Source organism: Vitis riparia, chromosome 18 (genome assembly GCF_004353265.1).
Source record: "Vitis riparia cultivar Riparia Gloire de Montpellier isolate 1030 chromosome 18, EGFV_Vit.rip_1.0, whole genome shotgun sequence".
NCBI lineage: Eukaryota > Viridiplantae > Streptophyta > Magnoliopsida > Vitales > Vitaceae > Vitis > Vitis riparia.
This window is the reverse complement of record NC_048448.1, coordinates 29175950-29237938: the sequence shown is the minus strand read 5'-3', so window position 1 is coordinate 29237938 and position 61989 is coordinate 29175950. Positions and strand designations below refer to the sequence as shown.

The window sequence follows — 61989 nt, the reverse complement described above, 5'->3', positions numbered from 1 at the left end:
TAATAATTACAACCGCTTTATTGGACGCATAATGGCATCTAAAATGCTGTCCACTTCATTTTTCTAATATTTCTTATTCTTTTTCACATGTCATGATGTTATCTAAAGTAAGGCGGCACCAACTAGTAAGTCACGCCCTCCTTAGTGTCACATTTTTTAAAGGGTGAATCAGGCGAGTCATTCAAAAAAATATAAATTTTTTAACAACTGGGGGATGCCAGCTGTTAGATTCCATGAAATCTTGTGCGGAGTCTTAGAAATGGATGTTCTATCAGTGGTTTAACACTAAAGTTTAGTGCAGTGTTTTTTTTTTTTTTTTTAATAGCATCCTATGCTTCAAGATTAAATTTTTTATCGAAAGATAAGGTCGGCAGAATCCATGAAATCTTGGCCATTGCGAAGTTTTAAAAAAGGGCAAACACTAACCGAAAAAATTAATAAAAGAAAGACAGCGACAACTGAGAAAATGGCAAATGCCAGAGAGGATGAAATGGACGCTCTATCGGTGATTTAAAGCGGAAGTATGCTAAAGTTTTTTTTTTTTTTTTTGGCATCTTATGCTTTAAGATTAAAAATTTTATCAAGATAAGGTCGGCAGGTCTTAAAAGAAAAGGACAAACACTAAAACAGAAAAAATAAATAAATGAAGACAGTGACATATCACGAGCTTAGTATGCTCCTAAGGTCGTGCTACACTTAAATAAGTCAAGACATTTGATCTTACTAAGTCAGTCTTACTTTCAATACTTAGTTTGTTAGACTAAAATGTTCACGACTTAAAAGCTTTAAAAGGCGTAATAGGCAACTCTTAAAGATTGAAGTTTTTATTGCACAAATGAAGCTTTACAAATGTCTTGAGAACTCACTTGATTGGTTAGGAAGTGATTTGGGTGGTAATTGATATAAATATGGTCAAAAAAAAAATATCGATAAGCAGAGATATATCGGTAGATTCAATACTTAGATTTTAATAATAATAAATATGCATTTTGGAAGTATACACTTAGAAAGTTAAAATTGAGTTACGAAATATTTTATTTTATTGAAAAAGAACAAATGAAGATTAATGTAGTTTCATCGTATCGTTAGATGAAGGGAGGTCCATCTTGCTGAAGATAATATTTATTTTAAATTTTTTTAAATACTTTTATTAAAATATGTTTTTTTATATTTTAAATGAAAATTTAAATAAATTTATATAAAATATTTTATTTGTGTTATAAAATATGAGAATTTATTGAGAACTTGTAGATGATCATCCATATTAATGTATATCTCTTTGTGACTCTCTATAAAAAGGAGATACCTCTAATAAAAATAAATTATGTTCTCTTCCTATGTTCTAATTTATCTTTCTTGTCTTCTTTTTCTTTCCCTTTATAATTTTACAACACGTTATCAGTACGACTAGTCTTTACAAAAAAAATAGAAAGATTTTTTCTCTATTAAGAGAAATAGAAAGTCTCTTTTTCAGAGAAATAGAAAGATTTTTCTCTCTTCTATCTCACAAAAAGGTATGTGATAAACTTATATCATGATTTTATATTTTATTACCCTTTGATCTTTTTTTATTTATTTTATTCAAATACATAAATATTACAATCCCTATAACCAGAAGTTATGGGATAAATTATAAATAGGGTAAATTCATAATTAGAAGTTATGAAAAATATGTACAATGTTTATAACCAGAAGTTATGAGATAAATTATAAATTATGAGGTAAATTCGTAATCAAAAGTTATGAAAAATATGTGTAATTTTTATAACTAGAAGTTATGGGGAAAAAAATTACAGAATTACAAATACATGACCAAAAGTTATGTATATGATCCCTAATTATTTATTTTTAATTATACGGTATAACTCGATGTTATACCAAACAATATTATAGCTAAAAGCTATTAAATAAATAAATAAATAAATGTTCATAACCTGAAGTTATGTACAAATCTACATAATGAAAGTTCATAGCCCAAAGTTATGCACAAATCTAACCAATGAATAGTTCACAACCTAAAGTTATACACAAATTTATATAAAAAACAGTTCATAACCTGAAGTTATGTACAAATTTAAATATTTTCTTATTCTGACAAAATAATCATGGTCTGAAGCTATGAAAGATATTAACTTTTAATTTATTTAATTTCTTTTAATTATATTGTGTAACTAGAAGTTATACATAAATATTTCATAGCCTGAAGCTATGCACAAATTTACATATTTTCTTGTTTTGAAAAATGATCATAATTCAAAGTTATGAAAAATATTGACTTTTAATTTTTATTTTGTACTCACTTATTTTTCACAATAGGAATTATGGAAAACAATTTTTATTAACAATAGTTTCATAGCCAAAAGCTATGCATACAATTTATAATTCTCTTGTATAACTAGAAGTTATTCAAAACAAAATTGTCAATGAATCTTGGAGCTATAATCAAAGAAGGAAATCAAGCATCCTTGCATGATCGCGCAAAAACACTGATTTTCCTTCGTCCTCATCTCCATGAAGGTTTAACAAAAAATGAGCTTTTGATGAGAAATCCCCAATACCATGGTTCTTATAGAAATAATTTACCAAATTCTCAGAAAAGGAAAGCCTCATTGCACCACCAGAAGTGGAATAATATTGAGGTAAAACAAGAAAATGGGAAATGTTTACAAGATAAACTTCCTAAGAACCATGAGAATAAGTGTTATAGATGTGGTATGAAGGGGCATTGGTCGCGTACTTTTCGTACGCCCAAACATTTGGTCGACCTTTACCAAACATCAATAAAAGAAAAGGAAGTTGAAATGAACAACTATGTACTTAGAAGATTCATAATTTTTTTAAGTTTGTTATATAACCAGAAGCTATATAAATATTATTATTCATAACCCGAATCTATGAAAATAAGAAAATTAATATTCTTTGTGGTAATCAAAGGTTATGTCAAAGTTGTTAATATGTACTTTCTTATAGCTAAAAGTTATAGCGAACAAAATTGTTAACTAACAATTTTGTACAACTTTATGAAATTTATATAACCAAAAGTTATAATAAAATATATTATAGCCTGAAACTATGATAACAAGCATATAGATAATATTTACATATTATCAAAAGATTAATATTTTTGTATATCAAGTTATACAAATAGGTAAGTATTTGATAGTTTTTATAAATTTTTATTATTAGAAGTTATACTGTCATTAGTAGAAAAATTTACATATATTATTGCATGTTGCCAGATACAGTATTTTTATTAATGCAATAATTTCATTATCCAAAATAATTTTGAAATTACAATAGGTTCAACTATTGTTCTCATTATACTATGTTATATCTTTACATATATGTTCAAATGGATTTGCAGTATTTCAATTGAAGTTTTGAGACAACAAGATGCTTTAAATCATGATATGTTCTCTTGAAATTTTGATTTATGAATTAATTTTTGCACATTGATTTAGATCATAATAATATTTTGAATAAAATTATTGACCTATCACTACAATTAGTTTGGTTATTGAAATACTTCTTTGTTATTTCATGTATAAATTGCTCTACAAAATCAAATGTGTGAGATTATTTAAGAAATATATAACTTTAAATTATCTTTTCATATTTGTTTTATTGTGTTATATATGCTCTCATTGCTTTTACACAAGTTATTAAATTAAGTCATCATCAATGACTAATATTTTTCCATTGATTTTAACTTTTTCTCTATGATAATATTTATTCAATTCTATAAAGACAAAGTCTTTATGACAATGTTTTATGACTTGTTACTTTGATGAAACTCTTGTCTCATTAATTGCACAATATTAATGACAAACAAAGTTAATACTATATTAGGTGATAGAAACCTAATTAAAGGTTCTAGAAGAGCTTATGCTATGTCACTAGTAGTATTTGATTCCATGTAAATGACACTTTATATGATGATAGATCCAAGAGAATCTTTTAAGACCAACTTGGTCCCCCAGGGTAAAAGGTCATATGGATGTACATTACAAAACCAGAAGTTTTTAATTAGTGACTAGTCTACCTATACACTTAAAAGGTAGAATGACATATTATGCAAATTATCATTTTAATGAGACAATTTTCTCGCCGTTAGGGGGAGAAAAGTCCGTTCCAGAAGAACGGTGTGAAATTATTTGGAATGGATTGACTTTCACTCATCTTGATCCTCATACAAATCAATGTGAACTATAAGTTCAAAAGATCATTCATTTACAAAATCTTGCAAATCAACTACAAGATGCATTCATACAAAGAAAGTGACAAAGTCATATGTCCCGGCTGCAAATACTCCAGCACGGATTGATATCCCTGTAGGACAGTTAACAAATTAATCTAAGATACGCCTGAAGTATGGTAAACTATCAGCTCAAAGGATGTAACTCCCTGGAAGAGGAGAACCCAAGAAAAACTTAGCACTTTAAAAGAGGTCATCAAAATGACTGATCAATTTAAAGTTGATAAATCTATAACTCTAGAAGAGGCACAAATAATGCAGAAGGCCATGAAGAGGCACATATTGAACAAGAAGCCTCTGAAGAGGCACATATTGAACAAGAAGCCCCTGAAGAGGCATATATTGAGCAAGAAGCCCATGACAATGGACATATTAAACGAAAAGCCCCTGAAGAGGCATAGGTACCTGAAGATTGTGAGATCTCAGTAAGTTATCTATACATAGGAGAAAAATGGAATCAAAATAATATTATTTTCACTTTCCAAGTGGCCTCCATAACAAATGATGAAGATCATGAACCAAAAAATGTGGAAGAATGCCGACATAGAAATGATTGGCCAAAATGGAAAGAAGTTATACAAGCAAAGTTAAACTCATTAACAAAATGAGAAGTTTTTGGATATGTAGTCTAAACACCTGAAGATGTAAAGCCTGTTGAGTACAAATGGGTATTTGTACGAAAACACAATGAGAATAATGAGATTATAAGATATAAAGTGTGATTAGTAGCACAAGGTTTCTCGCAGAAACCTGGTATTGACTATGAGGAAACATTCTCTCCCGTCATGGGCGCAATCACATATAATTTCTTAATTAGTTTGGCAATCCCAAAAGAACTAGACATGCGTCTCATGAATGTTATTACAGTATATTTATATGGATCCATGGATAATAATACATACATGAAAATCCCATAAGGATTTAAATTGCCTAAAGCAAATAGCACAAAGCCTTGTAGCATGTACTCAATCAAGTTACAATGATCCTTGTATGGATTAAAGCAATCTGGACACATGTGGTACAATCGCCTTAGCGAATACTTGCAGTGTATGTTAATGACTTAAATCTTGTTGGAACTCTTGAAGAGCTTACAAGAACAACAAATTACTTGAAAAAGGAATTTGAGATGAAAGATCTTGGAAAAACAAAATTTTGTCTCGACCTGTAGATCGAGCATTTTTCAAATGGAGTTTTAGTACATCAATCAACATACATTAAGAAAGTTTTGAAGCGTTTTTATATGAATAAAGTGCATCCTTTAAGTTCTCCAATGTTGTCTGATAACTTGAGGTGAAAAATGACCCATTTTGTCTTTCTAAAAAAGTATGAAGAATTACTTGGTCCTAAAGTACCATATTTTAGTGCTATTGGTGCACTTATATATCTTGCCAATTATCTACATCCAAACATTGTTTTTTTTTCTATCAATGTATTAGCAAGATATAGTTCCACTCTAACTCAAAGACATTGGAATGGTATCAAAACATATATTACGTTATCTTCGCGGGACTACCGATATGAGTATATTTTACTCAAGGGAATCAAAGCAACAATTGCTTAGATACGCAAATGCAGAATATCTTTCAGATCCATATAAAGGTAAGTCACAAACATGGTATGTGTTTAGTTACAATGGTACTGTTATCTCATGGAGATCTATCAAACAAACAATGCTGGTCACATCATCAAATCATTCAGAAATACTAGCAACTCATGAAGCAAGTCGTGAATGTATATGGCTAAGGTCAATGATCCAACATATACAAGAAACATGTGGACTACCTTCCATCAAAGGCAATCCAATCGCGTTACATGAAGATAATGCTGCTTGTATTGCACAAATTAAAAGAGGATTCATAAAAGGTGACAGAACTAAGCATATCTTCCTAAATTCTCCTATACTCATGAGCTCCAAAAGAAAGGTGAGATCGATGTTCAACAAATTCGGTCATGCAATAATCTAGCAGATCTATTCACAAAGGCATTACCTTCGACCACATTGAAAAAGTTAAGGTGTGACTTTGGAATACGAAGATTAAGAGATCTACCAATTGAAATGTTGAAGAAATCATAATCATGTTTACATGAGGGGGAAAATGATAATATGGATATACTACTCTTTTTTCCTTCGTCCAGGTTTTGTCCCAATGGGTTTTACTGACAAGGTTTTTAACGAGGCAGTTATAGTAATCCAAAAGAATATTGTACTATTTTTCCTTCACTAGAGTTTTTTTCTCATAGGGTTTTTCTTAGTAATGTTTTAATGATACATATTCTTATGATCATCCAAGGGGGAGTGTTATAAAATATAAGAATTTATTGGATTACAGGAACTTATAGATGATCATCCATATTGATGTATATCTCTTTGTGACTCGTATAAAAAAGAGATACCTCTAATAAAAATTAATTCTATTATTTTCCTATGTTCTAATTTCTCTTTCTTGTCTTCTTTTCCTTTCCCTTTATAATTTTAAAACAATTTGAGATTTAACTTATAAAATTTTGTTAAAAATATATGGTAACAACTTTTTCTATTAACATTAATTTATTTAAATAATTAAAATTATTAATAATTTATTTTATCAAATTAATTTTAATTTATAAAATATTAGAACTTTCTTAATTTTTTATATTGCAGCAATTTTTTGGGTAAAATTATATTTTTAATATTTTAAAATAAAAACATTTAAAATGAAATAAAATTAAAAGGATAAATATAAAATAAAATAAAAAGAGTGAAGTGATAATAATTTTTAAAAATAAGATTAATGAGATAAATGTAAAAAGTGTTAAAAATGAAAGGATAATATAAAATAAATCTATAATATAAAAGCATGGGTGAAATCTAGGAGGATCATCAAAAATTCAAATTTGATCGGATGCAGAGCCATTTTTGCAACAATAACGACGAATTTTCGGAAAAACTAGCAAAAATCGTCCATTTATCATGACCAATCGAAAAAATTGGCAAAAAAGTATCGCTCCATGCGCAGATATTTTGGAGATTTATCGGCCAAAACCGATATTTTAATGATTTTTCTGATGTTTTTGAAATTTCTCTCCATTGATAATTGGTGGTCAAAATTGTTTCAGTTACCTCCAATATCCGAAATATAATAGATATTTCGACGATAAAATCTAATTTTTTCATTACGAAATTTCTTCCGCATAAACAATATTTCTTAACCTGATATCGATATATCACCGTATATAGCGGCGAAATTTTCATCCGTGGATGTGGGTGGGTCCTTCCTTTTTGATTGTTTTAAAAACCACCTACCTCTCCACTCATTACTCTTTGACATTTGTCTGTCAAATCACATGCTTATACATGGGACCCCAAAAATGAAAAAGAATCACATGCTTGCATGTATTGGGAGAATCGATGTTTGCTTTTACGGTCCAACCAAAGCCAAATAAATAAATAAATCAATATCATATAAGGACCAAAGCCAAATAAATAAATAAATCAATATCATATAAGGACCCAAAGATGCTGTAGGGCATATCAAGAATAGAGTCACCACAAGTTACTCCTCAACTCTCTTTAAGCTTTCATCCAAAAACTCTCCAACAATGGCTTCCTCTACCCAAAAACCCTCTTCTTCTTCTACCCCAATCCGTAAATATAACTTCGATGTGTTCTTGAGTTTTAGAGGTGAAGACACCCGCTACAATTTTACGGATCAGTTATACGAAAATTTGCTTCGGTCGAGGATTAAAACTTTCAGAGACGATGAACTTGAGAGAGGAGAGGAGATCAAACCAGAAATTTTGAAAACTATTGAAGAATCAAGAATTTCCATAGTTGTGCTCTCAAAAAACTATGCGCATTCCAAGTGTTGTTTGGATGAGTTAGCGAAGATCATGGAGTGCAGCGAAAAAATGGAACAAAAAGTCTTGTCGGTGTTCTACCACTTGGATCGTTCTGACGTGCGAGAGCAAACAGAGAGCTTCGAAGAGGCATTTTCCATTCATGAAAGAAATGTAGAAGCGAAAAAGGTGCAAAGGTGGAGGGATGCCTTGACTAAAGCAACCAATATATCTGTTTTCTATGTGCCGAAGAAGTGGTAACTTCAACGTCCTTAGTTTGTGCTTTTGATTTAATTAAGTTATAAGGATTTAGTTGTCTTAAATCATGAATTAACAAGTTAATAATTTGGATCAGTGTTAAATCAACAACTTATAGTAGCTTCTAATTTTGTTTTGGAAGGAGTTTGATGAGCATGTTAAATACTGTTTGAATGTTTGAATATGATTAGGTATTAAGGGATTAAGTTGTTTATTTTTATATATGTTTGAATGTTAAATACTATATATATATATATTTAAAACATCTGTAAAATTAATTATTATTAATTTTTCTTATTTTAATTTGAAACATAGTAGTGGAATATATTTCCAAATATTTCTAAATATTTCTAAATATTTATAATTTATTACCTTAATAGAAATATTAAATAGGGCTGCACCAAGACACAGGGATCCCGTGTTCGATACGTAATATAGCTTTTTACTTATAAAAATGACGGACATTAAAGGGAGAATTGTGTTTTGGGCCCAGCTAGGCCCAAAAATTAACATTTGATCCTCCAACCACCCATATTTAAGCCCAAGACCCAAACAAAGTATGAAAATTAAGATGAAAGATATTGTCTTTCATTAATTCCTAAAATACCCTTATCCCTTATATGCCTACAAGTGAGTGTGAATTTTAATTTTTTTTGTGTTTTTTTTCCTTTTCTATTCCCTATTAAATATTACTCATTTCTAAATTTTTTTTCCTTTTTATTCCAATATATATTTCTATTTTATGTCAAATAAAAAGCAATAATATTTTTTTATTTTTCATTTTTAAAGATATTGAATCTTTTTGCTCTTATTAAAAGTAATAATAAAAATTTTGAGATTTTTCATTCAAATATTTTTTATCTTTTTGTATTTATCTTTTAGTTTAATTTTATTTTTTATTTTAAATTTATATTTCCCTTTCATCTATATTTTTCTCTTATTTTTAATTATTTTTTATATTTTCTACATTAACCATATTTTAAAAAATTTTAAAATTAACTATCACTTCACTTTATTTTATATATATATATATATATATATATATATATATATATAGTTTTTTAATTTTTAATGTCTTTATTTTAAAATTTTTAAAAAGATAAATTTGTTAAAAAAAATAACTAAGATATGAAGTTCTAATATTATATTAATAATTTTTCTTATCTAGATAGATTAATATAAAGTATTTTGACCCACAACAAGAAAATTGTCAATACAATTTTTTAGTTAAACTTTAAAAATTAAGTTTCAAATAAAATATATTATATAAAATTTTATCTAAAAATTATTGAAAGCAGTATTTAATTTTTTTATTTATTGACTTTCAAACTTATCTAATTTTTTACTTGAAAGGTAATAGAACTTGTTTACAAAAAAAAAAAAAAAAATTAGTTTTTCATTTTTTAAATAAATGAGTATAAATATATTAAAAGAATTAAAGATAATCTAAGTAAAAATTTTGATAAATATGATTATAATTTTAAATATAGATTCATTTGGATAAAATTTCACAAAAAAAAAAATATAGTGAAAAGAAAGAACATTGCTAAAACTACAAAAATAAAATATGCAATTACAAAATTTTGATGATGAAATTTAAAAATAAAATTCAAAACAATTCTTGAGTGAGAGAATTTGAGTGGTGGAAAAATCTTTGAGTGGAAAAAAATAGGAAAGTTTTTCAAAATCACTTGAAATCCATAACAAAAAGTAATCTTGTATACCCTTGTACAATTAATAAATTTGTCTTGTACAGTTAGTGTAATACCCTTACACAATAACTCAAATAACTCAAAATTTTATTTCTTATGTATTAATTTTTATAGGGAATGTTTTAATGAAATAATTTGGTAAAAAAAAGAAAAAAAAAAACTATCAATAATCGTCTTAATATCAAATTCAAGTTGTTTAAAAATCGTACAAAACCTATTAGGAACCTTATACACCCTTGTACACTTAGCACATTTCCCTTGTATAATTAGTGTAATACCCTTATACAATGACACAAATTTCATATTTATCATAACTTAAACGTATTTTCAAAAAGAGAGAATATAGAAAATAAAAATAAATAAAAATAAAAACTAGAAAAATATTTTAAAACCAAACTCAAATATAATCTATATAATTTTTAGTTATTTGTTTTCATCTAAAACAAGTAAATATACCTTTCAACCCTTTTTATATAAAAATAAATAAATAAATCTCTACTATGTATTGATATAATCCACTTCTACAATTAGGTCATATGAAAACATTTTAGTTGAGTACTTAAAATAAAAACTCTCCATCCATTATCATTTTAATCGAGTACTTAAAATAAAAACTCTCAATTCATCCACTTTCTTTATTTTTCTTTTTCTTATTTTAATAAATTTTCAATTAATTCAAATCATTAAAAAAATCCTTAATAAATAAATTTGTAGCATTTCATATAACTTATTACTAAAAGTCATGTTCAAAAAGTTATTAAAATAAAGAAGGAAGAAGATTAAAAAAAAAAAAAAATTAAACTTTTTATTTTATAATAGTAAAAAAAAACTTTAAAATACTTTTGAGTATAAAAAAATTAAAATAGTGAATATATTTATTTTAAATGGTATTTTAATCATTAAATTATTTACTTCTAAAATGTAAACTATAAAAATAAATGTAAAAGATAATTTTTATTTATTTAAATTAATATTTTTTTAGAAAATATTTTCCAAAATAGTCTTTGAATCGTTAATATAATTTTTATTTATTTATAATTTAAAAATAAAAAATAATGTAAATTTTCAATTATTTATAAAAGAGTTTTAAAAAAATGAAAAATCCAAAAATGGTTAAATAAGAAAGAAGAGTGGCAAGTAGTAGAATAAAGACAAAAATGAGTTAAGTGGGTATTTTTGTCAATTACTATCTCATATCTTTAGACTTAAATATAGGTGATTGGAGGACCAAATGTTAATTTTTGGGTCCAGTTAGGCCCAAAACACAATTCTCCCAACATTAAAAGAATAAATGAGCGCATTTACAGAACTGACAACTATAAAAAAAAATTAAAATATTGAGAAATATTGACATTGATGGTGAAGGGTGACAGGGCGTGCAATATAAAAATGAAAATATTAAACAATGAAATAAAAAGTACGTTAGTAGATGTTTAAAATATCTGGATGTGCAGGTATATCTTTCATACGAATCAATATTTCTAAACATTTTATTAATATTTCATCAATTTTTTTCTTTCATGTTTCAATATTTCATTGATATTTATGAATATTTCACCCATTTTATCATTTTTTAAATATTAAATAAATTAATATTAATTATTTTATTTTTAAAGTTTGGTTTAATTTATTACTAAAAATATAAAACGTAATTTTTTAATAGGTCCTTATTTTATATAATTTATATATTTATTAAATATAAAAAATATAAACATTAAAATAATTATACATATATCATTATTTATTTGATATCATTGAATATAATTAAATTAAAATAAATCATAATTTTAATATTTAATATATTTTAAAATTAGACTTGAGTTCTACTGATAGCTTGAATACTACGTTTGGGAAGTCACTTACCATTTTGTGGACAAGTTTTCTTTATTGAGTTCATTGCCCTTGACACAGCACGACATCACCATATTAACTTCACATTAATAATCTTTTGTAACTATTTTTACTCCATTATATCTTTGCTGCATTTTATAATTAACATTGCTTTACTTTATTATTAACAGGTATGGGCCACCTATTATTAAGCCAATCATTGATTTTGTCCATCAAAGTTTGAAACTTCCACGTTTTGGTGATGATAACTTAATTGGAATTGATGGACGTTTGGAAGAATTGAAGTCATTGATAGGCATTGGATCTTATGATGTTCGCATGCTTGGAGTATGGGGATTAGGTGGAATTGGTAAAACCTCAATTGCACGAGTTATTTATAACTCAATCTCATACCAATTCGATGGTGCTAGCTTTCTTCCAAGTGTTTGCAAGCAATCCATGCCTAGAGTACAAAAAGAACTTCTATCTGACATTACAGGACTGTCCTATGAAGGGCTCAATAAGGAGGAATTGCAAAAAAAAAAAAATTCTTATCGTTGTTGATGATGTGGATTGTTTGAGTCAATTAAAGGACTTAGTTCCAAATCGAGATTGGCTTGGTGGGGGAAGTAGAATTATTATAACGACTAGAGATAAACATTTACTACTTGAGCATGGAGTGGATGCTATATATGAGGTTCAAGGATTAGATTTTGAAGATTCTATACATCTCTTTAGTCTTTATGCCTTCCAAGTAAGATTTCCTCAACAAGCATACGGAGGACTTTCCCGAAATATAGTAAATTATAGTGAGGGCCTTCCATTGGCTCTTAAAGTTTTAGGTGGTTTTCTTTTTCGTAAGTCAATAGATGAATGGGAAAGTACATTGTATAAACTAAAACACCAATCCATGAAAGCAATTCAAGATGTGCTTCAAATCAGTTATGATAGACTAGATTATAAAACAAAAGATATATTTCTTGATATTGCATGTTTTTTTAAAGGGGAAGAAAGAGAATTTGTTTCAAGAATATTAGATGGGGCTGAGAAAGCAATAACAGATCTCTATAATAAGTTTCTCCTAACTTTTTCAAATAATAAGATAATGATGCACCCTTTATTGCAACAAATGGGTCAAGGAGTTGTTCATCAAGCATGTCCTCAAGAGCCAGGAAAACAGAGCAGATTGTGGAGATCAGAGGATGTCCATCGCATATTGCTCAAAAATGAAGTAAGATCCAAGTGCTTGAAGTTATGAATGCCTACAGTTTTATTTTGGTTTTACATTTTTTGCATTTCACTTATTTATGAATCTTGATTTTCAGGGGACTGATGCGATTGAAGGGATAGTTCTAAATATATCTGCAGCAGAACGAATAGAGTTTACCACTAAAGCTTTCAAAATGATGAACAAACTTAGATTACTCAAAGTTTGTCGGGATCATAAACGTGGTTCTATGGTGCATGTTTCTACGGACTTTGAATTTCCGTCTTATGAGTTAAGATATCTTCATTGGGATGGATATCCTTTGGAATCTTTGCCATCAAATTTTCATGGAGAGAAGCTTATTGAACTCAATCTGCAGAATAGTGAACTAAGAGGACTTTGGGAAGGGAGGAAGGTATGATTATTATTTAGTTTTCTTTTTTTAATTTATAAATTTAAAGGTCAGGGAAGTTTATTTACCAAAACCAAGTACTCTTTGTTCCAGCCTCTTGAGAAGTTAAAGGTTATCAATCTCAGTCACTCTCAGCAGCTCATTCAAATCCCAGACTTCTCAGATACACCGAATCTGGAGAGTCTAATTCTTGAAGGTGGTACAATTTGCTGAAGGTTCATCCATTTATAATTATTATAGTTCCTAACTAGCTGTTTTATTTTTTAAATTTTATAGGGTGCACAAACCTTGAGAACATTCCAAGCAGCATCTGGGACTTGGATTCTCTTGTAAATCTTGATCTCTCTCGCTGTTCAAAACTCCAGGAACTTGCAGAGATCCCGTGGAATCAATACTCATTGGAATATTTGAACTTGGCATTCTGCACGAATCTTGAAAGCCTTCCAGAGAGCCTTTCTAACTTGAAATGTCTTAAGACTCTCAATGTAATCGGGTGTTCAAAACTGCCCGACAACCTGGGAAGCCTGGAATGTCTAGAGAAGCTTTATGCATCAAGTTCAGAATTGATTAGCCCTCAATCGGATTCCTCTTTGGCTGGTTTGTGCTCCTTAAAAGTATTGGATGTGCATGGCACCAACCTAATGCAACGAGCAATCAGTGGTGACATTGGCAGCTTATACTCATTGGAAGAATTAAACCTAAGTTACTGCAATTTAACAGAAGAAGAAATTCCCGATGATATTTGCTGCCTATACTCATTGAGAGTATTAGATCTAAGTGGAAACCGTTTTCTTAGAGTAACTGATGCCATAAGTCAACTTTCTGAGCTAAGAGAGCTTGGGTTGAGGCACTGCAAGAGTCTTCTAGAAATTCCAAAGCTTCCATCAAGTCTCAGAGTCCTAGATGCCCATGATTGCACAGGCATGAAAAAGTCAGTGTGGCAATGGCAGAGGCTGTTAAATTCCTTCAAACCAGTGTTGCAATGGCAGAGGCAGTTAAATTGCTTCAAATCTGCTTTTTTACAAGAAATTCAGGTATAGTTTTCATAGCACAGCATTTTTAGAATTTTGGGTCCAAATAGCCTGTTTTAACACAAAAATATAACTTTTAGGCCATTTTTAAAACTTATATTCAATGCAGTCTCTTTCTAGGTGAGTGTCACATCATCCTTCGAGGCTTCATTTTTTAACTTAAGCTTTAGTTGGTAATCGAGGTTTCAACTTATAATTTAAGAAAAAAAATAAAAAATATAATGATATTGCTCCTATGTGTAATAAAAGGGTTACTTTGAACCTAAATTTGACAAAGTGGTTAAACTTAATTTTTTTCCCATGATGGGCTATTGGGGCCCAAAACTCGAAATTTTATGCAGTCATGCTCAATGTTTAACATGGTACCTTCCGTGCAGGAGATGAAATACAGAAGGCTTTTGTCTCTTCCAGCAAATGGTGTCAGCCAGGGATTTAGTACTGTTATCTCTGGTATAGAAATTCCAGATTGGATATCACACAAGGGTATTGGCAGTGAAGTAACAGTAGAGCTTCCTCTTAAGTGGTACGACAAGGACTTCTTGGGATTGGCTTTATGCTGTGTTTATATTCCACAACAGGGTGAACCTCTGGATAAATCAATGGATGAACCAAAGAGTAGTACGTCTGAGAATGCCATGGTGAATATCACGCAACCTTATCATTTAGGATGTGAATTGACTTTCCTTGATGATGAAATTGGGTTTTTGGATCATCTCTCCTGTGGATCATCCTGCCAATGCGACCATAATGATGGTGTATTAGATTCAGCGTGGGTAACGTATTATTCTAATGTTGCTATTAAGCACAAATATCGCTCCTATAAATCAAGCCATTTAAAGGCTTCATTTCGTGGCCATGTTAATGGTAAACCAGTGAAGGTGAAAAAGTGTGGGATTGGTCTTGTACATGTTGATCTTGAGAACAGCAGTAATGATCAGAAAAGCCCCTAAAAGTTTGAGATGATCCACGGATTCCATGCTTAGATCCAAGGCCAAATTGGTAGGAATCACAATGGCATCTCCAGCGCTCCTCCTCCTTGATAGTCTTTCTCTGTCTTTCTGGTTTTGGACCTTTCAAGCCATGATAACATTATTGGTAAGTTATTTTTCCTTTGTGGTATAAGTTTCCACCGCAAACAGATTAAAGGAGCTTAAATTCAGATTATATTTTTGCTGAATAAATTTTTTAGGATGTAAAAAAATGCTCACCCCAAAAACCAAAAAAAATAAATATTGGCCTAAAAGATCCAGACCAGTTATGTTAATTTGTAAACCACTTTAGGACTTGTTCCAGAGTATTTGCCCATTATTATTTTTGAGGCATTGAAGTCTTGTTTTGAACAAGTTTACATTGTCTAGCATGCGGGTCTTGGAATTGATCAACCAAGCTAGGACATCCCACGCGTTTCAGGCACAACACTCAACTGATCAATTGAGGCTTAAGTTGGTTTCCCATGTCAGGTACGTAGAATTTCATTTCTGCTCCAGAGTACTTGATCCTCATGATTTATTTCTTATATTCCTTCATTTATCTTACATTTTAACTTTATATGTTAATTTAAGTTTCACAAACATGAATAATAATTTCTTCATAGGTGATTATGGACTATATAATATATATAGACATGGAATTGAAACCTTGTATCTTATGGTGTAGCTGAATGGTTGGAAGCGGTTCCAAAAGACAAGCAGTGGGATGAGTTGATGTCTGAATGTGAGTCCTTGAAAGAGAAACAGTTGCTAAAGAGACATGGGATGGTCTACTTGTACTGATCATCTAATTGCAGACTGGTAGGCATTAATCTCGATCCTTGACAAAAACACACTGCAATTTGGGAATAATTCATTCTGTGTGGATGAAAAAGTATGACTTGCAAATGCTAGAAACTAGAATTTATGTTTTCAGCTATGAAATGTATGTATGATTGAGGTTTGAATGAGCAGTCAGTGAGAACTTGACTTTTACAATGCATAGCACCATGCAATCATATCCAAAAGATAAGCTTTATCCTATTTAGTAATTTTATGCTTCATCTGGATTTTAGAAATTTGAGAGAAAAAAGAAAAGGGGAAAGAGCAAATACAAAGGAAATTGCAAAGATGGCCCATCCCATGGTACACTCGCATGGTATTTTGCCGGAAATAAGATAAAATTAAGTGCCTAACACCGTCCAATTGAGTAGACTAACATTTGATTCATTCTAGTTCACTTGACCTTTTTGAAGAGCCACTTAAGTAATATTTGTTTTTTAATTGAATATAAAAGGTTTAAATATTTTACTTATTCTGATTTTTTCTATTCAACTAAAAACAATCCGTTAATATTAACTAACATAACCTTAGTTTGTTTAGTACTTAATGACTTAAAAAAAATTTCTTTCTCATTTTATTAATTATTATGTTATTGAAAACACCTTTTATTAACTTCAATCTCAAATCTATTGATTAACTGCGTTAATAAATTCTAAACAAAAATCAAATCTTGTGTTATGTTAAGATATATTTTTTATTTTTTAATTTTAAAAATAGAAAGTTGTAGATAAAATATAGAAATTCTTTTATATATATATATATATATATATATATACCTTCTGCAATTAAAAACAACTTTTAAAATTTTTAAAATTTAAGGAAGTAAAACATTTTCATTTTAAAATTTTTGAAAAAAGTTTTTAGAAACCTAAAATAAAATTTGAAAAAAGAAAATAGTAATAACTCGACAAGAATTCCTAAGAACTTAGGTGGTTTCACAACGTTTTCTAAGTTAAAGAGAAAAAAAAACAATTTTTTAATATTTTCTAAAAGGAAAAGTGTTTGAAAGTTGTTTTTAAAAATAGTATTAAAAAATAAAAAGCAAAAAATCTCTTTGGGTGGGTTGTTTTAAAAATTAATATTTCTATTTTGATTTTGCAAAAAAATTATAAATTCAAGTTATATTTATATTAATTATAATAATATAATTAGTGCTAATGTATTGTATATAAAATATAAAAGATAAAAAATTAAGAAAAATAAAATAAAATGAAAATGGTCTCCCAACCATTTTCCGCCTTTGTCATCAAGTCCAGAAAAAGGTACGCGATATCCCCTTTGCCATTTTGTCTCTTATTATTGTTACTCACCACAACATCGCTCCTTTATTGTTACTGTTAGTCAAGATATTGAGCCTACCTCTTATGCAGAAGCAGTCTTTCATCCCCATTGGCAAAAAGCAAAGCAATCTGAATTGGTCGCTTTAGACGCCAACCACACTTGGTCCCTCACTTCTCTTCCTCCTGGTAAAAAGCCTATTGGTTGTCGTTGGGTTTATAAAATCAAACGGCACTCAGATGGCACCATTGAGCGTTTCAAAGCTCGTTTAGTTGTGAGAGGTTACATACAACTAGAAGGTTTAGATTATCATGACATTTTTTCTCCCACTGCTAAAATGATTATTGTCCGTTGTTTATTGGCTTTAGCAGCTGCCCAAAATTGGTCTCTTCACCAACTTGATGTCAACAATGCATTTCTTCATGATGATCTCCATGAAGAAATTTATATGACTCCACTTCCTGGTCTTCAACGACAGGGGGAGAATCAAGTGTGTCGCCTTCACAAGTCGTTGTATGGTTTAAAGCAGGCTTCACGACAATGGTTTGCCAAGTTCTCTACAGTCATCCAAGCTGTTGGATTTACTCAATCCAAAGCTGATTACTCGTTATTCACATGTTAGAAAGGCAAATCTTTTACAACTTTGTTAATATATGTTGATGACATTCTTATTACGGGTAATAATGTCAAAGACATATTAGCACTCAAGCAATTTCTTCAGTCATTTTCAGATTATAGATTTGGGTGATTTGAAGTATTTTTTGGGCATCGAAGTTTCTCAATCAAAGAAAGGTATTTCTATCTCACAACGAAAATATGCTTTGGAAATTTTAAAAGATGGTGGTTTTTTGGGTGCTAAACCTGTGAGCTTTCCCATGGAACAAAACATAAAGCTCTCAGATTCAGGTGAATTGTTTAAAGATCCATCTCAGTATAGATAACTTGTTGGACGCCTAATTTATTTGACTATTACCTGGCTAGATATCACCTATTCGGTCCATATGTTAAGTAGATTCATGCATGCACCACGCAAACCACACATGGAAGCTGCCTTACGTGTGCTGCGTTATTTGAAAAGTAGTCCAGGACAAGGTCTATTTTTCCCTTCTCATAATGATTTATCTTTGTGAGCTTTTTCTGATTCGGATTGGAATCAAGCCTACATGGGGTAGGTCATAACCTTATTACTAGCTAGAGACCCTCTCAAATTGATCTCTTTGCCTTAACCATGAAAGGTATCTAAACACAAGATCAACATACCCTTTTTTTTTGGCCTATGAACTATGAAAGTGGGACCATGTGGGGCAATTTGACCACTTCATATCCAATGTTAAATATATAACCATTGTCCTTGAACTATCAATTTCACCAAGTAAGAAACCCTACCGTGGGGGTGCTTGTCCCCACTACAGACATATCAACTATTGTCCAGAAGGAGAGTCCATATCTCTTTATTCCTATGACCTAACCAACTATTAGGGTGGTGATGAACCCAATCAAGATAAGCTTGAAAATGGAGGCCATGGGCTTTGCTAATGCCCTCTCCCACTTAATCTTTTGAAAATAGCAACTTTTAGTAATTTTAGTAACCTTTCTTAAATAAATTCTCTATCATGAAAATTTTCAAATCCATTATTTACTTCTTAAATTAGGACTCATGTGCTAAAAGAATTGCTCTTTGATTCCTTTATCCTTGGACTATATATCCATATCCACAAAAGTCCTTCTCTCAAAGGAAGAGAACTTGAAGGACTTGATGGTTTCCACCTTCTCTCAACAAGGAAGAACCTAGAAGATCGTCATAGGTGTTGTTCTTCTTCTCACAAAGAGGGAAAGCCTAGAGAACCACCTATCCAAAACCAAGTGGATAGTTCAAAAATGAATAGCAATATGACTTTCAACAACAACCAACTCAAGAAAAATAACAATACAAAAATGTTTCTCATGAAAAATTATTTTTCTTAAGAAAAACCCAAAATTACTTTTCCAATATAGCATTATTCATTTAACACATGCTAAAATCAAACATAGCATAAATAAATAATAGAATAAAATAACTATTCCCATGACCTTAGGGATCATGTTGCATAAATTTGGTAACCCAATTGGATAATCCTCTAAATTTACAAAATATAATACTTGCAACACAAAATGGGGTTAAAGTGATTTATAACTAAATCCTACACTATTACATAAGTCCCCAAGCTGCCATAAACCTTTTCTTTATTGTTTTCTTGTTGCCAAGAGCGCTCAAGTGCCCAAAAATTTGAGAAGGGTGCAAGAAGCAACTTTCACCTTTGGAAACACTAGTTGAGCACTCAAGCCACTCAAACGCTTATATAGTTGCTCGACTGCTTGACATTGATGCTTTAACACTAATCCATTCACTTAAGCACTGTTGCAAAAATCTACTCACTTTTTCTTATCATCCCTCTCTTCTAGATCATCTACCTTTACTACTACATCTCTAGTGAGAGGATTTAGTCACCCATGCTTAGATTAATACCATGTATTGAATTAAACTGAATCATGACAATTTATTAAATACCAAACGGTTACAAACATACGTTGGTCTCTGGGAACCAAAAAAATTAACTAATCTTGTCTAGATCAAATCAAGTAATGACCATTAAATAGAAAATTGATTGGACTAGTAAAGTAAATTTTCAATTGAGAAAACAATGATCAACAAGTCTGCAGGTTTTCATAAATATGGTTTCAGACCTAGTATTAAGGGAAAACAAGTACTAATTAAAGTATTTTTGGCATTTCCAAGATTAAATCACAAATATGATCATTCACATCTTGAATCTTGTTTTAACATCCAACATATAATTTGATAAAAAGTTTCAATCTTTAGGACATTTAAAACCTAATATTCATTTGATAGATTTCCTTGGTCATCAATCACATAAGATCAAACCAAGTTGGCCATTGATCATATCATAATCCTTTATGCATCAATAGATCCTAGCATGCATTCTATGTATTTATGATATGGATAAAATAACAAAGAATTTAACTTGCATATGAAATTCAGAGATTACAAACTTACTACCATTGAAAGATATCACTTTTTCTTATCATCCTTCTCTTCTAAATCATCTGCCTTTACTACTACATCTCTAGTGAGAGAATTTAGCCACCCATGCTTAGATTAACACCATGCATTGAATCTAATTGAATCATAATGATTTATTAAACATTAGTCCTCAATTGGGACTTAGTATATATTTAAGTTAAAAGGTAATGACTCGCACTCAAAATCTATTCAAAAACCTATTTTTATATATGAAAAAATACCAATTTTGAGTGCTAATCACACCCCTCAACCTAAACATTGCTAGTTCCTAGCAATAAAAAAGACAAAAGTAGAAGTAGCATGCAAACTTCCTAATCTTTTTATCACCCCCTTAAAAAGTCACCTTGCAAAGTGCATTTTTATAAAGTTGGGTCTTCCTTGAGTCTAAACAATCATTGTTAATATGCATCAATTTTCTAAGTTATAAAGACCATGCAACAGGAAAATAAAATAAATGGTAGAATCTTATTTTATAAAATTATATTTTAAATAAACACGTCAAAAGACTTTTTCTGAATAAAAATACAAATATTTTTTTCTAATAAAATTGAGAAGTTGTATAAAGATTTTAAACAAAATGGTAGAATCTTTTTTAAAAACAAAACTATACAACTTTTTGCTAAAAATAAAATTTGAAAACTTTTTTTAAAGCAACAAAATCATCCTTTTAATAAAAACAATATAAAATCTTTTTAATAATAATAATAATAGAATTGAGAATCATTTTTTAAAAAATAAAAATAAAATTTGGAAGCCCTTTAAAAAAATTGTAAAACTCTTTTTAACAAAATAAGGATAAAATATTTTCTAATGTTTTATTTAAATATTTATGAAACCTTTTTTTTCTAAAAAATAATAAGTTTATAGTCCCATTTTTACAAATTTAAAATAATTTTTAGGGGATAAATTGTAGAGCTCTTTTATAAAATTGATGATTTTTAAAAAAAATAAAGTTAAAATCATTTTGAAAAATATATTTTTTTAATGAATTAAATAAAAATAAATTTTAAAAATAAAGATTGGTTTGAAACTATTTTTGTTAATAAAATTTTCTTAAATAAATATTGGATTTGGAGATAATTTTGTAAATAGAAATTGTAAAAAAAACTCTTTTCTTTAATAAAAATTGGGTTGGAAATAAAAGTTGTAAAAAAAAAAAAAAATCATTTTGGATTGAAATATTCTTTTAAATAATTTGTAAGCATCAAATTCCTTAAATAAAGAATTGAATTGAAGTTTCTCTTCTTTTAATAAATCGGTAAAAACCTTTTCCTTATAAAATCATTTTTCAAAATAATAATCAAATCAATGCTTTTTAAAATTGTATCTAGTTTTCTATAAGATGAGTTCCTTTGCAAATAAAATTAAATTGAAATATTCGATCTATGTAACTAAATTTATAAAATTTCTTCTTTAAATAATTTGTAAACATAATTTTTAGTAAATAAATTTTGAATTGAAATATTTTCTTAGGAATAAAATTGTAAAAATTTCATTCTAGTAAAAGTAATTAAAACAAATAAAAATCATTTTCTTGTAAATAACATCAAATTCAAACATTTCTCTTCCAATAGAACTGTACTTAATAAATTCTTTTAATAAAAAAAAAAAAGGTCTTTGAAAATAAATTTGAAAGTGAATAAAATTAAATCTTTTGTTGAATAAATGAAAGTTTTACGACTATTTTTTTATATTCTTGGAATTTATTTTTCACCTCCTGTCATCTTATATGTTCACTTGTATCATACTTTCCTCAATATCTATATTTGATTAATCAATTGTTATAATTCTCTCCATTTGTTTAGTAAAGACCGGAGGTATACAAGATTAAAAGGGTGTTAAGGCTTATTATTGTATCTTTCCAATAGGTAACCTAATCTTAAAATTCGTTTTTGATTTGTAGACTTGTCTTTTCCAAATAAAGAGTCACACAAAGTTTTATTTCTTTTTTTTTTCCCTTTAAAAATAAATTAAAATAAGTGACAACTCAAAATTTTAAAAAATCAAAATTTTCACAAATAAAAAGCGAGTCTTACCGAAAACATATGTGAAAAATACAAGTCTACAATATGCATTATTGAAAGTAAGTCAATGATTAGAGTCAATTTTGTTATAGCCTCAAATGAGAGTAGGCCAAAACAGAAAGCAAGAGAACGTCCAACTATAAAGTTCTAACAAACTGCAATAAACTACAAGGGATGGACATCCAAATATAGCCCTAAGGCTATACCTTTAGCTGAGTACTTCAATTGCATTCTAAAAGCATAGCATAATGATAAGGAGGATAAAACAAAGAGATATGTCATAATATGCAAAGCTCTATTACCATTTTCATAAGATAATCCTGCCAGTCTGCTCCACACTCATGATGTGAAGTATTTTGTTGACCTGATACTTAATAATCATTATTATTGAATTATGCACATGATTGGTGCTCCTATTAGAGTATATATCATGTCAAAAAGGACAACTAATTCTATGCCTATTTTTCTAAATAAGTAAATGAAATTAATTTCTTTGAAAAAATTAAGAGTGCATTTGATAGTGATTTAAAAAAAAAAATTAAGTATTATAAAAACTAGAAACGTTATCTAAAATCACTATCAAAAGTAACCTAATTCTCATAAATAAATTACCAAAACTACCTTATAAGTTAGAAATCCATAAACCATGTATTGTGCAGTGCATTTTCTAGTTTGAGAACAAAGGCAATGAGAGCACATCAAGAAACTTATAGTTGATGTGTTGAAAATTGAAAAGAGATAACTACATATATGAAAATAATTATAACTTATCAAAAATACTGAAGAAATTCTTTTTTTGTTAATAGGCAAAATGCTCTTTGTGGAATCCAATAAAATAACTCAATCAATATATATATATATATATAATATGTGTTAACTATAGTTTATGTTTGGTTCTCAAAAAGTACAAATGAAAGAAAAAAAAACATTAAGGAAAATGATTTTCTCATATTTGGTTGTCATATGAAAAATATAAAAGAAAATCAAGTATAATTAAAACTATTAAAAAATTTATACATTTTCAAATCATTTAGGATATATTTGGTTCTTAGGAAAAATAGAATAATAGAAAAAATGAAGGAAAATAAAAAATAGATTAAAAGTTGATAAATTATTTTTATTTGTTACTTCAAACTCATTTTACTTATTTTAACTCATTAATATAAAGATTAAATAATTTAAAAATATATAAATTTTTAACTAGTTTTAATTATATTTAATTTTTTTTATATTTTTCACAGAATAGTCAAACATGAAAAAAATAATTTTCCTTGGTATTTTTTTTTATTTCCTTAGTATTTTCCGGGAACTAAACATAACCTTACAGAATTGAGTTCGAAGTAACAAATGAAAATAAATTATTGACTTTAAATTTATTTTTTATTTTTCTTCACTTTTTCTTTCATTCTACTTTTTTTCTTTATTTTCTTTCTCTTACATTTTCTTTCAAATTTTCTAAGAACCAAACATAGCTATGGACCCCGCATTTCTGCTCATGTATTTCTGCTCATGCACTTCCACTCGATGGAGAACTCACTTTTTATTTGAAAATGATGTATTTTTTTTTTAGAAAATGACTTGAAGTCGCCACTTATTTTTGTTTTATTTTAAAAGGGTAAACAAAATAAGAAAGAAAACCTTAAGTGTGACTCCTTATTTGGAAAAGATGGTCTGCAAAAACCAAATCTGGGCTTGGGGGTCAGGTTACTTATTGGAAATGTATGGTAAAGACTGTAGCACCCCTCTAAGTCCCTAAAAACGGGTCTTTACTAATGAAATGTAGCAAGTATGACAATTGATAAGTAAATCAAGAGATACCAAAATGATTAAACACTGGAAGCCAAAGCATGCATAGAGAAGAATCAAAGTGAGAGTGCGAGCGTACCTTAACTGTAAGCAATAATGTGCTATCATGAAATGGGGTTAGTGCACAATAATGAGCATAAAATATGTGGCATATGTTACTAAATAGAGTAAGAAATCATCAGATATCACATTTCACTCAAATTTATTTTTAGAGAAAACATTCACTGATGTTGGGCCCCCACCAAAGCCCAATTTATTTTTACATGAATCAATTCTATAAATTCCATCACTTGAAATTACAAAAATAAATTCACGCTTATTTTAAAACATTTTTAAAGATAAAAAAAATGTAGAATGCTTGCCGAAGAGAAAATGACAGCAAGTTTTATTGGAAAATGGATTTTTGAGACCTAAAAAATTTTAAGAATGAAACATTGTGGAGTTGGGATTATTAAAAAAACTAGAATCTGGAAAATTATTTGAAGAAAGGGAGTTTGAGAAATTATTTAAAAAAAAAAAAAAAAAAAGAGGGATGAAGAAACGGAAGATGACATGTGGCCCAAAGGTGGCCATGCAAACCATGGATCATCAAAAGCTTTGGTTGTATGCCTTGCTGCAGTTTTAAAGATGGCTTCAATTTCATATACTCCTGATAGAAAGCATTTATCTCCTCTTCTGTAAGGCCTCCATCATTTCCAGCGCTTTCCTCCCACTCAAGGAACCGTAGGAATGCAGCCTCTTCCTCATCCAGACAAATTGATGCATTGGTCCTCAAATGTTTCTCTCCAACGGCAGGACTCTCCGCCTCCTCATAGGTGTTGCCACCTTGCTAGCTACCTGGCCACCATTCTCAATGGCATGAGATTTCACAGGAGCACTGGATACTTCACTCTCTATGTTGGAAGATGAAATCGCAGGGCCTGAATCTGGGAGCACAGCAGAAGTGTTCACAAAGGTTTTCCTCTTCATCAAATTTTAAAAAAAAAAATCATGACGGTTCAGGGTTTGAGAAAAGGAAGGTCTCTTTTCTACGGTAGGTCTAGAATTCAGAGACAAAACAGCTGTCTTGCGCTCCATGGTAGAAAGCTTTGGGTAGTTTGGACTAATCGAAGAAGCAGATGCGACTGAATGAGCAACACTAAGCTGAATGCTTGCTACTCGGCTGCTAGCATTATTTGTTGGACTGGAAACATCCCTCGATGTAGGAGTGGCACCATTCTTGGCTGTAAGGTTTTAGGAGCTTCAGGAAAATCTAATTGGTCGAATCTGGCATCAGAATTAGAATCTTCTTCCTTAGGTGTTTGTTCACTGTCAAGAGTGCAATGATTAGTCATGTTTCTCCTTGGGAAGAGGCAAATTAGATCCACTGACAAACTGTGTTGGGCCATTCGGCAAGTCTCCATGTGGCTTGAAAAACTCAGTTTTAGAGGCAGCTGGATCCCAATCTAGCCCGTGCTCTTCAGCAATTTCCTTGAGCAACTTCAGTTTCACATCAGGAGAAGGAGCATGGACAGAAAGCAGTTCAATCATCTGGCGGCAAATTCCCCACTTGAGGTCATTCACAGCGGCGCTTTCCATGTTTAAAGTTGAATCTATTTCCAAGCGAAGCCTCTGGGGACGACTGGTGACGCGTCTCATCGGACCTGACTTCAGCTGTCAATCCAGAGGGACCAAAAGTCCTCACCAGCAACCAATAGCGGTGCTCCAAAAGGCCTAGCACCACCAGATCGAGTGAACTCCTGCATAGCGGCTGCAGGGGCGTCCTTTGAGCTGTTGAAACCAAAGTCATTGCCGGGTGGAGAAAGGATTCCAAATGCCAATGTTTTACCAGACCAAATCTCAAGGAACTCGTGTACATGCCCTTCTTTCTTTTCACCGTCAACATTTCATCATCATCACACTCGATGTTCCTGCATACGTAACTTGAATAGCACCTTGGCTCCAGGCGTTTGTTTAACCCATTCAATTCTTTGTCCATGGTATTCCGTAGAAGTGCATGCTTCCACTTTTTGTTTGCTGTAACAATTTCACAAAATCGTTGGGTTCTTTAGTAAGGCGCATTCCACGTCCTCCATCACCAGCTGTTGCCTTGATCATCACAGGACAGCCAATCTCATTGCCAAGCTTGATACCTTTTTCCGTGCTTTTTAATGATCTATCACTTCCTGGTACAGTAGAAACCCCGGCATTCTTCATTGTGTCTCTAGCAGTTGATTTGTCATTACATGTTGATCAGCATCAACTTCATTGATCATATCTTACAGTTCCGCTTCAGCTACCTGGTTGTGACCCTCTTCCAAAACCAGGCTATCGTCCGAACACAAAAGATCCACCAAATGATGATGACGAACTACCAAAAGCAAGAGTTGAAGTAGCTCCAAAGCAGGTACTGAACTTCCAAAAGCCGGTGATGAAGAAGCGCCGACGGGGAAGAAGATTGGGTTGCACCAAACACACCAGTCGCAGCGCCACCACTCATTTCTGTCCATGCTGGAAAATGTCATGCGTGCCATGCAGATGAAGGAATGGGAAAGGTGACAGGGAAATTAGGTAGAGGGTAGGGTATAAGTGGATGGTTGTGATGGGGAGATATGTACAAAGGGGTTCATGCACGACGGGGATGATAGAAAATGATGAGTGGGGAATGAATGTTGGAGGATGAAGATTTATAGGATGGTGAGAGGAATGGGTGAGTGGGCATTCAAAAATGGTGATATGGGCACGGTAATGAAACGAGCTGCTGCAGTGGGTGTGAAGGGTATGGGCACAAAAGATTCAAAAATGAATCCATACAAGCCTCATGTTTTAATCAATGAGCTTAGATGTAGGGGTGGGCCAAAATGGATCTCAAATGGGTTTCAAGGAAAAATCAAGACGTGAATGCCAAAAATAGAGCCCAGAAAACAGGTTAGAAATCAAGCATAAAGTGAGGGCAAGCAAGCTCAAATTCCACAAAAACATACAAAAGTCCCCAACGCTCACATCCAGTCATCAAAATAAAAATCTTATTATTCCCAGAAAACATAACAAAATGGTATGAAAACAAAGGGATCCAGCTGATAGAAACCATACCTGTGCTATTCTCCTTTCAAGCTCATTTTCTTCTCCTCTCCAAAAGAAAATACCCCTCCCGCTGCCTCCGTCCTTCAAAAATCTCCAGCTTACTCTCCACTCTTTCCTTTTCCTCCTAACTTTCTCTCAAGCTTTCCTCACTCATTCTCTCGTTATCTAACCTGCCGCTCTCTCTATCCCTCTGGTTTTTTCCTCCTTCAAAGCTATATTCCTTCCCCTCTATGTTCTCAGCTCAGTTTGTCTTGCCTCTCAAGCAACCCTGCTGATTTTCCCTTTCTCCCAGCAACTCTTAGGCTCCTCCTCTCTGTAACAAAAAACCTCCCTTGCCCCTCAAGCTACCTACGCTCCTCTCATCCTCTCTAACAGCCTCCTCTCTCTGTAACCAGCAACAAAAGTCACCAAGCAACCCAACACGCTCTCAAACCACCTTTCTTGCTTCTCAAGCTACCTACGCTCCTCTCTGGAACCAGCAACCCAAAAAAAAATCCCCTCCCTCTAACGACCTCCTCTCTCTATAACAGCCTACGCTCTCCCTCGGAATATTCCATAACACGTGTCATCCGCTCATTCCATCTTCAGCACAACCATCATCTCTCCTAACAGGCAAGATGTGCAATGTCTGATGGCCTCTCCAAAGATGACACGTGGCCATCTCAAAATAACATATAGAATTCATAAAATTTATATCCATATCCCATGAATATGCAAAATGAGTAACACTTTGAAATGGTTTATTCCGACATCAATAACCATACTTTTATCATCAAATCATAGATATATACCAACCTCTTGTCACATTCCAAAGAAGATTTCTGAATTTAAAGTGTTCTTCCTATCTTAAGTTTGATTGCTGATTCTTGATGTGGGACGCTCTCTCTCTATGAGGCTAAACACATGTTACAATCCAAATCAAATGGAGTGTGAGTACAAATCGGAAGATTTTGACTAAAATTGGAAATCTACTCAAAATAGGAAAACTAACTTGCCTCTATTAACAAGAATTTACATGGCTTAATTGATAAATATTGAGTCTTTGCCTGATCTGATGATTGCTGCATCTTCAGTTAATTGGAATATTGTGCATAGACTGGTAAAATCCAAGGCTGAAAGCGATCAACTGTGTAGTTTTCTGCAGTAATTTTATTTAACAAAATGTAACAATGGACTCAAATTGTTTTGAAATTACTTTGAAACAAATCCTAATAAAAAATTTGTTCTCCAAAAAAATGATTTCAGATAGGATTTAAGAATCCTTGGTGGATTGGAGTCAAGGACTCGGAAATAAGGCTACAATTAAAATTTCTTTATATTGTTAAAATATTATTGGAGTCGTTGACCTTATATTGCAAAGGACACTTCACCCTTGTTTCTGATACCCAAATTTTTTTTCCAGGAAAGAGCTTAATAGTGGTCAATCATTCATGATATGTAGAGAAATCTCCAAACTCTTGTTCATGCACTTCATCAATGGCTTACACTAGTGCCCAAAAAGCTTTCTGTTCCTCGTCAACTTCTGTCTGTCTATGGAGGTACGATGTTTTCCTGAGCTTTAGAGGCAAAGATACCCGTTTCATCTTTACTGATCACCTTTATACCACTTTAGTTCACAAAGGCATCAAAACTTTCAGAGATGATACACTTAAGAGAGGAGAAGAGATTGGTCCAGAAATCTTGAAAGCTATCGAGGAATCAAGGTTTTCTATAGTCGTATTCTCAGAAAACTATGCTAGTTCCGGATGGTGCTTGAATGCCAATTTTTTATCACGTAGATCCATCCGACGTCCAAAAGCAGATGGGAAGTTTCGGAGAAGCATTTTCTAGGTATGAAAAAGATTCAAAGGAGAATGTACAAAGTTGGAGGTAAAGATATATAGAAACAACGAAACAAGGCCTTATCTTAATGACATTAAACACATCAAAAGATAAAGCTCATCAGAACAGCCCACAATTCACTCTCACACTGAAGATCCCCCCACGCCAAAGCCATAAGCCCTTATACTGCCTCACCCACAATCCCACTCTTTTTTCCTCTCCAACGAATGCAGGCAAGATATCTGCAAATAGGAACATAGCCCCCTTTATGTGACCATCAATTGATCTTGAAAATTAAGGAGAAAACTGGCCAGCTACAGGTGGTGGAGAAAGTCCAGTGCTAATTTGTGGATTCTGGCTATGGGAGTGAGGGAGGCAGCACCCTGATTAGTAAAAAGGGTGGTTTTCAGACAGGCGATAACTGGTTCCGGCAGTGGAGATGATGACTTAAATCCTCAGGTCAGTGATAATTGCTCAATTTCAGATGAATCAGTCCTTATAAATTGGTGGAGAGAAACAAAGGTGACATCCACAGATAAACAGACTTTCTTTGAAAGGAGTTTGTATGGATATTTTGGAACATTCAAATCAAACAATCCAAAAGTTTTGGAAGCTGGAAGAAATATCATGAATAATGGAGTTATCAACGGAGTATGAGCCACAAATTCCATTTTCACTGGGTTTCTTACCCAAACACTACTTGTATATAAGGCGAATAGCACACTTTTTCACCACAGAGTCAAAGACTTCAAATGAAGCCTTAATATGATTCCGTTCTTTAGGATGACATCTATCAGCTCGAGCATGTGGTCGGTATGCCAACCATACGTGATCTGTACTGTTGTTTCCCCATTCTTGATCTGACTCTGGAAATTCATCTACACTGTCCTCGCCACAACAGTAGAAAAATGTGAAATTCTTCAATTCACACAATATTTCAGGATTTAGCTGAGGCCTTTCAGCCTGTGGTGCAAAAACAAGGCACACAGCAAATCCCAAGAAGTCATCGTTGTCCCGATCAGGATTTTTCAGCTTCATAGTCACTGAAGATCCCGTCACCTTATGGGGGTTCCAACCGTCTGGAATTGTATTCCCAGGAAGAACAATAGAAAATGCAGATTCCGGATTAATCTGCCATCAAAATTAAAGTTTATCATGAAAAAGAGAGCAAAGATCTGCCTTGAAAATAACAAAGTTTAACATGGGAGAGAGAAACCTTGATCCTCTGTAAAATCGATGCTCCTAGTCTGGTGTTCCACGATAAAGTTCCCATAGAAATGCAGTTGTATGCATCTACTTCTTGGATACTTGAAGGAAGCTTTAGAATTTCTTGAAACCTCTTGCAATGCCCCAAGTGAAGAATTCTTAGCGTCGGAGGTAGAATGATGACTCCTGGTATGATAATAAAGTCATTTCCAGTTAGATTTAACTTTTGCAATGACAGTAAGCATAAAAAAATGACTGGGGACTGCCCTATCACATAGATGCCATTTGCTTAGACCTAATAGTGTGCGAAAACAAACAAAATAACAGTATCTTATACTCACTTCTATAAGTTCGACTTGCCATCAGGTTTACTGAACTTTGCCGTTCCTCCCAGTCACCTAGCAATTTCTCAAGTCTCGAACAACCCGCGAGAATAAGAGTTTCAAGAAATTTGAATTTACAAATGCTCTTTGGAAGACTATTAAGCCTTTTGCAGTCTTTCAAATTCATCAAAGAAACCTTGTTCAGATTTCCAATAGATGGGTCAACCTTAACCAAACTTCTACAATCTTCAAGAACCAGTCTCTCCAAATTTGGCATCCTCGAGAAGTTTGGGATATTTTCCAAGTGTTGGGAGTGACTAAGATTGAGGGTAGTCAACTTTGGAAAATGAATCTGAAGGAGAATTTTTATCGAGTAAATTAGCTTTTATTTACATCATCACTCATCTTAGAAACAAGCACATGTATAAAAAAAACCATAGCAATCATACCTCATTCCCGGTAATTTGTTTTAGGCAGCTATATGGCATGTTGAGTTCAAGAAGCTCCACTACCTCAAAATTTGGAGGATAAGATTCTAGTTGGTATCCATGCCAATGGAGGTACCTTAACACAGAACAACGAAGTCCAAAGTCCGTAGAAAGATTCACTTTATAATTCTCCTTTCCATCTATGCAATCAGAACCCAAGAAGACTTTTAGCAATTTAAGTTCAGTCATCTTTTCAAAGGCTTCTGTAGAAAAATCTATATCCTTTGATTTGGATAGGTCTAGGGATATGCCTTCAACTTCACGTATCCCCTACAAGAAAGAGCCACAATAAGTAAAACAAAAATTTTATGTGTATATGTATCAGTAAATAATTAAACCATATAAACATCTAAGACTACATACATATATATATATATATATATATATATATGAAAAAATACCTTTTTTGTTCTCAATAGGCGTTGGATATTCATATGATCCAAAAAGCGGCAAGGTTTGCCTGCTTCCCGAACAATTTGCCAGCCCAATTCTTGTATTATACTCTGCACCCATAACTTTCTTTCTGAAACTGTTACGAGGCACCTATCAGTTAGAACTTCTATTCCTTTTTCAGCAGAGAAATCATGTTCATTCAGCATTTTTGCAACAAAATCTTTGTGCTCCCCTTTGAAGAAACATGCAACATCAAGGAATATATCCTTCTCTCGAAGATTTAATCCATTATAACTTGCTCTAATACCCAAATTTTCTCTAGCAGACTCTCTAGCCAAATTTTCCAACTGAACTTGCCACTGCAAGTAGCTCTTGCCACGTAGAAAAGTACCCACAACTTTAAGAGCCAAAGGATGGAAACCACAATACTTTATTACTTGCGTTGATAGGTGAGAAAACTTACACAAGGATTCTCCTTTAGTATTGGCATGGTGACTAAAGATTTCTAGAGCTTCAAGGGTGCCTAATTCCTCAATCTGATAAAATTCATCCACTTTATGCTGTAGTAGATGTTTTTTCTTAGTTGTGATAATAATTCTACTTCCTTTACCAAACCAGCCATGTTCTCCTGCTAAGATTTCCAATTGTTTCACATTATTCACATCATCAAGAATAATAAGAACTTTTTTACAACGAATTTTATCCTTCATCAAATTGTTCCTTCTGTGAAACGGCCTAATTTCTTGATTTTCTCCTAATGAAATATCACAAAAAAGTCGTTCCTGTAAACAATATAGATCATCCTTTTTGAATACCTCTCCAATGTTTGCAAGAAAACTAGCACCCTCAAATTCACAAGAAATTTCATCATACAAAGCTCGGGTGAAAGTTGTCTTTCCTGTTCCACTGAGTCCACAGATCCCAACCATGAGAACATCTTTTGGTTTAGTAATCAACTCCTTTAAAGCTTCCAAACGGGGCTTTTTACCAACCAGGCCATCCTCATTACAGTGTTTACCTATCATTTCATTTAACACATCTCTGGTAATTTCCTCGATCATCTGTGACTCATATCTGGGAATTATAAAATACAAAATTGTGACAACTGGGAAGGAGCTATAAATGATAAATGATCATGTAGTTCATCTGTGATGGATGAGTCTTGTTGATAGAAATAAAACTATGGTAAATGAGATATTTAAATACATTGAATTTCATTATACCTATCCTAAATGACAATTAAATATTGATGTGAAATGATAATATATAAGATGTCTCTTAGATTATAAAACATGCTTAATGTTTTTTTATGATGAAGCTACCAAATCATTAGTATATATTGCAAACGACTACTTCAATGTAACAAGAAACTATATTGTTGTCCCAGCTTTTCAACCTATCATTTCTATTTTTTCTTGTCATAGTTTCATCAATTAATTTCCAATGTAAAAGGAGAGAAGTTCTCAAGTAGGTAAACCTCAAATTCCCTTGGTCAATATTATAAAGTAGCATTAGGAGTCTTAGAACTAATTAGATGTCTGGCAATAATCATTAATATTTATAGGGTTGCTTAGGTCAGTAGATAATTAATTTCCTCTTGATAAAATAACGGTGTCGGAAACCAGTTCACTGCCATGGGTTTAGATTAAATGATTTTCTTAATCATTAACATCTTTTAAAACTTTTGTTATTTAAATCATCTAATGTCTATATATAGAGAGATATAATTAAAATGTTTTACATGATTCCTCATGGGTTTACATTACATGATTTTCTTAATCGTTAACATCTTTTAAAGCTTTTGTTCTAGTTAAATAATCAATGTCTTAATATATATATATATATATATATATATATATATATATATATATATATATAATAAAATCAAAATGCTTTAAATATGATTACTTTACTAGAATTTTTTATGCTGTTTTGCAAGAACGTGTTTGATGCAATCTACAAGAATATGTTTAAAAACCCAAAATAAAGCATTCATGAGAAGGAGAAATCTATTCCATTTCATATTTATTACCATGCCTAGATTACTTATTAGAAATAGAAAAAGAAATAGATAAAAATAAATAAATAAATCATTCTCATTCCTATATATACATCATTATTTTCAGAGTTACTTCTGAAAATGCTTACTATATTATTATAACGAAGTTACTATTATATAATAATTCTTTTGGAGTAAGACAATGTAACAAGAAGTATAGAATTCTTTTCCAAAGATGTTTTTCATTCATAATTCCCATGATCCAATTTATAAGTGCCCAAGGAAAAGTTAAAGCTAATAGGTTACATTATTAATCATTAATAATATATTTATGCATTTCACCTACCATGTCCGTCTAGGATGCCATATTAAAGCTTAAAGGAAGAAAAAGGAAAAAAGGAAAAAGGAAAAAGTATTCTCCTTGACCGACTTTAAAGATTATCTCATTAAATAAGGAAAAAGGGTAAAATATTCTCACAAACACTGAATAGTTCTTGAATACTATCTCATTAAAATATGTTCTTTTTTTTTTTTTCCTTTTTTTGTTTTTTGAACATCTAATAAGAGAAATTCTTAATGAACAAAAAAATTTATTAATATAGTACACTAGCATTCTTTACTCAAACATTTTGTTCATAAGCATGTTCAACTCAAGTTCATGAGTTTAGTTTCTCATGTGGTTTATCATGAATATCTTTGAGTTGACACACTTAAATCTCATTTATTAGCTTTTTAAATATCATAACTAGTTATGTATTTATGAATATAAATATGTTAGATTATTACTTAAATAATATTTGTTAAATATTTACCTCACCACACTTTTAAAGTTCTTAATCATAAAGAATTTTCATAAAATTATGTCTTATTCTATTGCCTTTAATATAACCTACTTTGGTAACTCCATTTAATTAGTTCAATACATGTAGTATTGTCTTTGAAGAATACTATTGTATTACTTTTTAATTAACATAATTTACATGATTCTCAAATATTTTGGGTTATAAATCTCAATTTGACACCTTGTTTCATGAATTCTCTCTCTACATGATTTCAAGTGTCATGCATATAAATGATAACACTTCAATATCATCACAAGCAAACATACATCATATTTAACATGCATCAAGCTTTATTGGGTTTAGAATATAATACCAAACATGCATCAAGCTTTACTGGGTTTAGAATATAATACCAAACAATTGTGATGTTTATTTTGTTATATAAAATATACCTATATTAATTGTTCCATGAATGTATGTCCACATATGATTGGCATCATTTCAATGAGTTTTTGTTGGACTAAAATCATATGTTGCTAATAAATGTATAGAAAATACAATGTCTGATCATGTATAATTTATAAGATAAATAATCATGTTAATTGTATCTCCATCATCTTTTATCTAAATGAGATAGGTCTTTTTTTTTTTTTACTTTAAATGATCAAATAATCATTTGTGATTTTAGTAACTTTGTTTTCTCCATTTAAAAGCAATTCAGAATTTTGTTTATTTATATTAGTCAATGTATCAAAATTCGATTTGGAAAATGATTAATTTATATGTTGAGGAAAAAACTTATTTTTCCCAAATCTTTCATGCTAAATTTCTTTTTGAAATAGTTTAGGCATTTCTACAAGGTTTTGCACATATTACATAGTAATATTAATATAGTTTCTAATTTCTTACTAGAAGATGCACATGTCATTTCCTTATAATTTCTCCCTTGCTTTCTCTATCCCTTATTTTTCTCCTTGTAAACTGTCATATTATATTCTCCTATATAATCTCTCCTTGTAATCTCCGATTCTCATCCTTCAATCTCTCTTGTAATCCCTTATTCTCCTCTTTGTAATATGTCATATTATCAAACCTCTTTAACATATATAGAGTCAATAGCAATTGAAAAAAGTCATGGATCAAAATACTTCTTCTGCATATGGCTTGGCATCCATCTCAATTCCCTCGCCATCCTTCGCTATCAATCTCGAGAAACACAATTTCTTTTTCTGGAAAGGTCAGCTTCTACCAATTATTCATAGCTATAATTTGGACCATTTCATTCATAGCACAAAATTGAGTTCTCTTTAGACTATCAACATAGATAGGAGAAGGTTCTTCAGCACTGAAGAAGATGTTAATGTTGAATATTTAACATGGAAGAGGGAAGAAAATTAAGTTCCTTCTCAACTGGATCCTCTCCACACTTACACAATGCTATGGCACAAGTGGTTTGATATTCTGCACCTCATGCTCTTTGGAGTGCTTTTCAAAGAATGTGTTCCACACATGCAAGTATTTACAAACAAAAAATGGTAGTATGTCTATGAGTGATCATCTTTTAAAGATAAAAACTCTTGCTGATCTTCTTGGTTTACAGAGCAATCCTTCAACACTCATTATGATTTGATGTTAACTACTCTTAGAGGCTTAGGACCCAAATATGATCCCTCTGTAGTTTCCATTACCAGCAGGTTGTTTAAACCATCATTCAGGGAAATACATGGGTTAAACGGAATAAATAATAGTAGAGCAACTCAAATTAATGACAACAATAATTCTTCTGTCTAATCCAAACTAGTTGTTCATGTCTAACAAAGGTAGAAGGCCAGACGAGGACATGTTAGAAGAAGATCTAAAGGGAGTCATTTACAATTCCATATGCGCTTAGTTTGGCCATGCAACATCATTTTGTTACTATAGATCTTATCATAATTTCCAGGCTCACAATAATCAAAACTGGCTGTCAACCATGATCACATCACCTTCTATTGTCAATGATCTAAACTTTTGTAAGCAAATATAGGGGCAACCTATGATGGGCTAAGTTTGTCTAGCCCATGAAAGTTTCCTAAGCCCATATATTAGGTTATTTCATATTTGGGTATTTTCTAAGCCTATATATATAAATAACATTAAGACTTTGGCATGATGGGAGAAAGGATGATTCAGAAAAGGAAAGAAAATTAGGGTTGTTGTTTGGGCATTGTTCTAGGGCTCAAGGGTGAAGTTATAGGTTCTTTCATCAACCTTTTGGGGAAGTCCTTGTGGTGTGATTTCTTGTTGCTCTCTTTCTATTCACTGTTTTCTGGGGTGATGGATTCTCACCTTAATGATTGATATATATATATATAAGTTTTCAAAGTGTAGAAACTAGTGAGGACTTGACTATTTGTATCCCTATTTTATTGAAGTGGAAGAAATTTTCGCCATGGATTTTTGCTTCCATTTGAAGGGTTTTTCCATGTTATATTTGGTATCCCTTTTTGGTTAAATGTTCTTGGATTATTATTGTTCATTCTTGTTAGGTTGTTATTATCGTTGAATGGTGGTTATTATTGTGGAGGAATCTTTTAACCTTAGCAAGTGAATACTCTAGATCTTTCCCTTTAACTTTCCAGCAAGTGGTATCAGAGTTTGGTTGTGGGAACTCTTATTCTTGAAAATGATGGAAATAAAAGGGAACTCAGCCTCCATGGTAAAACTTAACAATTCAAATTAGGCTATGTGGAAGTCCACGATGGAAGATTTTCTCACCATCAAAGATTTGTCAGATACTCTTGAGGATGAAGAAGCTAGACTCAAAGATATTTTTGATTTGGAATGGAATAAGATGAACAAAAAGACAATTGCCTACATTAGGTAATGGATTGATACATTCTCACACCATCATGTAGCAAATGAAACAAATGACTATAATCTCTTGAAGAAATTGAAATAAGTGTTTGAACAAAAAATTGTTAGGAATAAAATTTTCTTGTTAAAGAAGTTAGTGAATATGAAGTTAAAGGAAGAAACACTAATGAAAGATCACTTGAATGCTTTTCAAAGTATTGTAAATCAGTTGACTACTATGAAAATGGTTATGGATGATAAGATGCAAGCCTCTTTGTTGTTATGTTCACTACCAAACAGTTAGGGAACTTTTGTTGTGACTTTTAGTAACTTTGTTCCAAATGGTGTATCGTCTATGGAGCTTGTGAAGGGAAATGTTTTCAATGAAGAGACAAGAAGGAAGGCTTATAACATAAAAAATGTACAAGCCCTCATCACAGAAAGTAGAAGAAGAAATAGGAATAGAGAATAAAAAGGTCATAACAAGTTCGAGGGAAGGTTCCAGGCGAGAGATAAAATCAAATGCTTCCATTGTGGAAAAAAAAACACATGAAAAGAAATTTTCAAATTTGGAAAAGGGAACAAAATAAGTAGAATTAGGAAAAAAAAAATGACAAGGATATCACAACCTCTATATTCAACAGTGATGAAGTTTTAGTGCTCTTAAATGAGTGTTTGCATGTAGATGAGCAAGGAGTTGAGTGGATTTTAGACCCCACAACCTCTTACCATGTTACTCCTCACTTGGAGTTGTTTTTTTATTATAGAGTTGGAGAGTTTGGCACAATCAAGATGAGAAACTCTAGTCACTCCAAGATTAGCGGGATGGGTGATGTTTGCTTTGAAACCAATATAGGGTGTAAGTTGACATTGAAAGATGTAAGGCATGCTACAAATTTATGCCTTAATTTGATGTCAAGTTTTGTCTTTGATAAGCAAGGTTATGAAAGCCACTTTAGCAAAGGCAAACAGATGCTCATTAAGGGCTCATTGGCTTTTTCAAAAGGAAAAGAATGTTGCACTTTATACAAGACCCAAGGGAAAGTTTGTAATGATGAGTTATATGCTATAGAGGGTACTTCCTTAAAGTTATGGCATATAAGGTTGGGGCATACGAGTGAGAAAGGATTGCAAGTTTTAGCAAGGAAGTTCTTAATTCCCTTAGCCAAAAATGAATCTATATCTTCTTGTGATCATTATTTGGTGGGAAAACAACATAGGGTTTCATTTAGTAGCAAATCTAAGAAGAAGTTTAAGAAGTTGGAGTTGGTAGACTCTGATATTTGTGGCCCCCATGGATGTGGAAACTCTTAGAGGAAACAGATACTTTGTCACCTTTACTGATGATGATACTAGGAAGGTATGGATTTATTTGCTCAGTTCAAAGGATCAAGTGTTTTAGTATTTTCTACAGTTTCATGCCATGGTTGAGAGAGAGACTGGAAAGAAATTGAAGTGTCTTGGATCAGATAATGGAGGTGAGCACACCTCAAGGGGGTTTGAAACAACTACACTAAGAATGATATAAGGCATGAGAGTGTGACTGAAAGGATGAATCACACCATCATTGAGAGGGTTAGGTGTATGTTGAAGACTGCAAAGTTGTCTAAGTTGTTTTGATGTGAAGTTGCTCAAATTGCCTACTATTTGATAAACAGATCTCTATCAAGTCTATTGAACTTTGAGATTCCAGAGAAAACATAGACAAAAAATTATGTTTCCTATTCCCACTTAAAGGTTTTTCGGTGTAAAACTTTTGTGCATGTTCCCAAAGAACAGAGATCCAAACTTGATGATAAGGTGGTTACACATGTCTTTGTTGGGTATGGTGATGAAAAGTTTGGATTCAGATTATGGGATCCAACCAAGAAGAAATTGATGAGAAGTAGAGATGTGGTCTTCCAAGATGATCAAACCTTGAGAGATTTTGACAAAGCAAATCAATCCAAAGGTACAAGTAATGACTTTATTGATCGAGTTGGTACCTATTCTTCCATCATTAGAGCAGCCCAAAAATGAAGAGAAGGAAATTGATGAGCTATCAAGAGATGATAATGCAAGTGACATACCTACACAAGAGTCAATTGAGAATGAGGAGCAAGGAGAGCAATCACTTCATTAAGAGGATTTGGTACCCTAAGCTAGGAAGTCTACTAGAGAACATGGTCCCTCTACTAGATATCCCTTCTCTGAGTACATGTTAGTAATTGATGTGGGGGAGCCATAGAGTTTTTAGAAAGCTAAGTCTCATGAAAATAGTAGAAATTAGTTGAGAGCTATGCAAGATACAATAGATTCCTTACAAAAAATTGAAACCAATGAGTTGGTACAACTTCTTAAAGGAAGAAAATCATTGAAAAAAAAAGGGTGTTCAAGTGGTTGAGAGATACAATTAAAGAAAATGCATCCAAGTTGAAGAAGATTCACACAAACAAGAATGTCTCCAACATGTTGATAAAGGTTGTTCCTAAGCAAAAGCTTCAGTTGTGCATTGGGACAACAGATTTGAACTCCATGTGATGGAGTTTTATATTAGCATTCTTCCCTCAAGTGTTGGAGGGGGAGATTGTTAGGCTAAGTTTGTCCAACCCATGAAAGTTTCCTATGCCCATATATTAGGCTATTTTATATTTAGGTATTTTTTAAGCCTATATATATAAATAGCATTAGGACTTTGGTATATTGGGGAAAAAATTATTGGGGAAAAAAATTAGAGTTAATTTATGGGCATTGTTCTAGGGCTCAAGGGTGAAGTTATAGGTTCTTTTAAACCTTTTAAAAAAGTCTCTATGGTATGATTTCTTCCTAATCTTTTTTTTCTTTCATTGTTTTATGGGGTAATGGATTCCCACCTTAAATATTGAGATATATTTATATAAGTTTTTAAAGTGAAGAAACTATTGAGGACTTGATTATTTGTGTCCTCATTTTATTGAAGTGCAAGAAATTTTCTCTATGGTTTTTTACCTCCATTTGGAGAGTTTTTCCACATAATATTTAGTGTCCCTTTTTGGTTGAATGTTCTTGGATTATTATTGTTCACTCTTGTTAGGTTGTTATTATTGTTGAGTAGTGGTTATTATTGTGGAGGAATATTTTAAACTTAGTAGGTGAATACTCTAGATCTCTCCCTTTAACTTCCCAACAACCTAATCATAAGTAGATTTGAATATCTAGTCTATCAAATCTGAGTACAAATTGACTAGAGCAAACACAAGTTGGTAATGATGCCTACCTTCTTATTTCTCAAACAAATTTGTATTTTATTGCTATAAAATCTCTCATTTTCAATCTACAAAGTATTTTTCATATTCCTCATATCAAAAAGAAGTTGAGTTCTCACAATTTTCTTATGCCATTTTTAGTTCATCAGTTCCATTGTTTTCTTAATAGGATCGATCAAGACATGACTAAGAAAATTCTCCTTAGAGGCAAGCTCCATAATGACCTCTATCAGTGTCGCTTCAAATCACTAAAGTAAGTTTCTTCCACTTCTCAAGCAACCCCAAAATCAACTTCTTAAGATACTTGGCATCACCAATTAGTCATCCATCATCAAAGGTCATGTCATCTACATTGTCTTCATGTAGACTCCAAGTGAAGAATAAGCAGTCTAGTGTTTGTCTCGCATGTCAGTTACAAAAAAAAATCAAACTGCCATTTTCTCAATGGAATACTATATATTTTGCTATTCTTGAATTAATACACTTAGAGAATATCACTTGTGTTAGCACTAAATGCTCACAAATATTATGTCCACATTGTAGATGACTATTCTTAATTTACATGGACTTGTCTCTTAAGATAAAAGTCAAAAGTCTTACAAACCTTCATAACCTTTAAATCAAATGTTGAACTTCACTTAAACAACAAGATCAAGACTATCCAAACAAACCAGAGTGGTGATACAAACTTTTTGCAGCCTACTTAGAGCAACATGGAATAGCCTATCACCATCGTTACCCTCCTAAGAAAAACATGGTATGAGCTAGGCATTTGCCATAATATTTTATTTTCTAGCACAAGCTCTGTTACCTTTAAATTTTGTTATAAGGCATGTGCCATAGTAGTTTATTTTGTTAATTGCTTATCTTCCCCTATGTTGGCATAAAAATTATACAACAAATCTCTCACTTGCTCTCATTGAAAAGTGTCTCGTTATCTATATCTTAGACCTTACAACCAACACAAATTGCAATAATATACAAATTAAAGCCTTGCATTTTCTTATAATATAGTGAAGCTTACAAGGGCTATAAGTGTTATGATCTTTTGGCCACATGTCCATTGTTCAACATGTGATTTTCTATGAACATCAATTTCCTAATGTTAAGAAAGGGAAAGGATTCCCTAACTCTAAGGTATTGTTTCCTACTTATACTACCTTTCTCACTTTAACTATCCTAATGAAGATGCTCCAACATATACTAACATTTTTTATTAATTATTCTTTCCAAAAAAAAGTTTCAAATGGGCCAAGTAAAGGTCCCGATCCTAATCAATGTCTTTCTCAAAGATGGTAATTCTAGTACTTAGCCAACTCCTTATCATGCTAGTTTAGATAGAATAGTCATAACTAAGGTGGTGTTTTTTTTTTTTTACTTAATTTTAAACAAAACTTAAAACTAAATAACATTTAATAGTGTTAAAGTATTAAGTTGTTTGTTTTTTTAATATTTTATTTCTATTAAGTATTAAAAAGTAAAGAAAAATCAATAGGTTACTTTTAACATTTAGAATAAGTAAAATATTTTGGTTTTTTTCTATTAAGTCAAAAATTTAATAAATAAGTAATAAGTTAATAAAAAGTAAAAAAAACAAACAATCTAAAATCTCAAAGGAAATTGTTTTCAACAAAAAGTTAAAAAACCAAACAACACCTAAGTCTCCTCAATCCTACCATTTAGTTGTATGTAGACTTGTCCATTGCTCCTAGTTCATATCTAGTTGCAGCCCTCATTCAACATGTCATATGATTACTAGGTCTCAGGATAAACTTCAAAATCTATGAACTTCCTTTCCATAAGGCACCCTTTGCTTAACCGTATTGCACTATCTTCTTATAAGCCAGCCATTAAGGATGAGAAACAATTTCAAGCAAAAAGAATATGATTTTTTTATTTACTAACAACATATGTTTCTTAGTATTCAGTCCAACAAGTAAAAATATAGGTGATTATAAGAAGACTTATAAGATCAAATTTAATTCATATGGCTCTATCAATCATTACAATGCTTATATAGTTACTTAATGCTTCATTCAAACTCTAGGAATATATTATTTTGAAACATTTAGTCTAGTGATGGATCCAACAAGTATTTGTTTGATACCTTCTTTAGCTATTGAACATGTTTGATGACGTAAGGCAACTAGATGTTAGTAATGTGTCTTTACATGAACAATTACATATGCAAGTTTTTGTAAAAGAACACTTGTTTTCATTGATCAAGAGAGACTCCATCATGTTTGTCATTTACATAAAGTCGCGTATGGTTTAACATAAGCTCCATGGACTTGTTTTCAAAATTTTCATAAAAATATTGAATGAGGGTTCTCAACTTCAAAGGTAGAATTATCTTTCTTTGTTTATCATACCACAGATTGCTATATGATCATGCTAATTTATGTTGATAATATATTGTTAATCGATGATAAAATTGCTACTCTCACTCAATTTATGGAGTTTTTGAACAACAAAGTTGTGTTACAAGATTTAGGTACCCTTCATTATTTCCTTGGTATTGGAGTGGCTCATAACATTCAAGAGGGCAACATTCATCTCTCACGAGGAAAATATATCTAAGATCTCTTATACAACACAAAGATGGATGGAGTAAGACCAATTAGCTCTCCTTCATATAGTAATAATCGCTCTATCCATAAAAAAGCTCCCTATGGTGATTCTACTTTAAACCAAAGCACCGTTGGAGCCCTTCATTATATTTCCATCACCAAAACTAGAACTAACTTTTGTAGTCAGTTAGTTATGCCAAAAATGCATGATCTAAGTACAAAGCATTTGACTATTGTTAAGCAAATCTTAATATATTTGAAATGGACAATTCACCATGGTATTCTCATGATACATAGAGTTCCTGATCATAACCTTTCTCTTCTAGCCTATGATAAAAAAGGGATTGGGTTGCCAACCTAGATGGTCATTTATCTACTCCTAGTTATTGTCTATTTATGGGTAGCAATTTGATTTCATTGAAGAAATAACATGTATGTAGGTCAAGCACTAAAGTTTGAATATTGTGCCTTGGCGCATACCACAATTGAGTTACAATGGATTCAATCTTTTGTCTTTAAAACTTGGTACTTCAATTCATTTAAATCTAATTACATGATGTGATAACATAAGTGCTGCTCCTCTTGCAACAAATCTAATTCTTCATGCTTGCTCAAAGCATATAGAGATTGATTTCTATTTCGTTCTAGAAAAAGTTATGCAAAGGTCTCTTGAAATCAATTTTGTTCCCTCTATGGACCAAATTGTTGATGTTTTCACTAAAAGTTTACCTACACACTGGTTCTCAACTTTGGAAAAATAAGCTCTCCATCATGGACATATTATTAACTTGTGAAGTGATGTTAAGGAGAAGGATTAGCCACCTTGAGGTCCTTATCATTTCTCTCTTGCTTGTTTTTTTTTTCTTTCCTTATATAATCCCAGGTTTAGTCTCTCTTGTAAATCTCTTATTCTCCTTTTGTAATATGTTGTATCAAAAAGCTTTTGAATATATTCAAAGTTAATAGCATCCTATATTCAAGTGGGCTTCTCAAAACACGCTTCCTCTTTGTTTCTTGGCATGGGCAAACCAGATTATTCATATATCCTTTCTAATATATAGGTTTTGGTTAAAGCGATTGTGCCACATGAGTCTTGATTGTTTTTGGTCTATATGAGAATCATTATAGCATATTAATTATATTTTATGAGGTTTTGAATTATTTACTCTAAGTATCCTAAATGATTCAAGGTTTTTCATGTATATATGATTATTTATGGTAAATTCATATAAATTTGTAGTAACCACCTCAATGACATGTTTCCGCAATCTTTCTTACACTACAAGAGTAATTAAGAATTAAAATGTGATTAGTTATGTGATGGGAGGGTATGTTTCCCTATTCCTAATACTAGGCTTCAACGAGGACCTTGTTGTATAAATCATGCTTTATATCTTAGTCTCATTTTTCTTATTGCACTTTAATACAACTACCCACTTTTACCCATAAGGCTTTAAAACTTTTGGCATTTAGACTATATAGTTTCAAATGCTTCATTTTATCAACCACTTCAGTTGTGATTGGATTACTTCAAGTATATTTTAGATTTATCTATCATCATTTGGTTAAGTTTACTATGAGGATATCATTTCTTTTTAAAGTTTTTGTAGTCAATACATTTGATTTTATCACTTTCATGTGTCACTTGTTGCATTTGATGATTACTTTTCAATTTTTTTGGAAATTAACAATATTCCTCTAAACTCGGTTCTAATTGTTTTCACTAAAATTCAAAATGAGATAAAGTTGATGCATCCTACAAAAACTTTACACTACTTTTCAAATTCATCAAACTATGAATTAACATAGAATTCCCTCAAAACATTACCAAACAAGGATTCAAGCTATCATAGGATGGATGGAAAATTAAAAGTTACATAAATCATAAGTTGCATTGACAATATATCTTAGTGCATTTTGGAGGTATTATTAGTATGTGTACAATACAACCAAAAGTTTGTATATGGAAGATATTTGGATATTTATATATGCCTAATTGAGTGTAAGTTCAATGCATAAAGAAAATTAAAACCACAACATATATAATAGGATACCCCTAAGTAAAAGCGGATGGTTTTGTTCTCATAAGGTCAAGAAAACAATTGAGGATATTTGATAAGAGATTTTAGGAGACCAATGACGATTAGAATTTGAGAAATAGAATGCTCACTATTAATCCCAATTTATTTACAATTCAATATTAGTTTGAATGTAATTAGAATTCACTATCATTTTCAAGGCATAGTATCTTGATTTGGTACATATTTCTAGAATTCAGCCTATAATTGGACTTTTTGATCGAGGAATCTAGTAAAAACAATATTGTAAGCAAAAAGGATCCAAACACATAGCCAACTAATTAGGGACATTTGATAAAAGGGCTCTACTAAACTGTTCTAAGTTTGAGTATAAGCAATAGACTACACAACATTGATCCTAGTTGACATATAATTAATAGTAGTTTGAGATGTAGGTTCATTTGCATTTTCAAGACGGAGTTTATATCTTGATTGAGTGGTCCTAGAATTTGGCATAATTTGATTATTTGAATAAAGAGTCTAGCAAAAGTAACACTAATTAAAAAGTAATTAGACATGTGACCAATTAGTAGATACATCTATTAGAACCATAAATATTGAAATAGCCCGCAAGGCATATAGATAAACCCACACACGTTCCCATGTACTTTCCGTAAAATAAGCTAGTGACTTAACAACTATTTCAATTGAAGATGGCTTAGCTATTAACTTACTTTATGATTAAGTAGTGTATAAATTCATACTCGGAAAAATATATATATATATATATTTTAGTGCCTTAAAATAGATATGAGTTTTCCACAATTCAATAAATCATTTAGGATCTTAGGTGACCTAGTCAATCATTACAAACCCTATAAGTCTTTGCACTAGTGATTTTTTAGCTCATTAGCAAATGTGATTCAATAGGTCTTATGGATATATGGTTCAATCTCAAAGGAAATTAGGGAATTTTCAAATATTTGTTTCCTACTAGAAATAATAGAGGTAAAAATATTTTACATTCATTCACAATTTTAATATGATATTCATCTCTTTGTAGATATTTTTAAAATAAAGAGAATTTCTTTACATTTGTGAAATATAAATGGCCATCAATGTGGAATCAAGTACTACTACCTAGCTACATTCATTATCACTTTTAGAACTTTCAATCAAGTTTGTAGTACTTGATATGACACTAACATATCTTCAATTGTTACCAATTTTATGAAGCGTCCTTCATCTCAAAGGATTTTGTGCATTTTTACATGGTCTACGAGGCACATATATTTCTCATTCATCTTGGAACTATTAGCATAAGTATTTCATGCATGAAAAAATAATCTTGCTTTCCATTAGAATACAAAACATCTATACGTGGCATGGAAAGAAAGAGGAAGATTAAGCATAACATATTAAATAACATGAAAGATGAAATAACATGCAACTAATATCAAGATTCTCATCATCAATTACATGGACAAATTGCAATTGGCCCTTCAAAGAAATTAATAAAATCGGCCTTACTTAGGTCTAATACATCACTATTGATTAAGTTAATTTTCATTCCCCTTTTTATTTTAATTTTATCAAGGCTCCCTAAAGCTTTTAAGGAATATGACATTTGTGCACACTTTGTAAGACTTTTAATCATCAATATTAAAATTTAAAATGCCCAATATAATGCTTATAATCAAATTGAAGAGATGAGGATAAAAAACTATATTTGAAAATATGTAAGTGTATCTGATATTTTTATGAAATGGATAGAGAAGCGGGCTTCCATGTAATAATGCGCAAGTTTTTTCCTACTGAGATGATCCTAATTTTACTAGTAATAGTAGACAAGTCAAGTAAGGTAAAGAGAAAATATGCCAAGGGAAGGGAAAGAAGAAAGGAAGTTGTAGTTACTGGTAGTGTATATGATATCCAGCTAGTTTGCTGGCTTCCGTCAAGGCAGTCCTCCATTTCTGTATCTGCTCCCTCTCTAGGTTTGCCTCATTTTCGTGATCTGCAAATGCTTCTCCATATTTTCCAGACTGTTTTTCCACTTCTGATGGATCCACGTGGTAAAATATCGGAAAAGCTTTCCCTCCCCTTGCTGTGCACTCCATGATCTTCACGAGTTCATTTAAACACGACTCAGAATTTGCATAATTTTCTGAGAAAATAATGATGAAAAATCTTGATTCTTCAATTGCTTGCAGAAGGTTTTGATCAATTATTTCTCCCTTTTCAAGTTTTGCAGCATCTATAAAGGTACGAAATCCTTTTCTAACTAAAGCTTTATAGAGATGATCTGTAAAATTTGTGCGAGTGTCCGCTCCTCTAAAACTCAAGAAAATATCAAACTTGTATTCAGGAGAAAAGGTAGTATTTGGAGGAGGAGAAGAAGAAGAAGCTGTTTGAGCATTGCGGAGTGACATTTTTAGGCTGGTTCTGCAAAACTTAGGGGGACTACCCTAAACTTTCAACTGAAAAACAAATTGTAGAGGGTGTGAATAGGTGTGTCCAAAGGTTATCCTAAATACCAAACGCTTTTGTAAAGTGTAATTTTTTACAATTAAAAGTATTTTACTATGACTATTTGTGAGGCAGGTTGACCTGACATGTACAATTTAAATCCATGGGCTCATAAGTTATAACCATGCATCACTATTATTTCTAATGTTTGTCGCTTTATCATGTACATAACGCCATCTAAAATGTTGTCCACGACAAATTTCTAATAATTTTTAACATCCGGGTTTTTTTATAAAAGTATAGTGCATTTAAAATTAAGGTTTTAAAATAAAGCACATTGAAAAATATTTCCAAATTTATGGTATTTTTTGCCTCATCAGAAGATGTCTTTTCAAGAAATACTTTCCACAATTTTCATATTAATGACACACATCACAAAATTTAAATTTACCCTAAAGATGTCTTTTGATGAGACATCTTTCACAATTCCATGAAATTGAATTTATACTAAAAGTGTGTTTTCAAGAGACACCTTTAGTATAAATTCATTTTTTTCAATGGGTGACTGATATAAAAATTATGAAAAGTCTATTTTAAATAAACATCTTCAATATAAATTTAATTTTATGAAATTGTAAAATGTGTCATTTGAAGAGATATCTTTAGTCTAAATTCAATTTTTTTTACTATGTAGATGATATGAAAATTATGAAAGACGTATGTTCTTTAGTATAAATTCGATTTTATGAAATTGTGAAAAGTTATTTCTTTAAGAGACATTTTTAGTATAAATTTAATTTTTTTTAATATTTATAATTAATAAAGAAAATTGTGAAAAAGTGTCTTTTAAAAGAATATTTTTAGTATAAATTTAATTTTATAGAATTGTGGAGGCGTCTCATAATGTAAACTTAATTTTTTTAACACATTATTCTTGAAGACACACCTCTCAATCGGACAAAAAATGTTGTAGATAACTACCATTTTTTTAAGTTCTTTTCAAACTAGCCGTAGAAGTTCAAAAAGCACTTAACATTTCTAAGTGTCATGATGATATCTAAAGTAAGGTGGCACTAATATGTAAAGTATCATTTCTAAGTGTCATGATGATATCTAAAGTAAGGTGGCACTAATATGTAAAGTATGGTGGCACTAAGTCATGCCCCTTAGTTGGAATCACTTTCTATGCACGAGAGTTGGAATCACGATCCACAGTTTTCCTTTATAAAAATCCTGCACGGTCCTCTAGTTGCATGGAATTTCTCTAAAAACACTCTTTGCTCCGAGGGGACTCCTTTTTAAATAATTTCTGGAGGATGCCACCTTTTGGATTCTATGAATCTTGCCCATCGCGAAGTCTTACAAAAGACAAACATTAAAACCAATAAAAAAAAAAAAAAAAAAAAAAAAGAGCAATGCCACCTTTTGGATTCCATGCAATCTAGGCCATCACGAAGTCTTAAAAATGGATAATACACTAAAACAGAAAAATAAACAAAAAAACAAAAAAGGCAACGCAACCTTTTGGATTCCATGGAATCTGGGCCATCTCCGAAGTCCTAAAAAAGACCAACTCTAAAATCGAAAAAATAAATTAAAAGATTCCATGAATCTTGGCCATCGTGAAGTCTTACAAAAGACAAACACTAAAACCGAAAAAAAATAACTGAAAAAAAAAAAAGAACAATGCCACCTTTTGGATTCCATGTTATCTAGGCCATCACGAAGTCTTAAAAATGGATAATACACTAAAACAAAAAAATAAACAAAAAAACAAAAAAGGCAACACAACCTTTTGGATTCCATGGAATCTAGGCCATTTCCGAAGTCCTAAAAAAGACCAACTCTAAAATCGAAAAAATAAATTAAAAGATTCCATGAATCTTGACCATCTCGAAGTCTTACAAAAGACAAAACACTAAAACCGAAAAAAAAAAAAAACTAAAAAAAAAAAGAGCAATGCTACCTTTTGGATTTCATGCTATCTAGGCCATCACAAAGTCTTAAAAATGGATAATACACTAAAACCAAAAATAAACAGGAAAAAAAAAAAAAAGGCAGCGTGACCTTTTGGATTCCATGGAATCTTGGTCATCTCCGAAGTCCTAAAAAAGACCAACTCTAAAACCAAAAAAATAAATTAAAAGATTCCATGAATCTTGATCATAGGGAAGTCTTACAAAAGATAAACTCTAAAGCCAAAATATAAATAAAAATAAAAGAAAGAAGTACCATCTTTTGGATTCCATGAATCTTGGCCATCGCGAAGTCTTACAAAAGACAAACATTAGAAGAGAAAGAAAAAAAGAAAAAAAAAAAAAAAAGGAGCAATGCCACCTTTTGGATTCCATGAATATTGTGGCGAAGTCTTACAAAAGACAAACATCGAAAAAAAAAAGGCAGGGCAGGGTTGGATTCCAGGAATCTTGGCCATTGCGACGTCTTAAAAAGGAGAAACACTAAAACCGAAAAAAACAAATGGAAACAAAAACGGCAGTGCCACCTTTTGGATTCCATGAATCTTGGTCATCGCAAGGTCTTACAAAAGACAAACACTAAAACCGAAAAAATAAGTTAAAAAAAAAAAAACCGGCGGCAAACAAGCGTGAAACAAAAATGCATGGTAGTGAATGACACGTCATACGAGGAAAAGGCAGTAAAAAATTAAAATTAAAATCTTGACATCGATGATGGTGGCGGATGACAGGTTATAGCAGAACACGAGGCATATAAAAAAGTCAAAATAATGAAATGGATAGTAGAAAAGCATCTCAAGCGGAATGTTGGCTTCAAACATTAAAAAAGACATACCCAGCACCACCTTTTGATCCGAGGTGTAGTTAATGGATGGAATTGTGTCTATCTAAGAAAATATGAGCCTTCTTTATTGCCCATCCGTTATTACTCTTTTACAAAGATAAAAGTTTGTTAAATGCGGTTAAAATGTAATTTCTAGTCAAATATTATTTCTAAAAGCACATAAATTCGGAATTGAGAAATTATCATTTTTTTTTTGTTACATTATTATTCTTACTATTAGTATTTTTCTCTTATTTAAATAATTCTCAAAGCAACTGAATTATTTTTGGGTTATGTTTGGTTTTCGAAAAATATTAAAAAAAAATTAAAAAAAATGATTTTCTTATAATTAATTTTATCATAAAAACTATTGAAGAAAATCAAATATAATTAAAATTAATAAAAAATGATATATTTTAAAATTATTTAATCATTATATAGAAAGTTAGATAAGTGAAATTTATTTGAAATAGGATATTAAAATAATTTATTGATTTTAAATTTATTTTTTATTTGCCTTTATTTTTCATTTTTTTTATGTTTCCTCTTTATTTTCTTTCCTTCACAATTTTCATTGAACTTTTTCAGTACCAAACATGACTTATATAAAAATTTGTGACTTTAAATAGGTCTTAATCAATATCCATCTACAAAATATAATTCAACCAATTTACCTCTATTTTTTCTTAATTTATCTTTTTATTTTTGCTTAATTTGTATTACCTTTTTATTTTTTTAGTTTGATTTATTTATTTTTATCTTAATCATCCACATGGTTGTGTGGTTTGTATATTTAAATTTAAGTCTTAATTTTAGATATTTTTCTTGAAACAAGAACTTGGGAATGACATTTTAATATTAATTTTTATTTATATTCCATTCAAATTTAGATCTATGTATTCTATTCGACCTCCGAAAGAAGTTGATTTTAAATTTATGCTTTTCTTATTTTTCTTTTTGGATTGATAGAAAATGCTTTCAATTTTTTTAATACTTTGATCATGTTTAATCGATTGAATATAACATAAGATATGATAAGAGAGACGATATTATATCTTATCCTATATTTGATTAATGATGGAATAAGATTCAATCTTATCCTATATTCAAAGAAACATGTAATATGATAAGTAGTGGGATATATTATCCACACTCTTATTTTTATCCCTTCGACCTAGAATATTTTAATCTTATTGCTTAGATATAAGATATGCATATCCCATGTAGCATAAATTTATTTTTTATCATTTTTAAAATTTTTTTATATGCTCATTTTGCAAAATAATTTTTTATTATAAATTAAATTTATGATTAAAAAATAAAAACTAAAAAAAATTATAAACTAATATTAATATATAATATATAAATTATTTTATATAGTGAATAATATAATATAAAAAATTCATATATAAAGTTTAAATTTTTAATCATGAATATTGTTAAATATAAGAGAAATTTCAATTTTTTAAATAGAAAATGTTGGAATATAATATAATTTTTATTTTAAACAATGAAAGTAGTATAAATTTCATATTATTTTTTATTTATTTCCCAAATTAAATATAACATAATATATCTTATTCAATATACTACCTTACAATATCACGTTCATAGGATATGTATATGTAAGAATATCATATTTCATTATTCCATTGAGATATAATATCCTTAAATATATATATTATATCTTATCTTATTCCTTTGATCAAACATAGTCTTAAAAATTTTTATTAAAAGAGTTGTTTTTTAAATGTTAGAAAGAGCAAATGTTTCCTAAAATTACTATAAAAAAATAAAAATAAAAACCAAGAAAATTAGGCATAATGGAAAAGTTGATACAAAGACAATTATACTGAACCACAAAAAGGAAGTGCCTTATCAATCCCCCTTTATCAATAAATCCATCTTCTTTTCAAGGCTCGCAAGAGCGTGTATATGTGAAGGTTTCTGGTTACTTGTCTCTCCCAGTCGTGTGTGTGCTCTCTAACCATGGCTTCCCAGATCAGTAAAACAGCGTCTTCTTCTTCTTCTTCTTCTATGTCTCCTACTTCCATCTCTAAAGATGAGTATGATGTCTTCTTGAGTTTCAGCCGGGAAGACATCGGCAAAAGTTTTGCTGATCATCTATATGCAGCTTTGGTTAAAAAAGGGCTTCATCCCTTTAGAGAAGCTATTGGAAAACCTGAAAGCAAAGAAGCTATTTCATCGGAATCCTTGATGGCTATTGAGAAATCGAAGGTTTTCATTGTAATGTTCTCCAAAAGCTATGCTCAATCCCGCTATAATTTGGATGAACTTGTCAAAATCATGGAGTGCACACAAGCAACGAGAAAAGTAGTTGTTCCAGTTTTCTATCATGTGAATCCATCTGATGTGCGGAAACAAAAGCGTAGTTATGGAGAAGCATTTCACGATCACGACGCAAAGCAGGAGAAGGAAAAGATAGACAATTGGAGGACCGCCTTGACGGAAGCAAGCAAATTAAAAGGATATTATCATCTTGATCAAGACCGGTAATTTTAACTTCCCTTCATCTTATTCTTTATGGAAAATTCACCCACTCACTCTTGCTGCCTTAATTTATTCTTAATCACGAAGCTGATTTCAGATTGAGCTTAAATTGAAATCTTAGGGTTTAAAACCTGACTATATCCATTTAACATGATCATAATACATATATTCATAATTATAGATATCGTAGGAAATTTTAATTCCAATTCATGAAGGTTTATTGTTTAACTACAGTCTATAGTCCATTGTAGATTCTTTCATGACGGTACATTGTAGCTTCTAGTTTTTAGACATACATTATTGTGCATAACATGCTTTGTTGGCATACTTTAGTCAATCGAAGGTGTCATTGAGGTATTCTCAAATGCAAAATATTTGAATCCAAAAAAAAAAAAAAAAAAAAAAAAATTGTTCCTACCCTTAGCTCCAATTACCCATCCAAACTTGACTTTAAAAAAATCACCATCTGATAGGGATGATCATTGATCTCTAGCCCTGTTTGTCTCCCCACGATTACACACACCATGTCTCACTCCATTGTCATTTACTAAAATTTGTGGATGTTTTTGTTTCATATTAGGAGGTTTGTATCTCATAATGGACTTAACTAGGGCAAAGTACAAATATTATTAAAATTTTTTGAATTCGAGAACACTGCCTTCTCCTTACTTCCCTCGCTTTTAAGAGAAATTTTTATTTATTAAAAATAACTGAGAAGACTAGTATTTGTGTGTAAGTTTAAACTTGGAAAGTAAGCCGTATTTGAAAATGGTCTGTACATTTCTTCATATGAGGAGGGTGTTAAAGAGTGTGATATATATAACCAACCAAAAATCCTATAAGCTGATCAACATGTATCTTATATTTTTTTCACAAGTAAAAACAATTGTATTTAACGCGCTTAAAAGATGTCCAAAGTATAGACTATGCATACAAAGCCAAAACAAGAAAACATGTATATCATATTTTCTTGTCATCTAATTCCCATAAACTATGAAATAACTTATATGGGAAGTGAGCAATTCAAAGATAGCTTGAAGTGGGTAACTTATATGAAATGACTTATAGTAGATTGCAACATTGCCATTTTTGCCTCTCAAAACCATTTGTTCTACCTTGAATGAAATGTTTAGTTGCACTTTTCTTTTAAAATTTAGAATAATTTAAAAATCATGTTTGATAACATACTTTTACTCTTTGCTTTTCAAGTTCCGTATGAAAAATTTAATAAAATAATAATAATAATAATAATAATAATAATAGTAATAATAATAATAAAAAAAGGGATAAAAAGCTTTTAATTTCCAATTTTTTTAAAATAGGAAATTAATACCAACAATTTATTTGTATTTTATTCTTCTTTTATCAAACCGTGTCTCATTTATAAATACTAAAAAATTGTATAAACTCGACCAAAAAAATTATGGAAAAATCATAAAACAAAGTTTTTTTCCTACATGAATTATAAATGTAATTGAAAAATCATTCCATTTTTTATTTTTAAAAATAATAAAAATAGAAATTTGTTTAAGTGACATCTTACAATGAAATTGCCCTGAATCAATAAAATTGAAATAGAAAGAGAACTACAATTGATTAAAAGATTGTTTATTCTGTTTGAGTTTCCTGGTGAAGAGAGAGACATGTTAAGTGTAAGGTTTCTAATTAGGAGACCTCATGACAGAAAAAGAGAAGGGTATTTATTTTGGGTGGGTATATATATATATATTGATTAAAAGCTTGCATGTTTTACATGAATTTCTTGGTGAAGAGAGAGACATTTTAAGTGTAAGGTTTCTAATTAAGAGACATCATGGTAGAAAAAGATAAGCGTATTTATTTTGGGTGGGACACAATGACAAAAATATCGAGATGACAAATAACAATATATATGTATGTATTGTTAAGAGAGAGACATTTTAAGTGTAAGGTTTCTAATTAAGAGACATCATGGTAGAAAAAGAGAAGGGTATTTATTTTGGTTGGGACACAACCATGAAAATATCGAAATGACAAATAATAATAATAATAATAATAATAATGTTAAAAAACAACATGAAAATGATGCTTTTCAAAAAACAAACAATCATTGATCTAATAAGAAAGCAGAACAAAGGATAAAGAGCATCAACATAGGATTTATGTGGTTTAGCTTGTTCAAGGCTACACCAATGGGAGCAATAAAAGAACCAATCCACAAGAGAAAAACAGAGAGAAAAATTATAGCACAACCCCCTTTCAGCACATAGTCCTCTTTACAACTCCTATTTTTGGCTTAAAACAAAGCACTAGAAAACCTAGCTATGAAAACATGTTTTATGCACTTGCATCACATTGAATTAAAAAAAACCTTTTATTACAACCTTTCAATTGGAAACTAAAAAAGGAATATTATTCAGAAAGAGTTGCCACACACACACCAAAACTATCTCACTAGCTAGGCATGTATATTTTTGTGCCACATCACAACAATCTCCACCTTGGCACCAAAATAAGAAACCAAGTTCAACCTAGATTGATTCCATTTTGCCTATGTTGTTACTATCATACAGATCCGACATTTATCAAGTCCAAGCATTGCTTAAACTTGACCTTTGGAATTGGTTTTGTAAGCATATCAACTATATTATCCTTGGTTAAAATTTTGCTGACATTCACTGATCTTTGTTCCACGATATCCCTTATGAAGTGGAATCTCACATTTATGTGTTTAGTCCTCTCATGGAAACCTTGATTCTTTGTCAAACAAATAGCACTTTGGCTATCACTGAAAACCATTCCACTTCTCTGATTCATCCCTAATTCAGATACTAGACTTTTTAACCACAAAGCTTCTTTAGTGGCTTCTACAACAGCTATATACTCAGCTTCAATGGTAGAGAGAGCCACAATACTTTGTAGTGTAGATTTCTAGCTTACTATACATCCACACATTGTAAACAAATGACCTGTTATTGGTTTTCTCCCATCCAACTCCTTGGCATAATCTGAATCTGCATAACCTTCAAACAAACCAGTTATTATCTACTTTCTCTAGTATATGAGCCCAAAGTCGGGTACCTTGAGATATATCGACAGTTATTGAGATTTTTCCCAATTTTTTTAGGGAATTTCCCAATTTTATCAAGAGTCAACGATTGGCTCTCGATCCTCGCAGGGTGGGGTTTCGAACTAGGCCAAAAGGCTTGGGTTGAAGGCCAGTTACCACCTAGGCTAATTCACCCTTGTTAATATATAAGCGCTCAAGTTATATTAAAATCCATTATTAAAAAAATATTTTAATAAATAAATTAATTTTGCTTATTTTATTTTAAAATTTATTTAATTGATTACTAAAAGTATAAAAACCATCATTTATATGATAATTAAATATTAAAAATATAAATAGTATAAAAAATCATATATAATTTTGAATGTTTTATTTTAAAATATAAATTTATTTAAAATTTTCTAAAATAAAAAAGAATTAAATTCTAATATTTTATAAATTAAAATTAATTTGATAAGATAAATTATTAATATAATTTTTAATAATTTTAATAATTTAATAAATTAATGTCAATAGCAAAAAGTAGTCACTACAAGTAATAAAATTTTGGAAATTAAATCTCAAACAAAATATTTTATATAAATCTTAAAAGTATTAAATATTTTATTTAAAATGTAATAAAACATGTATTAATAAAAATAGTTTCTAATTTTTAAAATAAATGAATATAAATATATTAAAGGAATTTGAAATAATTTTTTCTAAAAAAATTTGATACATATTATCCTTGACCATCCCTATGTCAATTACACTTACAAAATAACTTTAACATGCATATTCTTTCTTATTTTATCATTTTTTTTGGAGCTTTTCCATGATTTTTGAATAATTTTTGTCTCACCGATATTTTTATCAAAATATCCACAAATATTTTACCTATATTTCTTATATATTAAAAAAATTCAAGTACCTATATATATCTGTGTGTGTGTGTACCGATATTTCAAACCATGATAATGGGGTTAGGTCAGGTCTTGGACGACCCATGACATACATAATACTTCCTATGCCTTTAGCATAAGGTACATTAGTCATATCCTACATTTCTTCTTCTATTTTTGGTGACAAATCATAAGAAAGTTTGAATTGGGCTCTAATTGATGTATTGATAGCCTTTGTAGCATCCATGTTAAATCTTTTCCACACTCTCTTAATATAATCTCTTTGGGAGATTGTTAGAATACTAGCAAGCCTATCCTTGTATAGCTCCATCCCCAAAATCTTCTTAGCATATCCAAGATCCTTTCTCTCAATTTCAGATTGTAGTTGTGTCTTCAAATGAGTTATCTCCATTATGCTCTTGATTTTCAACAACATATAATACATATAATAACAAATATACATAACTCCCATCTGTTAGCCTTCTCATATATACACAACTATCAAACTTACTCCTTGAGTATCCAACACTAGTCATGAACTTGTCAAAGTGTTTATACCATTGCCTTGGGGACTGTTTTAACCCATACAATGATCTCTTGAGCAAACAAACCTGGTTTTCTTTTCCCTTGACTATAAAAGCCTTTGGTTGCTGCATAAAAATTTCTTCTTCTAATTCTCCATGCAAGAATGTTGTCTTAACATCCATTTGACCAAGTTCAAGATTCTACAATGACACCAAAGCAAGTAATACCTAAATGGAGGTGTGTTCTACCATAAGTGAGAAATTTTCATTGAAATCTACTCCTCTTTGTGTATAACCTTTGGCAACTAATCTTGCCTTAAATCTTTCAGGTTCTACACCAAGGATTCCCATTTTCTTCTTAAACACTCACTTACATCTTACTACTTTACAACCTTTAAGCTTATCAACAAGCTATCAAGTTCCATTTTTGAGCAGAGATTCCAATTCTTCTTGCATAACAGTCATCTACTTCGGAGAATCATTGCAAGAAATGGCTTCCAAATAATTTTTAGGTTCTGCATAGCTCAATTCTTCACCTATGCTCAAAGAGTTAGCTACCATATCATCATAGCCAAATCTTTGAGGAGGTCTTATTGATTTCCTGGCTCTATCCTTGGTCAATTGATAATTTTCTAATGGAATGTCATATTATTGTGGCTCTATTTAAAACTCAAGACCATCAGTTTTATCTTCTAACTCCACTTGAAACTCCACCTTATCCTTGACTTCTCCATTTTCTTTGTTACTAGAAGCTTCTCTATCATCCTTAAAAAATTCGTACTCTTTGAAGACCACATTCCTACTTATAAAACACTTCTTAATGGTAGGACCCCAAAGCCAAAGCTTATGCCCTTTCACTCCATCTAGATAACCAACAAATATACACTTCCTAATTCGAGGCTCAAGTCCTCAAGTTACTTTAATCACAGGGATTGCTTGACCACATTTCCAAGTATAGCCAAGGAAGGACAACCATTCACCAAGTAAGCAGCTGTATGAACAACTTCAATCCAAAACTCTTAAGGGAGTTGTGCATTTGATGACATGCACCTAACCCTTTCTAAAAGGGTTCTATTCATTCTCTCAACTAAGCCATTTTACAGAGGAGTTTTTTTCAGTGTCTACGTTAAACTATGCCATGAATTTTGCAATAATCATCAAACTTTTCATTACAATATTCAAGTCCATTATCTGTTATAAGACATTTAACTCTTTTATTGGGTTGATTCTCAGTCAGATTTTTCCAAGTCTTGAATCTATCCAAGGCCTCATTCTTATGTTTCAACAATTATACTTATACCCTTCATGAACAATTATCAATTATGGTAAGAAAGTACCTATTACCAGCATGAGAAATCACTAGTACAGGTCCCTATAAATCTGAATGCACATAATTCAAAGGTTTTTTGTTTTTTGTTTTGTTTTGTTTTTTTTTTTTTTTTTTTTTTTTTTTTTTTTTTTTTTTTGTTCTATGGACTGCATGATTAAACTTCACCCTATTGGCTTTTCCAAAAATGCAATGTTCACAAAATTCCAAATTCCCAATCTTGTCATTACCCAAAAGTCCTTGCTTAACAATTTCCTATAGCCCTCTTTGATTGATATATATGTCCAAATCTAAGATGCCACAGCTCAGGGTTTTCTAAGATAGTACTAATAGCTACATTTGTAAAGTCTTTTAAAATCTCCCTCTGCAAAATGTATAGCCCATTCATCTCGTCAACTTTAAAGATCACTAAATATCCTTTTAACACCTTTAAAGAGCCATTTTCAGCTTTAAACCAATATCTAACATCATCTAACACCTCAAGAGATATTAAATTTCTCTTGAGATTAGGTACATGTTTCACATTTCTCAGGAACCTAACTGTACCATTAGTAGACCTGATTTTTACTGTTTCTTTACCAATGACTCTACATAGGAATGGCAATTTCGCGGGTTTCCCGGGTCACCCGCCCCGACCCGCCCCTATTGGGACGGGTATAGGAACATGGCAATCGGGGATGGGCCGGGTTCAGGATTTTTTTAAAAACCCGAATCGGGTTCGGGGCGGGGTCGGGTGTAGTTATAATGTGACCCGCCCCGCCCCGCCCCGAATATGAAATTACTACTTTACCCCCCACTTATAAATATTAGCTTCCTATCCTCATTTTAGGTCTTCTTCCCTCAGTTCTCGTTCCTGTCGGCGCTAGGGTTTTTCCTCCCACTCAAGGGAGAAATCCATCAGATAATCCATTCGAAAATCCATTTCCTCTCGATTCATCCTTGTTTATCCCATATTCACAAGAAATCAAGAATCACAACTATTATCTTCAGGTATCTACAAACCGGTAAGATTTTTTGTTGATTTTTTGGTTGAATGATGCCTTGATTTGGTGTTGTATTCCGTTTCTAATTCGGGAAAGAGATACGAGATTTAGGATTTTTCCATTTCCAGTTTCAGATTATCTAAGATTTTTTGTTGATTTTTTGGTTGAATGATGCCTTCATTTTTTTTGCTTATTTTTTGCTGTCATGGGCCTTCATTGGCATTATATGTAGGATTATATATGGGTTTTAGTTTTTGATCTTCTTCGTTTCTGGGGAGACAAGATTGTGACACAGATGATAGGTGAAAACTGAGGTGAAGTGGTCCTTTACCCTCATCCCATCTGTGGCCAATGCTGGCGGCCACATATTGGTTCCCAGGTATCCACCCCATCCAATCCTAGGATTTTTTTTTTTTTAATTTTCTATTGGATCAAATCCATTCTTTGGTTTGATCAGTGCTTGTCTGGGAAATATCACTAGGGCGTATAATTTGAGTATTAGAGAATTCCCCAAGAATTTGCGGGTTCCCATCAGCTATCATGGTAATGGCGCTGCCTCCCTAAGGTGTTCAATTGAAAGGTCGGATGTCTTAATCATTGGTTTCAGCTACTGGTACTAGATGGGCCCTCTTGAAGGTGGATGAGCCTAGCAAAACAATTTGTCCCTGTCAATGTTCAGGACATTCTTACCCGTTCAATTTTCAGAGTAATTTGTCCATAGTTTAATTTAATCTTTTTACAATTATTCCAACTCCTGTCCAAGTACCAGCTTTGTTAGAACTGGGTTAAGGATATTTAGTGCCATGAATATTTTGCATGCTTGTAAAAATGGTCTGTGTCTTTGTTGCAATATCCATTAATTTGACACAAATTCACATCTATATAAAACAAAAACCAAAATCAAGGTAATTAAAAATGACTGAGTTGGAAAATCAGAAATGTTCTAGGGAAACAATAAATGCAATGATCCAGGAAGTGAAAAATACAGGATGGTTTCTGATTTGACAGCACAAGAAGCAACACAAACTTGGACGTAAGAAAGAAAGGGGTCATTAAGAGACTGCAGAACTGGAAACCAAGCTCAATGATCTTTCAAGCATAAGTTTTCTTTTGAGATGCAACTTAATTTTCAAGATCAGAGACAGATTATTAAAAGATCAAAATACTTCAGGTGAATCAGTATTCATGAAGTGACAAACACTTGAAATCTAAGTGGATCTCACATGGATGTGATCCTGGCCAGATTGTGCTGGAATAAATAGTGGCACTAGTGGTTTAGAATGAGGGAATCAAAATAACCATGTGAAGCCGCCTGCAAAGATTTCTAAGAGACCTATACAGTTTGCACATGGCATATTGGTCAGATTGGAATTTTTTAATAGAAAAACCTGGTTCTCTGCCTTGTGTTTGGATAGGTGCTCTGTTTGTATTCTAACATACAAGTTGTAATGCATTCTTGTTGCTTCCATATTATGATAGCACAAAAACTTAGGTGGATCTAAAGGAAGAGATAATCCTGAAAAATTAGAATTTATTTGCATGGTCTCATGATAATTTGTATAATGATTCTTGGAATGTTTTGTTTTGTTTTCTGGTTATTACTTTTTAGAATATTCTTTGTTTGCTTTTGTTTGCTTTGTTTTCTGTTTTTTTAATTTTCTTCTTATTTTCTTCTCACTTGCTGTGGGCTGTCCATATAAACTGCATGTGTCTTTCGGTTGCACTGCCCTCGATGCTTTTCTATGACATTTATTTTCCTATTAATGGAAACTATGTTGACATCTTGCAATTCTTGGAGATTAACCTAAATACAATCTTGCCTTTTAAACCCTTGCTTCAAGCCCTATCCAAGCTTTACGTTATTAATTTAGGTTTGAATGTTTTACTTATAGACTTTATTTTATATTAAGAAAAATGACATCAGAAGAAGGGGAAAACTTTTCCATGCCAAGTGCGGGTTCAACTCCAATTACAGGCAGCACTTCAACTACTGATGGAACCTTGGTATCTAAAAGAAGAAAGTTGACTTCGGTTGTTTGGAATGATTTTGATAAAATCATAGAAGATGGACAAGATTATGCTATTTGTAAGCACTGTAAGGGAAAGCTTAAGGCCGATAGCAAGAATGGGACAAAACACTTACATGTACACATAGATAGGTGCATGAAACGAAGAAATGTTGATATTAGGCAACAATTATTGGCA

At 31.3% G+C, this 61989-nt stretch overlaps 5 protein-coding genes across 6 annotated transcripts; 3 read left to right on the top strand and 2 right to left on the bottom strand.

Annotated features, from left to right (window-relative positions):
• The first annotated feature begins 7834 nt into the window (after positions 1-7834).
• LOC117905660 (disease resistance protein RPV1-like) lies at positions 7835-8332 on the top strand. Its single transcript, XM_034818545.1, has one exon. The coding sequence runs from the start codon at positions 7835-7837 to the stop codon at positions 8330-8332; it is 498 nt and encodes a 165-aa protein (XP_034674436.1).
• On the top strand, positions 8243-16460 carry LOC117907880 (disease resistance protein RPV1-like). Of its 2 annotated transcripts, none has more exons than XR_004650076.1 (8): positions 8243-8328; positions 12063-13102; positions 13197-13493; positions 13584-13686; positions 13767-14524; positions 14899-15616; positions 15880-15981; positions 16178-16460. XR_004650076.1 is itself a non-coding variant. In XM_034821553.1 (8 exons), exons 2-8 carry the CDS (start codon positions 12293-12295, stop codon positions 16179-16181), a joined length of 2586 nt encoding a protein of 861 aa, XP_034677444.1. In that variant the 5' UTR covers positions 8243-8328; positions 12063-12292; the 3' UTR covers positions 16182-16460. The 2 variants fall into 2 exon arrangements, 1 of the variants encoding a protein (XP_034677444.1); XM_034821553.1 differs by having other exon boundaries at positions 14899-15440; positions 15910-15981.
• A 13550-nt stretch (positions 16461-30010) lies between these two features.
• LOC117907882 (disease resistance protein RPV1-like) lies at positions 30011-32530 on the bottom strand. Its single transcript, XM_034821554.1, has 5 exons — positions 31825-32530; positions 31385-31693; positions 30954-31287; positions 30623-30798; positions 30011-30537 (listed from the first exon to the last, which is right to left on the bottom strand). The coding sequence occupies exons 1-5, from the start codon at positions 32524-32526 to the stop codon at positions 30103-30105; spliced, it is 1956 nt and encodes a 651-aa protein (XP_034677445.1). The 5' UTR covers positions 32527-32530; the 3' UTR covers positions 30011-30102.
• A 14624-nt stretch (positions 32531-47154) lies between these two features.
• Positions 47155-47673, bottom strand: LOC117905659 (disease resistance protein RPV1-like). Its single transcript, XM_034818544.1, has one exon. It carries the CDS (start codon positions 47671-47673, stop codon positions 47155-47157), a length of 519 nt encoding a protein of 172 aa, XP_034674435.1.
• A 4825-nt stretch (positions 47674-52498) lies between these two features.
• Positions 52499-53026, top strand: LOC117905658 (disease resistance protein RUN1-like). The gene has a single exon (XM_034818542.1). The coding sequence runs from the start codon at positions 52499-52501 to the stop codon at positions 53024-53026; it is 528 nt and encodes a 175-aa protein (XP_034674433.1).
• Positions 53027-61989: the final 8963 nt, after the last annotated feature.

Bases quoted from the DNA above. Each gene is read 5' to 3' on its own strand.
- LOC117905660 (XM_034818545.1), top strand. From the start codon at position 7,835: ATGGCTTCCTCTACCCAAAAACCCTCTTCTTCTTCTACCCCAATCCGT.
- LOC117907880 (XM_034821553.1), top strand. From the start codon at position 12,293: ATGGTGCTAGCTTTCTTCCAAGTGTTTGCAAGCAATCCATGCCTAGAG. The intron at 13,103-13,196 runs GTAAGATCCAAG...CTTGATTTTCAG, and splicing joins GCATATTGCTCAAAAATGAA to GGGACTGATGCGATTGAAGG. The intron at 14,525-14,898 runs GTATAGTTTTCA...CCTTCCGTGCAG, and splicing joins CTTTTTTACAAGAAATTCAG to GAGATGAAATACAGAAGGCT.
- LOC117907882 (XM_034821554.1), bottom strand. From the start codon at position 32,526: ATGAAGGATAAAATTCGTTGTAAAAAAGTTCTTATTATTCTTGATGAT. The intron at 31,288-31,384 runs GTATGATTGCTA...ATTCTCCTTCAG, and splicing joins AACAAATTACCGGGAATGAG to ATTCATTTTCCAAAGTTGAC. The intron at 30,538-30,622 runs GTTTCTCTCTCC...TTTTGATGGCAG, and splicing joins CGATTTTACAGAGGATCAAG to ATTAATCCGGAATCTGCATT.
- LOC117905659 (XM_034818544.1), bottom strand. From the start codon at position 47,673: ATGTCACTCCGCAATGCTCAAACAGCTTCTTCTTCTTCTCCTCCTCCA.
- LOC117905658 (XM_034818542.1), top strand. From the start codon at position 52,499: ATGGCTTCCCAGATCAGTAAAACAGCGTCTTCTTCTTCTTCTTCTTCT.